The 70,025-nt window shown below is 47.4% G+C and overlaps 3 protein-coding genes and 1 pseudogene across 4 annotated transcripts in view; 3 read left to right on the top strand and 1 right to left on the bottom strand.

The window, feature by feature from the left end:
• NDUFA13 (NADH:ubiquinone oxidoreductase subunit A13) overlaps positions 1-3,321 on the top strand; it is a 15,478-nt gene extending 12,157 nt beyond the window's left edge. Inside the window, exons 3-5 of the mRNA XM_043991578.1 lie at positions 1,275-1,346; positions 1,977-2,046; positions 3,149-3,321. Of these exons, the coding sequence (XP_043847513.1) occupies positions 1,275-1,346; positions 1,977-2,046; positions 3,149-3,268 (262 nt within the window). The 3' untranslated portion in view covers positions 3,269-3,321. The remainder of the gene's footprint in view (positions 1-1,274; positions 1,347-1,976; positions 2,047-3,148) is intronic.
• A 10,606-nt stretch (positions 3,322-13,927) lies between these two features.
• YJEFN3 (YjeF N-terminal domain containing 3) lies at positions 13,928-48,797 on the top strand. 2 transcript variants are annotated; one of them, XM_043975679.1, is made up of 6 exons: positions 13,928-14,126; positions 38,270-38,378; positions 41,302-41,412; positions 42,561-42,674; positions 44,481-44,631; positions 48,521-48,797. In XM_043975679.1, the coding sequence occupies exons 1-6, from the start codon at positions 14,071-14,073 to the stop codon at positions 48,718-48,720; spliced, it is 741 nt and encodes a 246-aa protein (XP_043831614.1). In that variant the 5' UTR covers positions 13,928-14,070; the 3' UTR covers positions 48,721-48,797. The 2 variants fall into 2 exon arrangements, with proteins under 2 accessions (XP_043831614.1, XP_043831622.1); XM_043975687.1 differs by lacking the exon at positions 13,928-14,126 and adding an exon at positions 35,164-38,165.
• Positions 31,793-33,557, bottom strand: LOC122736670 (annotated as a pseudogene).
• A 2,648-nt stretch (positions 48,798-51,445) lies between the features above and the next one.
• Positions 51,446-69,212, top strand: CILP2 (cartilage intermediate layer protein 2). The gene is made up of 9 exons (XM_043979150.1): positions 51,446-51,509; positions 58,013-58,114; positions 59,238-59,510; positions 60,388-60,576; positions 61,820-61,975; positions 63,318-63,632; positions 64,102-64,210; positions 66,021-66,178; positions 66,820-69,212. The coding sequence occupies exons 1-9, from the start codon at positions 51,446-51,448 to the stop codon at positions 69,210-69,212; spliced, it is 3,759 nt and encodes a 1,252-aa protein (XP_043835085.1).
• The last annotated feature ends 813 nt before the right edge of the window (positions 69,213-70,025 follow it).

Here is a 70,025-nt window from a genome sequence, read left to right as displayed (position 1 = left end):
CCCTTTTGGGGGGGCCTCCTTGAATTATATACATAACAGTGGTTAGGCCACTGTGCCAAAAATGTGTTTTACAATTACCTGGGAGGTAGGTTTATTATTATCCCCATTTTAAAAAAAGGGGACACTGAGGCAAAACAGGTTATGTGACTTGCCCAGGGTCACACAGCTAGTAAGTGTTGGAGGCCAAATTTGAACTTAGCTCTTCCTGACTCCAGGCCTGGCATTCTATCCACTGTGTCATCTTTTTTGCATCTATGGTCCTTTTCCCGTTTTTTTTTTTTTAATTAAAAAAATTTTTTTTAATCTTATTCACATATAGGCCTAGTAGTGGTATTGCTAGGTCAAAGGGTATATTTATAGTTAGATAACTTTTTGGGCAGTGTTCCAAATTTCTTTTTGGAATGCCTGAGCCAGTTGACAGCTCCATCAACACTCTATTATTTTTTTTATTTTTATTTTTATTTTTTTAACACTATTATTAATGGACCTGTTTCCCATTAATGTACCTGTTTCCCATAGTGCTTCCAGCATTTTTCATTTTCTTTTTTTGTGAACTTTGCAACTCTCATAGGTGTGAGGTGGAACCTTGTTTTAATTTGAATTTCTCTGATTATTAGTGATTTAGGACATTTTTATATGGCTATTGCTAGATAACTTGGAATTCTTTCTCTAAAAACTATCTGTTCATATTTTTTGAGCATTTATCAGCTGGCCTCTGCAGTAAGCCTGTCTCTCTGAATCATCACCCATGACCGTCCCACTTATTTAATTGATAGGTTGTGCTGGGCCTGGAACTATGCCCATGACAGGACCATGAGCACTCACTCACATGAGCATTTAGCATTGTTTAGCCTCAGGGCTTAAGGAATCAGCAGTGAGAGACTGGGGAAAATGAAAACCTCCAAGTGGAGAAAGTAGGGAGAGAGCTCACTTTGTTGCCTCTCTCGGGACAAATTGGAAGGGACTTTGAAACATAGATCAGTAGCCTGGCAGAGCTAGGAGGAATTTCAGAGATTATCTATTTTGACCTCATCATTTTACAGTCTCTTGGAATGAGTACTCCGTCATTCCAGATTTGTTGTAATTGACTTCTAGCTAACTTCCTGGTTATTGGTCTAAGTGACATCACTTCTTGTGAGGGGGGTGGGGGGTTGTAGTGGGGTGGGGGTGGGGTGTCTCCATGCTCCCAGGACTGAGGCCTCACATGAGGCCATACTTCTATTGGGAGACATCAGGCAGCCCTTAGCATCTACCTCTGTTTGTGTTTGTTCTAGACGTTGGCTGATTGAAGACTTGGAAGCCCGAATTGCATTGATGCCACTGTTGCAGGCAGAGGAGGATCGGAGGTAGGAATCCCTGAAGTGGGGTTAGGAGAAGGCTTCAGCAGGCAGAGGAGGCCCACTGATGAGGGAGTGGGGGTGGGCAAGGGGGCCCTTCTAGGACTGTGGGAGGATTCTGGAAGGAGAGAAGACCCAGATGTGTGGTGCCCTCACTACAGCTGAGAGAAGGTTATTGTAAGGAGTGGACTTGACACTGGGATTTCTCTTTTGTTTCCTTCTCCGAATGAATCGGTGCCCACTGTCAGTCATTTTGCCTTTTTGATTGGCTACATTTATCTGACCTCTTCTAAGATTTCGATTTCAATTAGCATGATACTCCCAGATTTTACTGGCTTTTTTCTTCCCTTCTGTGTGGACGTGGATGTGGATGCGGATGGGGCGGGATAATACAAAGAAAATTCTTTCTGTCCTTCTGGACTCCCAGAGAACAGGGATTCAGATACTGCCCACTTGCCTCCCTTAGGAAATATATCTTTCCCATAGAGGACAGGTAGAAGAACAAGCTGGCTGACCAGGTTTAGGCACCCCTTTCTCTACCAGTTCTCTCTTCTTCCCCACACACGATCATTTTAAGGGACCAACAATACTGTGTTAGTCTGGGGCTGTAGCTTTTCACTGTTGTCTGTTTGTCTGAAGGAAGCTGCGTATGTTGAGAGAGAACCTGGAGGAGGAGGCTATAATCATGAAAGATGTTCCTGGCTGGAAGGTTGGTTCCTTTAAGCAGAGTGGGAGGATCTTAGAAGCAGGCTCCTAATTTAACTATGTGGCCTTGGGCAAACCCTTTATTCTTTTTGGATCCAAATGTCTTTTTTTCCCCAGAATGATGGTGTCCAAAAAGATGATCTCTAAAATCCCTCCCTGCTCTGACATCCTGGGTTCTAAGGGCCCTCCCAGCTCTGACATCTTGGGTTCTAAGGGCCCTCCCAGCTCTGACATCCTGGGTTCTAAGGGCCCTCCCAGCGCTGACATCCTGGGTTCTAAGGGCCCTCCCAGCGCTGACATCCTGGGTTCTAAGGGCCCTCCCAGCGCTGACATCCTGGGTTCTAAGGGCCCTCCCAGCGCTGACATCCTGGGTTCTACGGGCCCTCCCAGCGCTGACATCCTGGGTTCTAAGGGCCCTCCTAGCTCTGACATCCTGGGTTCTAAGGGCTCTCCCAGCTCTGACACAGACTGTGTTCTTAGGGCTCTCCAGCCTGGCATTCTGTTCTGTTAATAATATTTTACAGTGGAGGAAACTGAGAAGTAATTGGCCAAAGATCATACTCCAAGTTTGGTGGTAGTGGTGGTAGGACTAGGTCTCCTGACTCCCAGTTGGGTTTATTTCCTCAACAGCTTTAGGAGCGAAGAGAGGTGAAGAAGTTAGTGGGGCTGAGGGCTGAGTAGATTTAGAGGATCATAGATTCAGAGCTGGAAAGGACCTGAGGGGTCATTTGTCTGTTCCATTCCCCCACCCCACTGCCCCCCAATTTTACATGTGAAGAAACATTGGCCCAGAGAGAATAAAATGAACTGCCTAGGGTGACCCAGGGAGTGAACAGCTCAGCTGGGATTTGGACTCAGATCCTCTGACTCCAAGTCCAGCAGAGTTCCAGAGATGCTCAAGTTAGGATCCCTCAGCAAGGCAGGGGAGGAGGAACACCCACCAGCTGTGGTATAGACTGCTACCAGGCATCCCTTTTGGGCTGGGAGCTGGTAACATTTGTTTGAGTTTGGCAGGTGTAGAGTCACATATATAGGTGGCCCTTGCTTGGGGGCCATTCATCTCTCACAGAGGTTTGGGACTCACACTAACAGCTCTTTCTTCTTAGGTGGGTGAGTCTGTCTTCCATACTACCCGATGGGTGCCTCCAACCTTGGGTGAGCTGTACAGTCTACGGACCCAAGAGGAGCGGGTCCACGCTAACTATGGCTTCATGTGGTACACCTAACGGTGTGCCAAGGTCTGTCCATCCCTTGGAGAGATTAAAGGTTTACTTGAAAATCTCTGTGTGTGTGTGTGTGTGTGTGTGTGTATATGTGTGTTGGGGAGAGGGAAGGTTATATATCCATCTAAGAGCCACCTGCCTTGCTGTTATGGTAGAAGCCTGAGCCTCCCCTGCTCCAGGGACCATACTTGCTCAATATTGGAGCCATCATGAATATTTCCCCTAGGTGAAACACAGCTCATGCTGATTAATATTAGGCTGTGCTTCCCTCATTTGTTTTTGTTTTTCTTTCTTTCTTTCTTTTTTTTTTTTGCAGGGCAATGAGGGTGAAGTGACTTGCCCAGGGTCACACAGCTAGTAAGTGTCAAGTGTCTGAGGTCGGATTTGAACTCAGGTCCTCCTGAATCCAGGGCCAGTGCTCTATCCATTGCACCACCTAGCTGACCCGCTTCCCTTCTTTTTAAGGGCAATAAAAGAGAGGTCTCCTCCTTACTCTCAGTTATACCCTCTTTGCTTACCCTCACTCTCTCCACTGTAGTAGTAGGCTTCATGGGAATCTCTTTCAGTGTGTTCAAGGACTTTACTAAACACCTTTGGTGAGCTAGTTGATAACCCCTAGTCCCTCAACCCTACCCTAGATCAAACTACTGGGGCTAGAGTCCCTGGCCATGGTCCATGGGCTCGCTAGCTGCAGAGTGACCCCATTCCCAGCCACGGACTCATGCCCCATCCTTGTCCCATAGGGAATTCTTGATCATAACCACAAAGGGGTTTCCCCATGACTGCCATCCCTACCTCCCTATCCCATGTATTGACCTAATCCTCCCTCCACCTCAATCTTTCTAATGTTCTCAGTACCTGCCTTTGGAGAATATGGAGGATGGATAACTTAGTTTTCCCTGTCTCACTGCTGGGACAGGGGTGGGGAAGTGGGGGGGGGGGAATGCTGGCATCCTGTTGATAGGGTCTCATCCTTCCACACCATGGAAGGTACATTAGCAAGGACCTCTGTATGTCCTACCCTGCCAGCCTTTTTGGGAGTGGGGGAGGAGAGAAGAGATAAAGTGATCTCCCTTTAACCATCTTTGAATAAGGTGATCACCTTCTCTTTTGTCTGGATGAGGAGGGACGGAGAGTTTCTTCTCTGCCCACTGGCTAGCTCCAGATCCAGAAGCCCTTGTACTTTCTGAGGCAGCTGCTGGCACCCCAGATGGTGCCCATTGGGCAAGGGAGGGGAGGCTGGACTTAGCTCTTGAGCAGCCTAGGCCTCTAAGCCTGCTTGTGGCCTCCTTGGTTTGAATGACTTTGAAGCTACCCTCCTGTCTGCAGGTGTTCTCGCTTATGAGTCAGGCCAGATGGGCATTAGAGAGGACCTCGGTCACCCCTTCATTGCACAGGTTCAGAGAAGGGCCACTTGGTGAGTTAGTGGCAGAGCTGGACCTTGGTCTCAGGTCTTTTAATACCAAGTTCAGAGAGTCCCATAGTTCTTTTCTGCTTTCCTTCTGCAGTCACATCCCCCGACCTCCCAATTGGTAAAAGACTTTGAGGAAGCTAAGCCCCAGAAAAACTGCCCTTAGAATGTGTGCCAGGGTCACAGGTGGGAGCTGGGGTTCTGAATAGTCCAGTTCTCTGCCAGAAGTCTAAGAAAATGTCCTCTTCTTTCCCAAGAAAGCACAACCTCTTCCCAAACCATGAGAGGTTGGTGCTAGGGCACCACTAGAGTGCCTGGGGAAGTGAGGCATATGGTACAGGGTGCTCGCTATTGAAGAAAGCCTGCTATGTGTATATAGTAGTTGTACCAGGGGATGCTCAAGGGTGAGCCTAATTTTGACCTAGAAGTAACTAGTGTGTGAAGTAGAAATGAGAGGAACCTTGGGAGGAATAGTTGGACACATGCTTTGACTTGGGGGGGGGCGGGTAGGGAGATCTGATTTCAAAGGGGTCATAGAAAAGAGGTGGCAATCAATAGCTGTGTTTATCCCTGGAATTTTCATCCAAGAGAGGGGGATGCTCCCAACAACAAGGAAGTCTGAAAGAAATTACTTCAGTGAGGATGTTTCAAAGGTGGAAACTGTTTAGAAACTGATGTGGATACATAGGGAATGAATTCATCAACTTGGATTTTAAAAGGATATGTAGAAGACAAATAAGGGCAGGTAAATGAGGATGGATTAAAATAGAAATAAATGTTTAAGGGTCTGCTATATGCAATGAAAAATATGCCTATGTACTTGAGATACAGAGACAAAATTGAAAACAGTTCCTGCCCTCTGTGAGCTTATGGAAAAGTAAAAGATGATGTTAAGTCAGTCAGCAGGTATTTATTGAGCACTTACCATCTGCTGCTTTCAGTTCTTGGCACATAGTAAGTGATCAATAAAATAAAATTAATAAATTACTAATTAAAATTTAATACTTTTATTGTTAATGAAAGTTTGTTGTTCGGTTCATGGAGCATTGAGTGTTGGTGATACCATGAAAAGCAAAAGCAGTCTGTCCTTGAGGAGGTCACATTCTAATACAGACATGTAAAGAAACAGGTAAATAATGGTGACAATTCTCATCGATAGCATTTCTATAGTGCCTATGCTGGTGGCTTTACAATTATTATGTCATTTGATCTTCACAGCAACTCTGGGAGGAAGGTGCTATTATTATCCCTATTTCAGTGTTATACAGGATGCATTCAGAGAAAATGGAAGGTGATCTCAGGGAAAGGACTAGCTTCTGGAGGCTCTGAGGAAGGCCTCCTAGGAAGCCAAGGAATCTTAAGAGGTGGAGGTGAAAGGGGGAGTACCTTCCACGCATGGGATAGCACATACAAAGGAATGGGGCCAGGAGATGGCGTGTGATGACTGAGGAAGTACAGGAAGGAGGCTAGTTTGGTTGGACTGTCATATCTAGGGTTAAAGGAGACAGAAGGGGCTGGATTGCGAAGGGCTTTAGTCCAAGAGAACTTTATGTTTGATCCTGGAGGTAGTAGGGAGTCACTGGCGTTTATGGATTAGGAGAAATGGTATGGTTAAAGCAGTGCTTCAGGAGCAGCATTTTGGCAGTTGAGGAGGACAGATTGAGTGGGCAGACCAGTTAGAAGGCTGTTGTATTGAACAGTCTGTCAGGCACTCTGACCGGCTCGTCAGGACAAAGATCAAAGAAGAACAAAGTGATAGGATTGAGCACGGGCAGCTCTACCAAGTGTCCCCTGTTTCATTTCAGCTCCTAAACTCAGCTGGCATTCTGACTGGAGCTCTTGGGTTATCTCCATCCTCCCCCCAGACTCTGCTACCCCAAATGGGGAAATTGGGGTCCAAGATGGATATAATGTTTGCATGACAAGCCTGAATATAGCCAGGCACTGAGTGGGCCTTGGATTCCCAACAGCCACCTTAGCACTGTTACAACCAGGGACCATTTTGTTAGGTGGTCCTACTTCCCATATGGAGATGGGAGCCCATAAAAAAAGATTGGGGCGGAGGGGTCAGGGGAAGGGCCTGATGAGGATTCACTTTGTAAAGTGTGTCATATATATATATATGTGTGTGTGTGTTTGTATATGCATATGTATATGTATGCATGTATGTATAGATTTTGGCAGGGCAATGAGGGTTAAGTGACTTGCTCAGGGTCACACAGCTAGTAAGGGTCAGGTGTCTGAGGTCAGATTTGAACTCAGGTCCTCCTGAATTCAGGGCTGGTGTTTTTCCACTGTACCACCTAGCTGCCTCTATAAAGTGTGTCATAAATATAAGAACGTCAGCCGAAGCACTAAGTCTCAGAATTAGCAGATTCTGACACTGAATGCTAAGCAACTTCTTAGCTTTCAAAAGCTCAAAGAGGTAATAGGACCAGTGCTTCGATGAATTAGCCAAAGATAGATACTGTGGGGGGCAGGCAGAATGAGTGGACCCTAGCTTTGCTGTTGCTTTCTCCACCAGTGAGAATGATCTCTGGTTTGAAAAGGTTAGAGCAAAAATGGATAGCAGAGTTGAAAATCAAAATAAGTAAAGAAATGGTAAGAGGGTAATTAGCTGCCTTCGCTGATTTTAAGTCATCAGGCTTAGATGAGCTTGCCCCAGAGTACCAAAGCAACTGGTGGATGTGATTACTAAGCAGCTGTGTCTAGCGATCTTGGACAAATCATGGAGAACAGGAGGAAGGTGCTGCAGGCCTGAAAATGGGCAAATGTCCTAGTTTCCCAAAAGGAAAAAAAAAAAAAAGGAAGAAGGTGGAGTCTACAAATTATAGGCCAGTGGGTTTAGCTTTAATTCTTGGCAACATCTAGAACATATGAAAAGAATGGTTTGCAAGCCTTTACAAAGGAAGCAGTTATTGGTAGATGCTAGCATGGCTTTGTCAAGAAAAGGTCGTGCCAAAATAGGCTCATTTCCTTCTCTGACAAGCTTTTCAATGTGGTACATCAGGGGAATGCTGGATGCCAAGGATCCTTAGATTTGGTTTTTTTTTTTTTTGGTATGTGTGGTTTTCATCTTCAAAGTTTTACGATTAATGTGTTTTGTTTTTACATTTCAAACATTTCCAGATTACCCACACTCTGTAAGAGGTCTCTTTGTAACCAAGTAAGACAATTAAGCCCAACTAACATTACAGTGACCTCATTTGAAAATGAATACAACATTCCACATCTGTAGCACCAACCCTCTATTTTAAAAGTGTTTTAAAAAAATTAACAGATATCTATTTTCTCTCCCTCCTACCCCTAACCCCGTTAAAAAGAGAGAAAAAAACCAAATTCCTGATTACATGTATACTGTGGTCAAGCAAAACAAATTCTCTCATTGGCTGCATACAAAAATATACATGTCAAATTCTATATACCCTAAATGTACTGTTAAGAGGTGGATAATATGTTTCATTATCAGTCTTCTGGAATCATGTACGGTCATTATATTGATCCTAGTTCTTACAACTTAAAAAAAAAAGTTTTTAATCAGCCAGAATCTGCTTTCTCTCCCCTCCCCCTATAATACCCCCCTCCCCCAAGGACACAAGAAAGCCCATTATAAACGTGTAATCAATCAAAACAAATTCCCACTTTGGTCATGTCCAAAAAAAGTTTGTCTCATTCTGTGTTATGAATCTTTCACATCTATCCATAGGTGGGTAGAATATTTCATTAGTCCTCTGGAATCATGGATCCTTATGCAGATATGAGTTGGACACGATAGTATTTTATCACATTTTTAAACCATAATTTGTTCAACTGTTCTCCAATTTATGGACACTCCCAAAAGCTATAAATATTTTTGACCAGTTTTGATGAGAGTGAGTTTTGTGTCAGCTGCCCTGCTTCCCCTTTTTATATGGATGTCTACTCATGCAGCCTGACTGTGAGGTGTATTCCTCTATCCTTTTCTTTCTATTCTTAAGGTCATCAACACATAACAGAACCACTCTTAGGCTTTGTCTAATTGGATTTCCTCAGTCATCTCTGATGGTGATAGAATTCAGAAGAGACAGATGTATCAACTTCTCATTTTTTGATGTAAGCAGTTTATCCTTGATTAGTTTTTTATTATTGTTTACCTTTCTATGTTTCTCTTCATTCCTATGTTTGAACTTCAAAGTTACTATGCAGCTCTGGTTTTTCATCAGGTGCTTTGCTTAGTTTAAAAGTTCATTTTTTTCCCCCTGAAGGAGTATACTCAGTTTTGCTAGGTAAACTATTCTTAGCTATAAACCCATATCTTCTGCCTTATGGAATATTGTATTCTAAATTCTTCCCTCCTTTTTAGTGATGGCTGCTAAATCACATGTGATTCTGACTGTGGCTCCTCTGTACTTGCTTTCTCTTTGCTTGCCATATTTTTTTCTTTGACCTAGAAGTTCTGGATTTTAGCTATGATGTTCCCGAGAGTTTTAATTTTTTTTTTTCTAAATGAGATGACTAGTGGATTCTTTTTATTTACGCTTTCCCTCTGGTTATAAGAGATCAGGGTAGTTTTCTTTAAAGACTTCTTGCAATAGTTTTCTAGCTTTTTTTTTTGTCATGATGTTCAAATAATCCAGTGATTCTTAAATTTTTTTCTCCTCATTTTATTTTTCAGGTCAGTTGTTTTTGCCCTGAGGTGCCTTACATTTTCTTCTATTTTTCAGTCTTTTGACTTTGTTTTAATATATCTTGTTGTTTCTTGGCGCCATTAGCTTCTGTTTGTTCCATTGTAATTTTCATTGATTTTTTTTTTCCCTTCGATAACATTTGTGCCAAGCTGTTAACTCTCTTTCCAATCCTTTTTTTTTATAACTCATTTATTTTCCAATTTTTTCCTCAAGTGCTCTCATTTCATTTATAAAAACATTTTAAATTCTTTTAAAACTCTTGCTTCATTTATCCCAGCAGTTCTAGTTGAGTTGGTGCCCAAGCTGTGTTTTTATTTGAGACTGCTTGTAGATGTTTTAGAGTAATTTTCTTCTTCAGGGTTTGTGTCTTGAGCTTTTCTCTTACCATAGTAGCTCTTTATGGTGGGATTCCTTCCTTCCTTCCTTCCTTCCTTCCTTCCTTCCTTCCTTCCTTCCTTCCTTCCTTCCTTCCTTCCTTCCTTCCTTCCTTCCTTCCTTCCTTCCTTCCTTCCTTCCTTCCTTCCTTCCTTCCTTCCTTCCTCCCTTCCTCCCTTCCTCCCTTCCTCCCTTCCTCCCTTCCTCCCTTCCTCCCTCCCTCCCTCCCTCCCTCCCTCCCTCCCTCCCTCCTGGAGTGGTCTGTTTTAGTGTAAAATCTAATTGCTTCCCTCTGGTCTGAGTTTTGCAAATTCCTGGACCTGGGCTTTATTGTGAATGAGAGTTCAGAATGGTGATAGACTCAGTCTCTATCAGCTGGCTGGAAAGCTCTCTTGGTTAAAAGGGACAGGGTTGCAGGCTCTCCTTTGCTCTGGGATTCCTGCCTTGATTTTTCCTCAGCAAACTGAGCCATACCACTTCTGTTGCTGCTGGCTTCTGAACTTGCTGCTGTCTCTGTACACTACCTTCCCTTCCTCCTGCCCCTCTCCTGCACAGATCACCTTTTCTATCCACCCTGGATTTATGACCCAGAACAGGATAGTGTATAACAAAGCTTCCAAGTAGCACTTGACCCCTGTAGAGGTGACCCAGGATGGTTCTGGTGGTGCTCTGGTATGGACCTTCTGTCTCTTGGTGCAGGAGTGCTCCTGGCTAAATCCTATTCCCAATGTTCACAGACCTCCCTGTTTGTCTCTATGTTTAGCTGGGCTGGACAAATGACTTGCTGTGACTTAAAAAAATATATATTCCCATCAGGATTTGGTTTGGTGCATTTTCTAGATCCAAACTAGTTTGGAGGAATTTGTGGAGGGGAGTTCTCTGCACTGCTTCCTGCTATCTTGGTTTTGTGGGCCTCCAATCCCATCTCTGAATTTTGGCAAAGCATTTGACAAAGACAGTCTTATGGATGAGATAAAGAAGTATGGGTTAGGGGGCAGCTAGGTGGAGTAGTGGATAAAGCACCAGCCCTGGATTCAGAAAGACCTGAGTTCAAATGTGGCCTCAGATACTTGATACTTAGTATCTGTGTGACCTTGGGCAAGTCTCATAACCCTCATTGCCCCAAATAAAAACAAAAACCCCCCACCAGGAATATGGGTTAGATAATGGCAGATTTGGGATTGGTTGAACAACCAGTGTCAGTGTAGCTGTAAACTTAGAAGGACTCTAGTATTAAATGTTTCAGGCCCTTGCCTTTGTCCCATTCAACATTTTTTTTTCAATCAATGATTGAATGAAACCATAGAAGGAATGTTTAACAAATTTACAGATGCCAGGAAAGAGACCTAATATGTTAGGATTCAAAATGATCTCAGTAGTCTGAACTGATGGGCCACATGTCAGGAAAACCCAAAAAGAGAAGAGCCTACAGGAAGAGAGGGTGGTAAACTGTCATATGCAGCAGATAGGTGGAGAAGGATTAGGACTGAGAAAAGACCATTAACTCTGACAATTGAGACAATTAGCGATTTCGGAGAGAAAAGTTTCAGTTTAATGTCGAGGTATTTTTTTTTTAAACAAAGATTATAACTGCATTTATTGTCTGAGGAGAAGCTTGCAAGCTGGAGCACTGAGACAATGTTCTCATAACGATAAGGTATTAATGATAATGATCACAAGGGGTTGAGTGAATGAGAGGAGAGCAGTGAGTATAGATGGTTTTCTTAAGGTGTTTGGCCGAGAATGGGAGAAGAGAGCTGTTTCCTTCCAACCCCTGAGATAACGTGGTTATGAATGCAGTGATTTTGCTGGGTGAACTTGGAAGTCAGAAGACTGGTTTTAGTTCTAGGTCTGGTACTAATTGGATTGTGGCCTCGAGCCATCATTTCTCTCTGGGCCTCAGTTTCTTCGTGTAAAATTAGGCTTTGGGCTAGATGATCTTGTTCCTTTTAGCTCAAAAAGGCTGGTTCCAGTCCTGGCTTGGCTGCTATGACTTGTGAGACCTCAGGTGATCATATTACATCTCTGGTCTTCAGGTATCTCATCTGTAAAATGGATGGAGGTAGGAGGCAGGCCCAGATAATCTCTTAAAGGCCCTTTTGCTATTAGGATCTTTTTTTTTTAAATTTTTGCAGGGCAATGAGGGTTAAGTGACTTGCCCAGGGTCACAGAGATAGTAAGGGTCAAGTGTCTGAGGCTGGATTTGAACTCAGGTCCTCCTGACTCCAGGGCTGGTACTCTATCCAGTGTGCCACCTAGCTGCCCCCTTTTACTAATTTTCTAATCATGTGGCTGGCTGTGTAATCTCTTTGAGCTTTAGCTATCTACTCTTGTAAATGGAGAGAGTATCTACCTCACTGGTTTTCTGTGAAGATCAAATGAGATAATGAATGTAAACCATTTTGTGAGCCTCATGATGCTACATTAAAGTCAGAAATGATTATCTGCAAAATGTGGGTCATTAATCCATACCTCATAGGATTGTGGGGAAAGTACTTCGTAAACTTTAAAACATGGAAATGTTCGTCCCAGGACCTATCATAAGGATAAAACAATTCATATTTCCAGTGGCCTTTTTTTTCCCTAGTGGCCTTTTTATGTTTGCCAAAGCACTTTTCTTACAACACCACTGCGAAATAAAAATAAGTAAAGATTATTATCCCCATTTTGGAGATAAGGAAACTGAGGCCCACAATGGTTGAGTGACTTGCTCAGGATCACATACCTAGTGTTAGCTCCAAGGCCATATCCCAAAGTGTTTTCACTCTGTAACCCAGCATGGGTAGCAAAAGGGTGCCACTCACCCAGGATTACTTCCATTAATCCCTTCACCTTTCTCCGAACTCCCAGGGTGCAGCTGGGAAAATGTACTCTCTGTCCTTGGTGAGCTCTCCTATGGACAAGTCTCATGCTTGGAGCAGTTGCCTGCTTAAAAAAAATCTGAAGTGAGTGCCTTCCAGGGCCCAGTTGTGTGGGGCTGACAGTCAATGCTGCCAATGGTTAGAAAGGGCTGGGGGTGGGGAGAGGGACCTGAATCCCTGGTTATGGGAATAAGGGTGAGGTGAGGATGGCCCAAAGGCTCAGGTTGGGGCTTGCTACCCTGGCTGGGGACTAGCCCAGTATTTCAGGAAGATCTCAGCTGCCAGGCTTCACTTCTTACATGTGCCATCTTGACTATCTTGATAGCTCCTTGATGCCCATGTGAGCACCCTCTCCTTCCTCATCCATGTAACTTTCTGGGTCAAAGTGCCCCTCACTGGCACCATTCCCCTTTGTGTGTTGGCGGGAATTAGAGTGTAAGCTTCTTGAAGGCAGATACCATCATTGCTTTTGTATTTGTTTACTCAGCTTAGCCCGGTGCTTGGCACCTACTAAGCTTTTAATACTTTGGTTTTCATGCGTGAAGCCGAGGTCTGGATTCTGCCACAAAGTAGCCACAGAACCTTGGGCAGGTCTCCCTAACCTCTCCAAGCCTTGGTTTCATAAAGTGAAACGCCATTATCTACGGGAAATGCTTTGTATTCCCTAAAATGCTATCGTGATAAGTTGTTGGAGATTTCTGATTTGTCCCTGACCTGACCAGATACCCCTGCTTAGTTCAGCCCTGTAGACAGAAGGTGGTAAAAGCTCATTCCATCCGGTGAAAAGTGGATTGTGAAGAGAGCAGGCGGGAGAGTTGGGCTTTACCGTAGGACTGGGGGCGGGGGTGGGGTGGGAGAAGGGGGCATGTCGGGGAGGTTCAGAGGCAAAGGTCTCTCCTGCAGGCTTCTGGTTAGACTCCCCCTCAGAGGAGTCCAGGGTCCCGAAGGGGTCGCGAAAGCCACACGACGTGGACTCCTGTGACCACCCTTCTGCCCTGCCTGCAACGATAGGATTGGGAGCTAGGGTTTTTTTGCGGGTGGGGGGTTGGGGGTGGGCCGATATGGGGGGAGGAGCAGGCCTGCCTGGGATGCCGCACACTAGGGTACCTTCTCATCCTTTCGGGCTGGATAGAGCTTGGCCCAGCAGCCCCAGCCTAGCTAGAGCATCTCCCATTCACAAGGCTGCCACCGCTGGCGCCGGGAAAGGGTTAAGGGGCTCCGGGCTTAGCGATTGGGAGCAGGGGTTTCGCTCCTTCCCCCCCAGCCAATCGCCAGGCTCCCCGAAGCGGCGGCTGTCTCCTGACTGGCTGGGCCACCCGCCCCGTCGAGCCCGGAGTAACGCGTCGCGGGGGGCGCCGTTCCCCGCGCCCCGAGAAAGAGGAGGGAGGGGCGGGAGGGAGGATAAAAGGAGGTGGCGGCTGCTTCGGGGCCGCGCACACTGCTCCGGCGGCCCAGGCAGAGCGCACCTTGTCTTCGTCCCGACCCCCCAGCATGAGTGGCCCCGCAGCCTCCGAGGGGCGGCAGTCCGAGCTCCCCAGGTTCCTCAGGTGAGTGGTGGCCGCGGGAAGGGATGGATGAGGGCAGGGGGCAAGCGCAGGCTGTCGGTGCCCAGCCCCCGGCTGGACGCGGAGCCGGCAGGGCCTTGAACGCCGCGGAAACTTCTCCGGCTCCTACCCTGGAAAGGTTGAGGGGTTTTCCAATGCCCGGGCCGGGGGGTGGGGGTGGGGGCAGCGATCAGAAAGAGTCCTGTCAAGAAGAGGCATAGGGCCCACGGACCTCGACCATCCCTTGGGGTACGTGGGGACAGTTGAACTCCTGGTTCCTGGAGAGGTAAGGGGTGGTCTACCTGGGGGCCCAGTGCCCAGTTGATCCCTGCTAGGAGCTCCTTTGCACAAGGCTAGGTGGGAATTAAGGAGATTGTGGAATTAGAGGAAGAGAGTTGCCTCATCCTCGTTCTCAGCCTCTGCCCCTGGTTGACATAAGGGAGTGGGGGGTGGGGGTGGAGAAGGCGGTGATGCTTATTTCGACAGCTTCCCTCAGGGAGAATGAAGAGATGCTCTGGACCGTCCCCTGATGGGGGCTCTGGGCTGGAGCTCCCTCCCACTGCTCTGGTCTGGCCACTGTGGGGGCATCGAACTCTCCCCCTTTCATAACTGTCCCCCAGTGACTGTCCTAGTTTCCTCTTTCAGCTGCTCCTCTGCCCACTTACTAGCCCCCACCCTTCCCCAGAGGGGATTCTGGTTTTTTCCCTGGAGACTGACCTCCCCCCTTTCCCTTCTACCCAGTGCTTTTTGGTCGGCTGTGACTTGGGGGTCCCTCCTCCTCTTCTCCCTCAGCTCCCTCCTTCCCAGCATTCTCACCCGTTTCCTGGGAAACTGCTATTGCCGCTGTCTCATGTAAGCATGTCCCTCTTCCCTCAGTGAGGGCTCGCTCCTCTCAGGTTCCAGCCCCATGGTGTTTCCTAGTAGGGGAGTGAGGGAGCCTATCCCTGACAACTTCCTGATCTCCCTGGGGCCTCCAATTCACCCCTGGTGACAGGATGGGGGGTGGTATTGGTAGCCAGACTTGGGTCTCGCTAGGCCACAATTTCCCCTAGGATACACGGTTAGAGCCCTTGGAATAGTGATTCTTAAGAGCTCTCCCTCAGGGCCTCCTAGCCCTGTCCCTAGAGTTGCTGGTCACTCTCCCAAGCCTTATTCCATCACAGACAGACAAATTCAGAGGTCTTGCAGCGGGTGGAAGTCGTGTAGCCTGTTGAATGGAGGGTGAGTTTAGAAACCGGGTTTTAAGAGTAGGGAAGGAATGGCAAGAGAAGGGGACCCTGATCCAGATGCCTGCCATATCGCCCCAGTCAACTGTAGTGAGGGAGGTGGAAGCTGACAAAGGCAGAGAAGTTATTTCTTTGAGCTCTCCCTTTCCCTTGATGAACCAGAGACTGAACGTGGGATTGACAATTTCTCAGCTTTTAATTAGGAACCTTTCTTTCCCACAGCATCTCCCCCTCTTCTCCCTTTCCCTCCAACAAGGAGTATCCCAGGCACATAGCAACAGGGAGCCTGGACTCCTGGCTCCCCCTCCCCCGCTTTTAACCTTCTGTCTAGGTGATATCTACTTTTTCTTTGAGTTGCCTGCTTGGGGAACACAGTGCCTGGAACATAGCACTTAATAAATGTTTGCTGATTGACTGACATACTGGAGGATGCAAAGATGACCCAGACAATCAATTCAACTTCAGCTAGTTCCTTTCTCAATTTAGGTCTTAGTTTCCTACTCTGGATAATGAGAGGATCAGCTTATGATTTCCAAGTTCCCTTGCTGTTTTAACACTCCGTGATCCTATAAACTAAATAGATGCTGTTTTGAGAAAGAAGCAGGGACAAAACCCAGGAGGTGGGGGAGAAGTGGCAGAGGAGTCTTAGTAGAATTGCTGACCAGATGCCTTCCTCCCCATTTCCTATGGATACTGGGCATGTGGGGAGCTGTCCAGGTGGGGAGGTCCTGATGACTATGACCTGGGACCCATGTGCTCTAGAACTCATGTCCATCCATATCCTTGCTGCCACCTCTTTGGAGCACTTTGGAAAGTTCTATAAAGGAGAGTCAGAAAACCTGAGATCAAGTCTTGCTCCTCTTGATACCCGTTAGCTGAGCCTCAGTCACCTCATTTGTTAAATGAGCACGATTGTCTACACATGGCTGTTTTGAGGATCACGAATCAGAAGGGAGAGTGGTCCTGAGACCTGCTTCCTTGTTTTTCTTTTCCAGAAAAGCTTGAAAGCCCTTCCACACACTGGGCTGCTTAGCTTTCGGGAATAAACGATGGTGATGATAATGATAACAACTTATACAGTGTTTTCAGATTTTCAAAAGCTCTTCACGTATATTATGTCATTTGATTCTCACAACAACTCTGTAAAGTAGGTGCTATGTTTATTCCCCTTTTACAGATGGGGAAACAGACTGAGAGAAGTTAAGTCATTTGCCCAGGGTCACACAGCTAAATGCCTGAGGAAGGATTTGAACTCAGGTCTTCCTGACTCCAGGTACCACCCAACTGTCTGGGGTAAAGGTGTAGAGATGTAGAGCTTGGGTCTGAGGTAAATGTAAGAGCTGGTCTTTCAGAGATGAGCTGATAGGCCTGGCCTTAACACTCCAAGACAGGAGCTTGGAGAGATGTCCTGTAAAGTGGAGGTGGGTGATGTTGGCCTTTTCAACTCCCCAGGTAAGCTGACCCACCTCTCTACCATGTACTGAAGAAATCATAGGATCTCTAGGGTTGAAAGGGATCTCAAAGGCCATCTACTCTAGCTCTCTCATTTTACAGAGGAGGAAATAGAGGTCCCTAGAAGTTCAGTGACTTGCCCAAGGTCACACAGTAATGGGCATCAGAGGCAGGATTTGAGCTTCTTCTGTTCTTGTGGAACTGGTGGGGCAGAAGGGCTCAGGCAGGGATAGGGGCCCAGACACAGTGGAAAGAGTTTTTTTTTTTTTTTTTTTTTGCTATGGGGCAATGGGGCTTATGTGACTTGCCCAGGGTCACACAGCTAGTACGTGTAAAGTGTCTGAGGCTGGATTTGAACTCAGGTACTCCTGAATCCAGGGCCGGTGCTTTATCCACTTTGATACCTAGCTGCCCCCGGAAAGGGCTTTTTAATGGGATCTCCTTTGTCCCTGGGGGAGCAGAGTCAGGAGTGGAATTCCCAGCCCCCTCCCCATCCCCACTCCCAGCCTCCCTCTCCCCAGCGTAGGTTGAGTAACAGCCCCCACCTGTAGTTATTTCTAGGACTGGTGACGTGTGCTGAGAGGCTTCATTGTCTCCTGCTCCCTAGGAGCTCCCGCCTCTGCCTCCCCCACAGTTCCCACGTGGGATCCCACCTTTCTCTCCATGGGTCCTCAAGCACGTGTCCCTTTGCCACCACTAAAACTTAATCATTACTCTGTAACTGCAGGAGGTCTGGAGTCAGTGGGTTCCAGAGTTATAGAACATCAGCCAGGACAGATGTGGAAATAGAGATCAGTGTCAGGATCCATGCTGGGGCCACAGGCTGAGGTTGATTAGACTTACTTGGGGGATGAGGGATAGATGACATTGGGGATGGTCAGGGTCACATCCACCAGTGGGGTGGAAGAGGAAACAGACGGAATTGACTCCTCCAGGGTCTCACAGTGAGTTAGCAGGAACAGGGATCAAGGTATTCTGACCCCTGATTGTGCCTCTGCACAAGCTGCTCCCCATACTGGGAATGCTCACTTCTGTCTTCTGGTTTCCCTCAATGCCTTCAAGTCTTAGCTAAAACCCTACATTCTGCAAGAAGTATTTTCTTGTCCCCGAATGCTCTTAATGCCCTTGCCTTCCCTCTGAGCTTCCCTCCAGTTTACCCAATATGTATCTTGCACATTCATAGTTGTTTGCACATTGAGAATTAGAATATGAACCCTTTGAAGGCAGGCTCTGTTTTTCTTTTTTTTTGCCTTCCTTCTCATTGTCAGCACTTGACACAGTATTTGGCACATAGTAGGTGCTTAATAAATGCTCCTTGACCGACTCCCAGGTCAATGCTTTTCAAGCACCATTAGACCCGTCCCTTCCTCCACTCCACTCCATGGTTCCCTGCAAGTGCTTTAATTACCACTTAAGCAGGGAAATGATTCCCAAATTGGCTGGGGGAAGAGCTGGCGAGATGGTACTGTCTCCCGTCGGCCTGCTCCTCCCTTCCTTTTGTTCCCCCAGAGAGAGTGGAACTTTTGGGAACAAAGTGAGGGGAGGGGAAGGGAGGCAGTAGCAAACAATTGCTTTCAACTCTCTCAATTTCCATCATTCCCTGCCCCCCCCCCCCCCAATTCCTCTAGCCTAAATTCAGAGGGAGGCTGGGATAGGTAGGATGATTAAGTGGCAACATCTTGGAAAGGTGATGTTTCTTGCTGCACCTGCTGAAGTTGGCTTCCTTCTGAAGAAGCCCACTGGGAAGGGTGTTGGGACCTTGCCTGTGGCCACTAGCTCTCCTACCCATCCACTGAATTGATTCCTTCAATTTTCCTCATTTTCATTTGGCTTTCCAAGTTCAGATGCCCCATAAGGGTCAGTAATCCTCTCTTCCTTGGCAATCCTATCCATGCCCATGACTTCAGCTCCTCTCTATTGGGTAGATGATTCCTTGATCTTTTGTTTTAAAAAGTTTCTGCCTTGGATTTCTTTATTTCTTTATTTTTATTTTTAGTGAGGCAATTGGGGTTAAGTGACTTGCCCAGGGTCACACAGCTAGTAAGTGTTAAGTGTCTGAGGCCGAATTTGAACTCAGGTCCTCCTGACTCCAGGGCTGGTGCTCTATCCATTGCGCCACCTAGCTGCCCCTGCCTTGGGTTTCTAATTTCCTGCCAAACCTCTCTTGAAAGCACCACCTCACACTTTGTTTGGATTAGAATCATAGATTTAGAGCTGAAATCAACCTGAGAGGTCAGTTAGGCCTGCCTTCTCATTTTACATGCGAGGAAAATGAAATCTAGAGTGATTAAGTAACTTGACCAGTTGTATGTAGGTAGTAAGTGCAACAGCTGATATTCAAACTCAGTTCCTCAGTCTCTGGATCCAGCATTCATGATTCCTCAAGATGTCCTAAATTGAATTCGACAGCACTCCTCTCCCACTTCTGTCAAATCTGCCCCTCCTCCCCAATTCCCTGTTTCAGATGACATCACCTCCCTCCCAGTCACCCAGGCTGAGAATTTCAGTCATCCTAAAATTTTCCTTCATCTTCACCCCCTCACATCCAATCATCTGCTAAGTCTCCTTGATTCTACCCCTGCAAAAAAATGTTTCTTGCATCTGTCTCCTCTGCTTGGCACAAGCATCCTCATTCAGGTTTGGGATTAATGTAGTAGCCATCTAACTGATCACTCTGTTTCCGGTCACTTCATCTCCAATCTCCCCTCTAACAGGTCCATTTGGAGAAATCTCTAAGTGTCAGGAAATTCTTCCTTATTTTTAGCCAACATTAACATTTGCCTCCTTATAATTTCTTCTTGTCCACTTCTGCACCCCTCCTTCCCCAAATGGCCCTAGTCGGCAGCTAAGCAGAATAAATTGAATCCCTCTTCCCCCCAGTAGCCACAAGTGTGTTGGAAGGGGACATTAGGAAGGACATTGAATTTACTAGCAATGTGAGTGGGGACAAGTCACTTCGGTTTAGGGGAATCATTGTTGCTGTATCTCCCCTTCAGGGCTGTTGGGAAGATCCAATGAAAACTAATGGATGGAGGGTCACTGTGCAAATGTAAAGTACCATAGACCTTGGAGCTTTTAGCAGTCATTATTAATCTCCTCTGACCCTTGGCTGCCCAAAGCACTTACTTCTCAAGTGGGGATCCCCCCCCCCCAAAAATTATTGCCTCCTAATTTCAGAAAGGGAGATTCAAGATATAGGTCTACTGAGGAAAGAGCTTTTCCTCTATTCCTCTGTTCCTCTATTTCAATGCCAAGGGTCTTTTTTCAGTTTTGTTTGTTTTTTTGCAGGACAATGGGGGTTAAGTGACTTGCCCAGGGTCACACAGCTAGTAAGTGTCAAGTGTCTGAGGTTGGATTTGAACTCAGGCCCTCCTGAATCCAGGGCCAGTGCTTTATCCACTGTGCCACCTAGCTGCCCCCCCCCCCCCAAGGGTCTTTTTTGGAAGAGAGTCAAGGGGAGGGAAAGGTTGCACTCGGATGTAAATCTACTAGAAACATGTCCACTGTCTCTTTAGGAGCCATTTCCCAGTGGGAATTCCATAGCTCTAGAGAAAATGGAGCTGTCTTCACTTCCCATTCTCCTCCCTTCCATTTCTCCTCACCCCCTTTCCCCTACCCTATGCTGGTCTGCTGCCCAGGCTCTGAGAGCCTCCTCCAGCCCACTTGGGGAGATGGAAAGACAGGGAGCATTAGGATGTGGTCAACAAGATTTATCTTTTGCTTCTATTGTTTCTTTTTTCAATAGCACCAATAGTTCAATAGTGAACTAGACTCTGTGTTTTGCCAATGCTTTCCATTTCCCCCCTTTTCTGCTCCATGGCCTTTAGCACCTAGGTCCAAGTCTAAGAGCTACTGGACTTTAGAATGCCAGAGCTTCAGAGGCACAGAGAGAGGGAGAGAAAAGGCTCAATGTCACACAGGTTGCCATGAGTAGAGCTGAGATGATAATCATAGAATTTTAGACCCGGAAGGGGATTATCCAAATCTTTACTTTTACAGATGAGACCCTTAGGCGATAGAATGTCAGAGCTGTTATCAGAATCTAAAGAGCTGGAGTTCTTAGTTCTTAGCCTTTTGTTGTCCTGGACCCCTTTGGCAGTCTGGTAAAGTGTTCAGAAGTTTTAGAATAATGGCTTTAAATGAGTAAAATAAAACACATAGGATTACAAAGAAAACCAATTACACTGAAAATAGTTTCTCTCCCTCTCTCTCTCTCTCTCTCTCTCTCAAAATCATCTATCTATCCCCTCCAAATTCATGGACCCCAGGAGAAGAACCATTGCTACGGATAGTCTAGTTCATTCCTCTCATTTTACAGATGGGAAAACTGAGGCTTGAACAAGGGAAGTGACTTGTCCATGATCACGCATTGAGTTGGGAGGCTGGTTTATAATTACTGACAAATGGGATTTTCATTGTCCTGGGCAGGATGGGCACAAGATGAGCCCATGAGCTGGTCCTTGGGGCCCAGCCAATGCCACACAGCTGCTACCAATCCCCTTAATTAGCCAGGCTGGAAATGAACAATGTACAAATGACCCCTTTCAGACTCTGGAGAACAAGGGGTGCTGACTGATGAAAAGAATCTAACCTACTATTAGCATGGGGGAAGAACGTGCTCTTCCCCCTCCCTCCCATTGTGACCATTCACCCCTTCCCCCACCCCATTTGGGAATAGGCAGTTATTCCATGGGCTTCTCTACCATCCGAGGCCTTGGTCTCCATCATCACATTCCTTTTTTTTTTTTTTTTAAAGTGAGGCAATTGGGGTTAAGTGACTTGCCCAGGGTCATATAGCTAGTAAGTGTTAAGTGTCTGAGGCTGGATTTGAACTCAGGTACTCCTGACTCCAGGGCCAGTGCTCTATCTACTGCGCCACCTAACTGCCCCTAGCAGCTTCCATTCTAACAGGAGGAGACAATGCACGAAGTGGAGTGGTATCCCAGGAAGGAAATATTGGTCTTGGAATCTACAGGGATGGCAAGAGCTAAAATGTGTAGATTGTGTCACAAACATTCTACTAGTAATGGTGGCATTGGTTTAATGACCATTGTGAGAGAAAGAGGTGGAAAATGAGGGGGGTGGTAGGTGACCAAGAGGGATGGGCAGATAGCAAGAGGTCAGGCAGTTCTAGGTTTCCTGGTGATTGATTGGATGAGATGTGATTAGATTGATTGTCCTCGTGGTCTAGATATAGTAAGTTACATGAGTTTGTACTCATTCACCTATTAGGACAGATATGATTCAGTCTTGAATTCTGAAGATTGAATGGTTCATCCCCAAGGGAGGGGAAGCATAGTCTCTGGGATCTCAAATGGGAAGGTGATGCTCTATGACAGGGGCACTACAATATGCCTACTCACTCTGGTTCCTTGGCTGAGAATCTTTCTCTCTGTTCTCACTCTCTGTGTCCAATCGTTTGCCAAGTTTGATTTATTCTACCTGCACGGCATTTCCCACATTCCTCCCTTCCTTTCCATTTTTTCCAATGATGTATTTTGTTTTACATTGCCAACATTTCCCCTTGTATTCCTTTCCCTCCATTATTCTATCCCCTTCCTGTCCTAGAGAGCCACTCCTTATAACAAAGACATTTTTTTTTTAAAGAGGAAAGACAGACAAAAAAATCAACATATAGGGAAAACCTGATATTATATACAATGTTCTATACTTGTAGGCCTCCCTTCTTTACCCCAGTCTCCGTAAAGGAGCAGGGAAGGTATTTTTTTTTTTTTGGCAGGGCAATGATGGTTAAGTGACTTGCCCAGGGTCACATAGCTAGTAAATGTCAAGTGTCTGAAGCTGGATTTGAACTCAGGTCTTCCTGAATCCAGGGTCAGTGCTCTATCCACTTTGCCACCTAGCTGCCCAGGGAAGGTATCTTTTAAAAATATATTTTATTTTTCCACCAGTTACATGTAAACATTTTAAACATTTGTTTAAAATAATTTTTGAGTTCCAAATTTTCTCTCTTGCACCTTTACTTCCTCTCTCCCTAAGCAATTTGTTATAGATTATACATATTCAATCATGCAAAACATATCGAAGGTATCTTTCATAGCTCATATTCGGGATCAAATTAACTCTGTACCTTTGCAACATTCTGTTTTGATTGATTTGTGGTGGTTATTCTTTCCATTTATATTACGGTAGTTATTGTTTTCCTGTTTCTGCTTACTTTACTTTGCATTAATTCACAGGCATCTTCTCAAGCTTATCTGTATTCATTATGTTTGTCATTTCTTATAGCACACTAACATTTATATACCACCATTTGTTTAGCTATTCTCCAATCAATGGGCATCTACTTTGTTTCTAGCTCTCTGCTGCCATAGAGAGTGCTGCTATAAATACTTTGGTGTATATGGAGTCATTCTTTTTGCTAATGATCTCCTTAGGATAAATGAGTCAAAAGGCACGGACATTTTAGTAACTTTATTTGCATAATTCCAAATTGCTTGCCAGAATAGTTGAACCAATTTACTGCAACAGTAATAATCATGGACTATTTGTGCCCGACCTGTGGTAGAGCATTCCAAGCTCATATTGGTTTGATCAGCCACAGTTGGACACATTGTAACTTGACTCTAACACAGTCATGCCATTTTGGTCCTCTTCAAGAATGAAGGAACCGGGGCAGCTAGATGGTGCAGTGGATAGAACTCCAGCCCTGGATTCAGGAGGATCTGAGTTCAAATCCGACCTCAGACACTTACTAGCTGTGTGACCCTGGGCAAGTCACTTAACCCCAATTGCCTCACAAAAAAAAAAAAATTAAATTAAAAAATTAAGAATGAAGGAACCCGCTCATCATTTCTTACAGCACAATAGTATTCCATTGTATTCATATACCATTGTGCTGTAAGAAATGATGAGCAGGAAGAGTTCAGAGAAACCTGGAGGGTCTTATGTGAGCTGATGATGAGTGAGATGAGCAGAACCAGAAGAACATTGTACACAGTATCATCAACATTGAGTGTTGATCTACTGTGATGGACTATATTCTTCTCACCAATGCAATGGTACAGAAGAGTTCCAGGGAACTCATGATAGAAGAGGATCTCCAAATCCAAGAAAAAAAAAAGAAAGAAAGAACTGTGGAGTATAGATGCTGATTGAACCATATTATTTCTTTTGTTTTGGGTGCTGTTGTTTTTTTTTTTTTTTTCTATTTTGAGGTTTTGCATCACTGCTCTGATTTTTTCTCTTGTAACAGGATTAATGCAGAAATAGGATTAATGTTATTATGTGTATATATATGTGTGTGTATATATCTATATCTATATGTATATGTATAGAGATATATAGACATAACCTATATCAGATTACCTGCTGTCTAGGGGAGGGGGGAGGGAGGGGAGGGAGGGAGAAAAATCTGAAATTGTAAAGCTTGTATAAACAAAAGTTGAGAACTATCTTTACATGTAACGGAAAAAATAAAATACCTTATACATTAAAAAAAAAAAAAGAATGAAGGAACCCACCCACCCACCAACGAACCAACCAACCAACCAACACTAATGATGCCTAAATGTGTCTGCCTTTTTACAAACCTCCCAACATCGTCTATATCCATTTTGGTTATCTTTGCCAATTTTCTAGGTGGGAAGTGAAAGCTCAAGGTTGTTTTTACATTTCTCTTATTAGTTACTTAAAGCATTCTTTCATATGTTTTTTAAGAGTTTGCAATTATTCTTTTGAGAACTATCCATATTCCTTTACTTCTTTATGGAGGAGTAGCATCTATGCAGTTACCTTCTAATAGGTCTCCCCACCTCAAGTTTCTTCCTGATCCAGTTCATCTCCACACAATTGCCAGAGTGATAGTCATTCCTAAAGCACAGATTTGTCAATGATACTCCCTCTGCTCAAAAAGCTACAGTCTCCCTGTTACCTTCATGATCAAGAATAAAGTCTTGTTAGGCATTTAAAGTCTTTCACAATCTGGCCTTAACCTTAGAGTTATTTCATATTATTATTCTTCATATATAATATGGTCTAGTCCTATTAGCCTCTTGTTCCATCCCTCCCACCCCCCATCCTCCTCACATCTCTATACCTCTCCATACTCAATAATCTACCCACCCTTCCTCCCCCAAACTCCACACACCCCACACATTTCATTTCTCATCCTAAAGCTTCAGAAATTCATTCTCGAATATTTCCAACCTCTCTTGATCTGACTTCCTGAAATTTAACTCTATGGAATCCTACCTATCCTTTCCCTGAACTATTTTTTTTTTTTTGGTGAGGCAATTGGGGTTAAGTGACTTGCCTAGGGTCACACAACTAGTAAGTGTTAAGTGTCTGATGTCGGATTTGCACTCAGGTCCTCCTGACTTCAAGGCCGGTGCTCTAGCCACTGTACCACCTAGCTGCCCCTCCCTGAACTCTTTCAAAGCCCTTATCCCCAAATTCAAATATGCATGTTAGTCTGAGCCTGGAATCCCCTAGTTCCCATCCTCTATCCCGAATGTTAGGAGGGCAGAGTTACTCCCTCTCGAGGTCCCTATTATCTTCACCCAGCACCCACCTCTTCTTTGGGTCCAGAAAAGAATTCTGCTTTTTTTGGTTCCTTGACATTTACCTTTCCAATCTTGTTTTAAATACCATGCTCGCTTCAGTACTCCTGTACCTAGTCAGACTGGCTATCTCTCTGTTCCTCACACAGGACATTCTATTTTCCACCTTTGTGCATTTGCATATACCATTTTCTATGCCTGGAATACACTGATTCCTCATAGAATTGCTCTCCTTTTTTTTTTTTTAAATAGAACTCAGCTCAAGTATCACATTTCACATGTAGTCTTTCTGGATCCTTCCTAACTATCTCATTTTTATGGCAACTAGGTAGAGATGTAGATAGAGTTCTGGATTTGGAGTTTGGAACACCTGAATTAAAATCTTACCTAATGCTCTGTGACCTTGGATGAGTCACTTAACCTCTTTCAGCTTCAGTTTTCTCATCTGTAAAATGGGAATAATAATAGCACCTACCTTACAGGAATCAAATGATATATATGTAAAGTACTTTGCAAAACTTAGAGCACTATATAAAAATTTCTCTATATACTTATATATGTCTTCATCTCCTCTGAAAGAATGTAAGTTCCTTTGAAATAGGGGTTATTTCATTCATTGTATTCATATACCCACTGCCTCATAATGATGCCTGGAACATAACTGGCCCTTAATAAGTGTTTGTTGATTGATTGACACCTACTCAGTTGCTTCAATGCAGTTGTCTTCCCCGCCCTCTGTCCTTTCAGGAATAGAGGAACATGTCTTTTCCAAAAAAAGTACTTTAATAAATGTTTGTTGAATGTTGGATTGAGTCGGGGGGGGGGTAGGATAGAAAGAAGGGCTGTCTGCAGCAAAGGGGAGGAGGCTGGTAGTGGTGGTGGCATGGGACAGTGTCACACATGGCTGCAAATTCCTCCTGTTTGCCAGACAATTTGAGCCCTGGGTATAACTATAGTGTAGTGGACCTGGAGAAAGAGGCTTTAGTTTAGGCTCTGCCAATGGATTCTTCTATGATCTGAAGCAAGGAAATTCTGCTTTCTGAGCTTCCATTTTCTCATCTATATAATGGGAGGCATTGGATTATATCTCAGAGGATCCAAAATCTGAGCCATAGGACAGATATAGCCTGCTAGACCCTCAGATGCAATTAGCTTCAGATCTTTAGCAAAAGCATTTAAAATCCAATTAATAGGCAAGTAGAACCTAATTACACACTCAAGTCGACTAATAACTGATGCCAGGTGTTGTGGTGACAGGCTTGAATCAATTAGTAATTGTAATTGAAGCTGAGTGTAATTAATTATAGGATTAAATTAATTCAGCCCAGACATATAGATTTCTGATGAGATGACCTACTGTATAAACATATGGATATCCCTGGCCTAGAGGAGCTTCTTTTATGTTCTAAGTGCTCTCCCAGCTCTGATTTTCTATGTTTTAAGGGCCCTCTCAGCTCTGATATTCTGTTTTAAGGGCCCTTGTAGCTCTGACATTCATATACTCTTAGAAAACATTCCTGCTGTGACATTTCTGTTCTAGTACTGTAATTAAACAACCTGGAATGGGACCACAAGAGGGCAGTAGCACCCCACCTAAGATGCTACAAGATGAACAGTGGGAGGAAAATTGGGTCCATCAGCCTTCCTGCCTCGAATTCTGAGCTCCCAGAGTTCCAGGAATTCTCAAATTCTCTGCTCTTGGGGGTCAGGGACCCTGAGGCCCAAGGAGGAAAAATTTGTCCCTGGTTCTGTTGCCCCATGGCTCTGCTATATTCATTATACTGAAACGTTGGTACCCAAGTGTATGATTCTAAAAGGGTATTGTACAAAGAAGAGAAAACTTAGGTATTGTGGGACCCGAGTTTTAGCCCTGGATTTGCTTTTATCCTTTGTCACCTGGAGCCTGAGGAAAAAATCCCTGAATTTGACCTGAATTAAAGCCCTGCGACTCCTACTCATTAGCATGTGTTTCCTCAGACGATTTCTCTTTTCATATTTCTCATCTACAAAAGGAAGGACTTGAGGGGGCAGCTAGGTGGCACATCGGATAAAGCACCGGCCCTGGATTCAGGAGGACCTGAGTTCAAATTCGGCCTCAGACACTTGGCACTAGCTGTATGACCCTGGGCAAGTCACTTAACCCTCATTGTCCCCCCCAAACCCCAACAACAAAAAGAACCCCAAAACAAACAAACCCAAAACCCAAAACCAAAACAAACCAAACCAAACAAAAAGGAATGAATGACTTGCAGAAAGCCTCCCGAGGAATAGTTGGGGAAATGAGTCACAAACCTGGCATGGAAGCAGATTTTCATAATGGGGAAATTGGGTTCTGAGATTTAGTGCTGGGGTCCTTTATCTTTTCTGTGTCCCTTCTTTCAGGAGTGAGGCCTGACACCTTCTTAGAATCTTGATAAATGCTTAAATTAAATACATAGGATTATAAAGGAAACCAATTCTATTTATTTTGTTTGCCTATTTTTTTTTTACTTTTTTTTTTGTGTGTGTGTGAGGCAATTGGGGTTAAGTGACTTTGCCCAGGGTCACACAGCTAGTAAGTGTCAAGTGTCTGAGGTTGCATTTGAACTCAGGTCCTCCTGACTCCAGGGCCCGTGCTCTATCCACTGCACCACCTAGCTGCCTCCCAATTCTATTTAAAGATGCATTTTTTCCCATCCAAGCTTGAAAATCTATGGACCCCAGGTTAAGAAACTCTGTTTTGTTTTTTTAAACCTATGTTTTATTTCTTAAATTCAGAATAAAATAAATAAAATTTAGGAAAAAAAGGAACCTCTGTTCTAGTCGAACTTCTTCACTTTATGGATGGAGAAACTGGAGAAGACCCCGAAGATTAAATGACTCTTCTAAAGTCATACAGGTAGAGGCAGGATTTGAACTTGGCTCATTTGACTCCAAAACCAGAGCTCTTTCTCCTGTACTGTGCTTCCTCTCTTACAAACAGATGCCAAACAAAACATATACTAAATCTTCCATTTGCCTTAATGAGAATTTCAAAATACTTTCAAAAGGAAGTGTAAGGGCCAAGAAGTTCTGTGACTTTGGAGCTAGTTGCTATATTAGAAACAACTGGAACCTTGTACAGAAGTGGTTATTCTACTATGGTAGAGGAGAGGAGAGGTGGCTAGAATCTGTAATGTTCACTGAATCTGGGGAGAAGTATTTTTCAAAGGGTTCATATGGAATGGTAAGGCAGGATTCTGTGGGCTGACCTTTCCAACAGATTATTTGGCAAGGAGGGTCAGGAAGCTTGCAAGAATGGAATTATAAAGGCAATAGACAAAACAAGTCAACTGAACAGGGAGCAATGTGGTTGCCCAAAGAACTCAACCATCAACTTAGATTAAGAAAAAAATTTATAGAAGGTAGAAGCAAGTATAGAAAGATCATCAGGGTTATAAAATGTTAGAATGATTCTATGAGAATGGTATCAGAAGGAACAGGTGGGTGGCATAGTGGATAAAGCACCAGCCATGGATTCAGGAGGACCTGAGTTCAAATCTGGCCTCAGACACTTGACACTTACTAGCTGTGTGACCCTGAGCAAGTCACTTAACCCTCATTGCCCTGAAAAAATAAGAAAAGAAAAAGAGAATGGTATCAGAATGAGCCAGTAATGAATAAAAAGAAAAGAGAACAGAAGGCTTTTTGTTTTTGTTTTTTTTTGTTTGTTTTGGCAGGGCAATGGGGGTTAAGTGACCAGGGTCACACAGCTAGTAAGTGTCAGGTGTCTGAGGCTGGATTTGAACTCAGGTACTCCTGAATCCAGGGCCGGTGCTTTATCCACTGTGCCACCTAGCCACCCCCTGAGAACAGAAGGCTTTTAAAAAAACTATGTTAGGAATAAGAGAAAGACCAAAGAAAGGCCAAGATTGTAGTTTTGAAGGGATGGGACAGTCACAAGGGAGGACAAAGACAACTAAGAACCATTCAGCTGGGTCAACTTTTATTGGATTTCTGTTTTTTCTACCCATGGCAATGCATTTCAGACTTGGAAGGATAAAACAAAAATACCTGACAGGGAGAGGAACTGAAGATAAGTGGGGAGATGGTAAGGGTGCTCCTAGCCACACTCTTTGAATTCAAGTTACTAGGCTAAGAAGGACAACATCCTAGAGCATAGAAGGTATTGACTGACGTGATTGCCAACCTGCTGGTGGTGGTCTTTGAAAGATCCCAAAGGAGTAGAGAAGGACAAAGTCCCAATTTTTAATATATATATATAATTTTTTGTGAGGCAATTGGGGTTAAATGACTTGCCCAGAGTCACACAGCTAGTAAGTGTTAAGTGTCTGAGGCTGGATTTGAACTCAGGTCCTCCTGAATCCAGGGCCGGTGCTCTACCCACTGTGCCACCTAGCTGCCCCGCAAAGTCCCAATTTTTAAAGAGAAAAGAAGGCAGTTTGTAGATTATAGACTGTTGAGTTTGGCTTTGATTTCTGGCGAATTCTAGACAACATGATTAAAGGCATTGAATATGGACATTAAGAAGATGAAGGGTTGATGAACAAGAGCTTGTATGAGTTAGTTAAGAACAGGTCATGCCAAACTAACCTCATTTCCTTTTTTGACAGGACACCTGGACTGGTAGATCATGTGAATGCTGTAGACATAAAATGCACTATCTGGATGTCAACAAGGCACTTGACAATCTTTCATTTAATGCTTTTGGATACTCTGGAGAGATTATATGATGGTAAAGTGAGGTGGAATAGGAACTGGTTGAAAGATCCAACCCCAAAGGCGAGTCATCCCATCAACCTGGAGAAGTCATCTATTAGGGCTGTACCCCAGGGATAAATCCTTAATTCTATCCTACCAAGCATGTCTTCTTTAAATTCATCAATAAAAGGGGTAGTCAGATTTACAGATGATGCAAAACTGAATAGGATAGTCATGAACTGAAAAAAGATCTTCACATGAGAGGATGGTCTAGATCTAATGAAATGAAATGGAATAGGGATACATGTAAATTCCTTCACTTGGGTTCAGAAAATCCACTTCACATTGTATAGAATGGGGAAAGTGGTGGAAGCAGGGTTGAATAACAATTCTCATGAAAACCATTTGGGTGTTTCTGAGGCCCATGAGCTCAATGTAAACGTGTCAGTCAGAAAAGTAAATGCAATAATCTGAGGTTGTTTTAATAGTATTTAGGATGAGAGAGATGAGTCCTGCTAACCTCTTGGTTAGACCCCATCTGGAGCATCGTGTTCTGGGCCCAGTTTAGGAAGGAAATCGATCAGCTCCCTTTTATCCACAGATGCTAAAAGAACTGAACTTGGCCACATACAGTGATTTCTCCAAGGACTTAGGGCAATTTACAGAGGCACTGGAAAGTATCACTTTCTAACACATAGAGATGTTAAAAGGTAGAACTGGATGGTTTGGGAGATAGCGAGTTTTCCTTCACTGGAGCTTTTTAAATTTTTTTTTTTTTTGTGAGGCAATTGGGGTTAGGTGACTTGCCTAGGGTCACACAGCCAGTAAGTGTTAAGTGTCTGAGGCCGGATTTGAACTCAGGTACTCCTGACTCCAGGGCCGGTGCTCTATCCACTGCGCCATCTAGCTGCCCCTAAAATTTTATTTTTAATTTAAAAAAATTTAAAATATTTTTTCACTGGAGCTTTTTGATGACTTTTGAAATCTTTTCCAAAACTGAGATTCTGTGAGTCCCTTGATTACCATGTAATTTCCAACTCCCTGCAACTCAATTTTCCTATATTTAAAATGAGGGGAGTTGGAATAGATGATCTCCTAGTTCCTTTCTTGTACTCACACTCTATATTTTACATCTTAATGCTTTTTCTAGCTCTAACATTATTCATTCAGTTCAACAAATCTTTATTAAACACCCCCCTGCATGCAAAGTTTTTTGCTAGACATCAGGTATACCAAGACAGATATGACAGAAACACTCTTTCTAAGGTTATTATCCTCCAATGGAGTGAAGATCAACTATATAAATGACTATGATACAGGGGAGGATGAGACAGGTGAAAAAGCACGGTCCAGGTGCTCTATCCACTGCGCCACCTAGCTGCCCTGGGCTCGAATCTTCTTTTTTTTTTTTTCTTGGTGAGGCAATTGGGGTTAAGTGACTTGCCAAGGGTCACACAGCTAGTAAGTATCAAGTGTCTGAGGTCGGATTTGAACTCAGGTCCTCCTGAATCCAAGGCCGGTGCTTTATCCACTGTGCCACCTAGCTGCCCCTCGCATCTTCTTAAAAGAATGACTCCAAAGCCCCCTTGGATGTGTTTACTTTTGCCAATCAGCTAGTGGACTTAGTTCAAAACAAAGGCACTCCGACAAAGAATATAAGGAAAGTAGCGATAAAGCATTTCCCCCATAAATCTGGGGCATACTGTCTCATAGTCTGCTCCTGGATGGAGGGGTCTGGGGAAGCTTCAAGCTGGTGCCAGTGGACCATGGCATCTGGAAGCTGCAGATCCAGTGGGCAAGGAGGTGGGTTTGGCCATCTTGGAGGAGATAACCAAGGTCTAAGATTATATGCACACATACTCCTCCAGTTTTGATGTGTATGTTTCATCATTCCAAGGCTTGACACCTAGAAGGATGGGAGATTTAGTGATAAGCCTCGGCTTCTTGGCTTCCTCTGCCCATGGCTGAAGCTGCTCTTCTGGAAGTTGTGTGTGCCTCCTCCTCATCTTCCTCATTGTCACTGCCAAACAGGTTGATATCATCATGATGCTCTGCCGGCGTGGTGGCTTTCAAGGCAGGTGACAGGATGGACATCTCTACTTTCTGCATAGGGGGAACCTGCTGGGTCAGAGGAACAAGAGGCATGTGGGAGGCCTGCTGAGCTTTGGGTCCTGAATTACACTCAGAAGATTCTGGTTTTCTACCTCCAGGCTGGCAGTTCTGGTGACCAGATCTGTGATCCCCATGGGGCATGTTTGAGAAGCTAGTGCGTTCACTCTGGTAGGAGAAGCCAGCCACAGGAACATTCATTCATCTACTTGGAGAGTTTCTCTTCTGCATCATCATACTTGAATTTGTCAAATCAGGTTTTCTCACGTACTGGGAGGCTGACTGCCATCTTTATTCAATGAGAAGGGGGTACTGTACCTGATGTCCAGTCCCAGATAGAATTAGGCAAATCAAGGGTAAAGAAAGGCTGAGACTTCCCTTTCTAAAGTTACCAATGATCTTTTTTTTTTTTTGCAAGGCAATGGGGATTAAGTGACTTGCCCAGGGTCACACAGGTAGTGTCAAGCGTCTGAGGCTGGATCAGAACTCAGGTCCTCCTGAATCTAGGGCCAGTGCTCTATCCACTGTGCCATCTAGCTGCCCCCACCAATGATCTTTTCATGGCCAGATCTAATGGCCTTTTCTTATTCCTTACCCTTTTGGACCTCTCTGTAGCTTTCATCACTGTTAATCACCTCTTCCTTGTGATATTGCTCTTTTCTGGTTTCTTCTCCTACTTGCTCCTTCTCAGGGGCTTTTGCTGGGTCTTCATGTATGTCAAACCTACTAAATGTGGATATTGCCCAAGGCTCCGTCCTTGAACCTCTTCTCTTTGTTACTCTATACTGCCTTGCTTGGTGATCTCATCAGCTCCCAAGTGTTCAATTATCATCTTTATGCAGATAATTTTCAGATCTATATAACTAGTCCTAGTCTCCCGACTTCCAGACCCAATTATCACCAACTGTGGGGGCTAAATTGGAATGGGTCAACAAAATATAGTATGATTACTGTACTCGAGCAACAGCCCCTGCGTCATCAGCTGGAAGACCAGCAACATGACGTCAGGGCTATAGCCAAGATATCAAGAACAAGACACAATATGCGATTAGATAGAATGCACTAACAGATTGTTTTGGTCACACTAGCCGAAAAATATCTCTTTCCTGATATCCATCATTGTGAAAGTTCTAATGTTACATTGCTTAAGTTTGCTCCACTGACATAGATACACTGACCAGCCATCTGATATGTTTTTGTATATATACTCAACATCCTGTGATTAAACTTTGTTTCTTGTGCTCCTGACTTGAGACCCTTGCTCTTCTCATTTGCAACTCCGGCAACCAACTGCCCTTGGGACATCTCCAACGGGATGCCCTGTGGGCATCTCAAAATCAGCATGTCAAAACCAGAACTTTTCCTTTTCCCTTCCAGTTACCTGGGCTCACCAGCTAGATGTCATCTTTAGCTCCTCACATTCACTCACCTCACCGATCCAACATGTTGCCAAATCTTATTTCTGTACTCACAACACCATTGGTATATGTTCCCTTCTGTGCCCTCACCAAGCTACTACCCTAGTTCAGAAACTCATTATCTTTTACCTATTGTAACAGTTGGACTATTATAATAATTTCCTATTTGTTTCCCCTCTTCTGGTCTCTCCCCACTCCAGTCTATCCTCTGCATGGCAATCCGAGTGGTTTTCCCAAAGGTTGGTTTGACCATGCCTTTCTCTCTCCTCAGTAAATTCCAGAATTTCCTTTTTCCCTTCAGGATCAACTATAAAGCCCTTTGTTTGACACTTAAAGCCAATGGTCCCTTCCAACCTTTCCAGTCTTATACTTACCTTTCTTCCTTACACTTTATAACAAAACTACAGTGGCCTATTTGATATTACTGGAATACTTCCTGCCTCTTGTTTCTCTGCCTTTGAACTGTCCCAGAAGTCTAGAATACTCTCCCTCTTCACCTCTACCTCCCTGGTTTCTTCCTTCCTTCCTTCCTTCCTTCCTTCCTTCCTTCCTTCCTTCCTTCCTTCCTTCCTTCCTTCCTTCCTTCCTTCCTTCCTTCCTTCCTTCCTTCCTTCCTTCCTTCCTTCCTTCCTTCCTTCCTCCCTCCCTCCCTCCCTCCCTCCCTCCCTCCCTCCCTCCCCCTCCCCCTCCCCCTCCCTCTCTCTCTCTCTCTCTCTCTCTCTCTCTCTCTCTCTCTTTCTCTCTCTCTCTCTCTCTCTCTCTCTCTCTCTCTCTCTCTCTCTCTCTCTTTCTCTCTCTCTCTCTCTCTCTCTCTCTCTCTCTCTCTCTCTCTCTCTCTCTCTCTCTCTCTCGGCAATAAGGGTTAAGTGACTTGCTCAGCATCACACAGCTAGTAAGTGTCAAGTGTCTGAGGCCGGATTTGAACTCTGGTCCTCCTGAATCCAGGGCTGGTGCTTTATCCACTGTGCCACCTAGCTGCCACCCTAGTTTCTTTCAAGACTCAGCTCAAATCCTACCTTTTGCAGGAAACCCTTGTGTCCCCTTCCTCACTCTAGCTGCTAATGCCCTCCCCTCTGAGATTATCTTCCATCTGTTCTGTATATATCTAGAATGCACCTAATTTTTACAACATTGCCTCCTTTGTTAGAATGTAAGCTCCTCAAGGTTGTGGACTAATTTCGCCTTTCTTTGTATGCCCAGTACCTAGCACAGTTCCTGGCATAGGGTAGGCATTTAATAAGTGCTAATTGATTGACAGAACCACCACCACCACCACCACTATCACTAGACTCTCTGGGTCTGAAATCCCTCCCCCACCAAGTTTTCTTATCCTAAGATTCTTTTTGTTTTCCTATGCAAATAAATTTTCCATGCAAATGAAGGAGAAAATGCAAAAAATGAAACACCTTAGGTGCCGCTGCTTCAAAGGACAAAGTCCAAGATGTAATTGCCTACCAGGAAAATTTAACAATTGACTTGGTTCAAGCTGTCTCTAGCACATCCCTGACTTTTTTTTTTTTTTTTTGGTGGGGCAATGAGGGTTAAGTGACTTTCCCAGGGTCACACAGCTAGTAAGTGTCAAGTGTCTGAGGCCGTATTTGAACTCAGGTCCTCCTGAATTCAGGGCCGGTGCTTTATCCACTGCCATCTAGCTGCCCTTGTCACCCCTGACTTTTAAGATTTGAAATGTTCTTTATACATGCTATTTAATTTAAGCCTTTACAGCAACCCTGTGAGGTACATACCACAAGTGTTATTTCTCTTTTACAGATGAAGAAACGGAAGAATGGAAGGGATAACTTTTCTTACTTGTGATTACTCAACTCTTAAGTATAAATAGCAGAATTGGAACCCAGTTCTTTTCTGCCTTCATGTCTAGTACCATCTTCTATGGCAGGGGTTCTTTATCTTGTTTGTATCACAGACTTCTTTATCAGTGTGGGAAACCTTTCTGAGTTTGGGCCCTAGATGAGCCTTTCTTAGAAACATGTTTTGAAATGCATAAAATTAAAATTTACAGGATTACAAAGGAAACTAGTTATGTTGAAATATAGTTATAGAAATATTAAAAAACAAACAGACCAAGGTCGAGGACTCAGGTGCTGCCTATGGCATTGGGTCTTTTGAAGGTAGCTTCATTCAGGAAAGTTAAGGAAAGTGGGCAGCTAGGTGGCACAGTGGATAAAGCACCGGCCCTTGGATTCAGGAGAACCTGACTTCAAATCCAACCTCAGACACTTTGCACTTACTAGCTGTGTGACCCTGGGCAAGTCACTTCACTCTTATTGCCCCCCACCAAAAAAAAGTCATTGAGCACAATTAAAACTTCAGCTTGGTTGTAGGCTGAGGAGAAGGAAGCAGTATTGAAGAAGACATTAAATGAGCACAAGACAGGAAACGATTGAGGAAAAAAGGCCACAGAGGAAACGGGAGGAATGGAGTAAAGGGTACAAGTGGAAAAGTTAGCTTTAGTAAGGACAGAGGAGGGTGGATGGGAAAGGGAAGAGAATGTATCCCAGAATGGTGCAATGGCATCCTCTAAATTTTCTGGCCTGGGACAAAGTCCTAGTGTTCCCCCTACCCTAATGATGGCCCTGCCAGCAAGTGATCACCCAGGCTTTGTTTGGACAACCTTTACCGAGGGGAAACCTATTGCTTCCTGAGGCTACCCATCCCACTTCAGACAATCCTAGTGGTTAGAAAAGTTTTTCCCAACATCAAGTCAAATCAGTAAGCCTTTATTAAGCACTTACTATGTGCCAAGCACTTTACTAAGCACCGGGGATACAAAGTAAGGCAAAAGACAATTTCTGCTCTCAATGAGCTCTCAATCTAATGAGGGGAGACCACATGCAAATGACTATGGACAAACAAGCTTTATACAGGATAAGTTGGAGGTAGTCAACAGTGGGAAGGCATTAGCATGAAGGGGCATCAAGAAAGGCTTCTTGTAGAAGGTGGGGTTTTAGCTGGAACTTAAAGCCAGGAAAGCCAGTGGTTGGAGATGAGGACAGTGAGAATTTTAGGTATGGGGGACAGCCAGTGAGAAAACCTGGAGTTATGGAGATGGATTGTGTTGGTTGAGGAACAAGGAAGCCATTATACCTGGATCACAGAGTATTTGGGCGGACAGTAAGCCATAAGAAGACTGGAAAAGTATGGGGAGCAGGTTATGAAGGACTGTGAATGCAAAAAAGGACTTTATATTTGATCTTGGAAGTGATGGGGAACCTCTGGAGTTTATTGAATGGGAGGGGATGACACAGACCTGCACTCTAGGAAGATCATTTTGGTGGGTGAATGGAATGATGGACTAGAGTGGGGAGAGTCTTTTGGCAGATTGACCAACCAAATGGCTTTTGAGTAATCCAAGTGTGAGGTGATGAGGGAATGCACTAGGGCAGTGGCTGTGTCAGAGGAGAGAAGGGTTAAATCAACAGGACTTGACAACAGATTAGAAATAGGGGGTGAGAGAGCAGTTGATGATATCTAAATTGTGAACTTGGGTACCTGAGAGGATTTTTTGCGGGGCAATGGGGGTTAAGTGACTTGCCCAGGGTCACACAGCTAGTAAGTGTCAAGTGTCTGAGGCTAGACTTGAACTCAGGTTCTCCTGAATCCAGGGCCAGTGTTCTATCCACTGTACCACCTAGCTGCCCCAAGAATATCTTCTAGAGTAAAAAGAAAGCAAGGAGGGGCAGCATATCTATTTTATATACCCATATACCTCAGGGTCACGTAAAAATTTCTCAGGCAGAAAAGGGTAGCAAGTGGAAAAAGTTTACGAAGTCCTATTGTAGATGATGAGTTCAGTTTTGGACATGTTAAGTTGAAGATGTTCTTGGGACATATTCAGATCAAGAAGCCCAAGAGACAATTGAAGATGCCAGCCTGGAAGTTAGGAGAAAGGTTAGGGCTGGATAAATTAATCTGAGAATCATCAGCATAATGATGATGTGAGCCCACAGAAGCTGATGAGATCACCTAGTGAAATAGTATAGAGGGAGAAGAGAAGAGGGCTCAGGACAGATCCCTGTGGGACACCTACTAATAGCAGTGACCAGATGAAGATCTATCAAAGGAAACTGAGAAGGAGTGGTCAGTTAGGTGGAAGAAGAACCAGGTTAGAGATAATGTCACAAAAACCTATAAGGGAAAATCAAGGGGAAGAAGGTGATCCTGACAGCATCAAGGGTTGCAATGAAGCTGGGAAAGAGGATTGAGAAAAGACCCTTTTATTGGGCAGCTAATATGGTCAATGGTACCTTTGGAAAGAGCAATTTCGGTTGACTGATGAAGTCAGAAGTCATACTGTTCAGCTCTTAGAAGAAAGTGGGGAAAAAACAGGCTTCCAAAGGAGTTTGGCCTCAAAGAGGAGAGATATGGGATGATAGCTAGTGGGGATACCCCTTTTGGTAACCCCCTTTGCTTCTGAGCCCTGACATAGGTCTTTGTGTCATCTTGGTGCACTTGCCCTATAATATTATTTATTTTGGTTATTTCGGTGACACATTGTACCATTTCTGCTCCAGCCTCAAATGTCTATAAAAAAGTGACACTGTCCTTGCTTTCTAGGAGTTTGCACTTTATCAGAGGAGACAACATGGACGTATATTACACATGGACATATATTAAGTATACACACAGATACATTTAAGTATACACAATAAACATGTGCTGAATTGAGTTGTTTCTCTGGTTGACTCTCCATCTGTCTGTGTCCCCTCCCTGGCTCCCAGCAAGGTGGAGGCTGTTGCCATGGAGAAGGAGCTCATTGAAGACTATCGGTTTGGGCGGCAGCAGCTGGCAGAGATGTGTGGGTATGCCTGTGCTGTGGCTGTGACCAAGGTAAGGCCCTTGCCTGTGCCTTCCTCCTTTTTCCCCCTGGGAACCTAGAAGGGCTCAGATTCCTGGGCCATGGGGAAGCTTCCCCTTTCCATCCATACTTACCTGGGTTTAGCCTCTGATTAGGAGCTGATAGCTATGCCTTGGGGATCTCAGGCCCAAGAGAGACCATGTTGATTTTTGTTTTTGTTTTTGTTTTTTGGTGAGGCAATTGGGGTTAAGTGACTTGCCCAGGGTCACACAGCTAGTAAGTGTTAAGTGTCTGAGGCTGGATTTGAACTTAGGTACTCTTGACTCCAGGGCCAGTGCTCTATCCACTGCGCCACCTAGCTGCCCCAAGAGAGACCATCTTATCCTTCAGAGTTTCCCCTCCCTAATAGGGCCCTGTGTGGGCCCATGTTTCCTTTAATCACCTCCTCTTCATCCCCTGGTAAGTCCTTAAAATAACCTTTCCCTTCCTTGCTACAAAAGTCTTAGTATGAGAAGACAAAGGGCCTTCTGCTCCAGGGCATCTGTCCAGCCAGCAGGAGCTTCTGGGGCATGGAGAGCCAAAGACAAGCCTTGGTCAGAAGGATGGAGGCAGTGAAGATGTCCTGAAAAACTGCTTCCTTTTCAGGCAGGAGAGACCCTGGCTAGGTGGGGACATGGCTAAGACTGAGCGTTATACTAGCAGAAAGGATGAGCTTTGCCTCCAAAGCCTGGACTTACAGAAGCTTGCCCAGATGGGGTTGAAGGAGGAGAGCTCAGTCATGACTAGGAGTGTCTTACATCTTTTGGGAGGGGTCTAGGCTCTGCTGAAGGCTTACTATATGATCATGGGGAAGTAATTTACTCCATTCATGCCTTGATTTGTTCCACAAAATTCTAGAGTCTATAAATTCCCTCCCAGCTCTGACATCCTGGGTTCTAAGGCCCCTCTGTCATTTTGTGTTCTAAGGGCCCTCCCAGCTCTGACATCCTGAGTTCTAAATTCTGACATTCTGTGTTCTATTCTGTTCTAGTGTATTCTAATGACTCTTGCACTTTCCCTATGTTCTGAGGGGGAGAGTGTCCAGGAGCCTCTTCTGGTTGCCTCCAGCTACTTGGGCTGTTGGGTGCCAGACTCCTTGACTGATGGCTCTTGGGTATGGAAAAAAGACCAGATTCCACAAGGCCCGGCAAACAAGTTTAAGATAAATAAACTTTTACCGAGGCTTGAATTGGAAAGGCAAGGCCTGTTCCTTTTGTGGCTTGGCAGGAGGCCCTTACCCACAGCAAGGAGAGAATAATAGCATGGGCGTACATGGCAAGTGCAGTTAGGAATAGGCCACCCCTTACTGTGCCCTGGGCTTCCGAGGTATAAGGAGAGCAACTGCTGCCATGAGGGATGGGCCAGGGGTGAATAGATACTGAGGGCCTTCATCCCTGGGCTGGTCCTCTCTCCCCTCCTCCAAGTCAGGGAGAAATCTGCCCTTGGGTGTGGCCAGAGGGCATTAGGAAACCCTTTACCCAAGACGGCCTCCTCCTTCAGGCTACAGGGCTGAGGTACTGTCTCTGAAAGCTCCCTAGCAGGAGGCACTGCTATTCCTTAGAGGGCATCTTAGAACCCCCTTTCCCCTTCTCTGTTCCCCCCCCTCCCCCTTTCTCCAGCCTGGATCAGAAAATCATAGACTGTCAGAGTGAGAAGGGACTGGCTCAAAAGCCCAGAATGCCTGAGATGGAAAGGCCCTTGGAGTAATTAGTAATAATAGTTTATATAATATGTTAAGGTTTGCAAAGCACTATAGACACATATATGTTTACATATTATACACACATATATACACACATATATATACATATAAACATACATTTATATACATATAAATTTGATCCTCACAACAACTCTATGAGTTAGGGGCTATTATTATCCCCATTTAACATATACTAAACTGAGGCTTAGAGGGCTTGCATGACTTGTTCAAGGTTTCTCAGCCAGGAGGTATCAGAGGCTAGAGTTGAGCCAGGTCTCAGAGTCAGAGAACGTGGGGTTGAATCCCAGTTCTGATATGACTTGTTATTTGACCTTGAGGGAGTTATTTCCCTGTGCTGGGCCTTAGTTTCCCTATCTGAAGAATTCTGGGTGACCTCTGAAACACCTTTCCCAACTTTCACATTCTATAACCCTAATATCTACGCATGCCTGGGAAGTTCCAGGAAGATGATGGTGATAGCAATCATTAATGATCATATTATTAATAGTTCAAATAGGATTTGAAGCTGAGGAGAGCCAAAGGCATCTTTCAGCCCCACTGCTCACTCAGTAAATGGGGAAACCAAGATTTGGAGTGAGAAATGATTTGTCCAAGGTCATGTAACCAGTTACTTAGAGCCAGAAATGGAACCCAAGTCTTCTAGCTCTTGGTAATGAGTAACAAGTCCTCCATCTTGACCTGTGGAGGGGTCCAGGAGAGACCATTTCCCCCACCTGACCACCCTAATTCTTTTCTTTTTGTTTTTTGTGGGGCAATGGGGGTTAAGTGACTTGCCCAGGGTCACACCGCTAGTAAGTGTCAAGTGTCTGAGGCCAGATTTGAACTCAGGTCCTCCTGACTCCAGGGCTGGTGCTTTATCCACTGTGCCACCCAGCTGCCCCATGACTGACCTAATTCATCCCGCTTCCCTTCTTTCTGTTCCTGGCCCTCCATGAGAGGGCAGGATGTTTGGCCATAGAGCTACTTCCTAAGAATCTCCTTGGAAAGAAGATATCCCCAGAGGGACCAAGGGAAGTACAGATGCTACTCCATGTAGGACCTTGAGAGAGTTTCCAACTTTCTAATGGACCTCAGTTTCCCCCATCTGTACAAGGAGGAGGGTGAAGAGAGGCAGGCAGGCATGAAGGGTTGGGGTAGACAGGAGGCCTGTGGGTCCCTGAAGGTTCATCAGGGCTCTTTCATTCCTTCTCCAGGTGTTTCCTGTGGCTGCCCTTTCCCGGAAGCAACGTACTGTACTGGTAGTGTGCGGACCAGAGCAGAATGGGGCCATTGGATTGGTGTGTGCTCGACATCTTCGGGTGTTCGTAGGTATCGCTGCTGATGGGAAACCTTCTTAGAGCCCCCAGTATTACTTCCCCGGGAATTCCTGTGACCACCTGCTATCATCCTGTGGGGGACTCTTTTAGAACCTTCTGGTCACCTCCAGAGATCCCCTTTAAAACTTCCCCTCCCCTTATTCCTTGTGACACCCCCAGGAATGGCATAAATCTGGGAGGGCTAGGCACACATTAGATGATAGGATCCCAAAAGATCTTGATGTGGGAGAACAATGGGTCAAATGTTAGAGATAAATGTAAAATTCCATATTGAGGTTCAAAGAATCAATTTCACAAGTGTAAGATGTGGGAGGCATGGCTACACCAAAGATTCTCTGGGGAAAGTCTTAGGAATGTCAGTGGGCTGTGATCTTGATAAGAGTCAACAAAGTAATATGGAGATCCCCAAACCTAAAGCTAATGCAGAGAGCAGCAGGGCATCCAGAATTAGAGAACTGAGAGAACTGTAGCTCTCTGCCTTGGCCAGACATCTGGAATATGATGTTCAATCTTGGCTACTGACTTTTAGAGAGAACATTGGTGAGTTGAGACACATCCAGAAGAGGGAGTGAAGAGGGCACTGAAGGTCATCCTATAAAAAGGTCAAATGAAGGAACTGGGATTGCTTAGTATGGAGAAGAGGAAGCAGGGAGAAACTGAGCTGAAGGGTGGTCTTATGGAGGAAGGGTTAGCTTTGTTCAGCTTGGCCCCAGGGGGAAGAACTAAGAGCAAAGGGGAGGAAGTTGCAAAGAGGTAGATTTTCTGCCAGGATATAAGGAAAAACTTTTAACAGAGTTGTTCAAAAGTCTGCTGCAACAGGTAGTGATTTCTCCGTCTCTGGATGTCTTTGGGTGGGGGACTGATGGGCAGTTTTGGGGATATACCTTTAAGGGGCTGGTTGAGCTAGAGGATGTCTGAGGGTCTTGACACTGAACCTCTCATGCTGTAATTCCCCAGTGTCACCTCCAGGGGACCCACCCTCCCAGTTTATACACTGATCTCCCCCTGCCCTTCCTAGGGTCCCTGCCAAGTGTAGGGATGACATAGCATGCCCTGCCTTCCTCCACCATTGGTCAGCTCCCCAGGCCCCAGGTTCTCCCCAGGGGCTTGACTCCCCCTCCCGTTGTCCCCACCAGGAGTACGAACCCACCATCTTCTACCCCAAACGCTCTTCAGACTCGCTGTCCAAGGACTTCACCACACAGTGTGAGAAGATGGACATCCCCTTTCTTTCCTACCTCCCCACTGAGGTCAGTCATCAGGTGGTCCCTGCTGAGGGGCAGGGCAAGGAGTGGGCTTCCTTGGTAGGGCCCTGGAGAAGCTGCCTGGTCTGGTGGGACTGCTCTGCTGGGGAAGGAGGAGTGGGAGGTACTGTTCAGGCTCGGCAACAATCTCACCTGATTTGGGTTGGGGACTCTGGGGGGTGTCCCCTGCCTGTCCCTACCATAGGCTGCCAGGTGTGTATGAGGGTGGCTTTGCAGGCCAGCTTCAGCTATCCAGTCCCCCTCCCTCCTAGGCCAGAATCTCAGGATGCAGGGATGGGAAGATGTACACTTCATCCATCATCCATGACATGCCACACGGGCCCCAGGGCAGGGGGGTGGGGTGGGGGAGGACAGTGCTCTCCGGGGCCCTGGGCTGCAGCCTCGGTGGTGATGACTGGGAAAGGCATTACTGAATCACATTTCCTCTCTGCGTTCCTCTGGCCGCCTCTGGCATGTGACCTCAGAGCACCGGCCACCTCGGGGGCACAGACACCCACAGCCACGCCTGGCGCCCACCACAGACAGGAGGGGGATGGCAGGACAGGGCATGGCAGAGGGAGGGCCAGACATGCTAAAGGGAGAGACACCGCGGGGTGACTGGAGAAGCCTTGAGGACATGCTGAGCGGGCCTCTTCCTGAGGGTCTCCTACCATCCCTGTCTCTTGGGAGCCTTGGCAGCTGCCTTTCAGCTATGGGCTGACTTCCTAGGGTAGCAGGCCAGAGCGGAGCTGGCTCCTTGGGGCACTGCTTGATCGCTGGGGGTGTAGGATTGGCCTGTGAGCGTCAGCTGGGTGGGAACTCTTGAGGGGGCAGGGCCCACTTCAATTGCAGCCTGTTAGGGCCACCCATCCAGAGGTGGGGGGCGGCTCTCCCCCCTCATTCCTCCTCTCTCTCTCTTCCCACTTCTCCACATGGCTGGGACCTGGTTATTCTTGGTTCTCCCCCTAACCTGCTGTGAATCCCTGGCTGTTTTCTTCCTGTCTGAGCTTATAAATTTGCCCATCTTTGACAGTGGAGTCACTGAACCTTGCTGAAGAGGTGGGGTCTGGGAGGAACTGGTGGGTTCTCAGTCCTCTCCTCCCAAACTTTCCTTTCCACTAAGGAAAGTTTGGAATTGGGAGAGTGGATTGGGTGTGCACAGGGTGTCTTCTTTTTTTTGTTTTTTTGGTGGGGGGAAGGAATGGAGGCATAATTTTATGTAGGAGGGTGTGTCTATTTACAAATGCAGAGATTTGCACACGTGGAAGGTGGGGTGGGTGTGGGGGATATGCATTCTTGGGGGTGAGCTGGCATATAGGTAGTGGAAGTACATGTACATGTTTGGGATATATGTGTGTATGCACAGCTGTTTGGGGATTGGCAATCTCTTCAGTGCACATGTTGGGGCAGTGGGGTAGACAGAGACCTGGGCAGCAGGGGATACACTGATCATTCTCCTTGGGAAGGGGAGGGAGAGAGAGAGAGAGAGAGAGAGAAAGACAGACAGACAGACAGACAGACAGACAGGAGCAGGGGTCCCTCCTGAACTCAGGTAGGGCTCTTATCCAGCCCCTTCTTTCCCTTCCCTACCCAAGGGGTCAAAGCAATCTAGGGAGAGGGAGAGCAAGGAGGAAGGATCCTGGAGCCAATCGGACACATACTCCCCACAATAATACTGGGATTACGAGTTTCCCCTTTCCAAGGATACTAGATATTTCAGAAAGGAGACTTGTCTGGCCACCATCCGCCCCTATTCTCCTTTTTTCCCTGAGTTGGGGAAAATCTACCTTGGTTTGATCACCCATCCCACAGGTCCAGCTGATCAATGATGCCTACAGCCTGGTGATTGATGCCATCCTGGGGCCCGGTGCAGAGCCTGGGGAGGCCAAAGAGCCGTGCACCAGCATCCTGGCCACCCTGAAGCTGGTCAAGATCCCCATTGTCAGCCTGGATATTCCCTCAGGCAAGAACTTGTAGGGGATAGACCCCAGGGCTAGGGAGGAGAGGGGTGTTTGTGTATGTGTGGGGGGCACCATTGAGCAATAACTCTGTGTGTGTGTGTGTGTGTGTGTGTGTGTGGTTGGTTGGTAAGAGATGGGGATTGGGATAGACCATAGAGGAGCTTAATATACTGGGCCTGACTCTAGGATGAAACCCAACTTCAGTCCTGGGCTAAACTCTGATCCCAGCCCTCTGCTGAGCTCTGGTGGGGGCTATCTCTGTGAGGGTGTGTGTGTGAAGGCTCCTGAGGGGACCGGCTGTAGATGCTCCTGTGCTTCAGTTTGGTGCCAACCCTCTCAGCATCCGTGAAGCAGAGGCAGAGGGTGGGGAAGATGGCATCTGCCCCCTGCAGGTGCTCAAGCCCAAAAGGGTAAACACGTGCCCTCCTGCTACTGGGCCTCGGCTAGCCCGGCTCAACCAGGAGACATGATGTAACTGAGCAAACACCCTGCTGGCCTGGCTGCCGCCTCAGCCCCGTCTGCTAGAGCCATTAGGCAGGAATCTAGGAAGGGGGAGAACAAACAGCCCCTGTCCCAGATGGAAAGGGGAAAATTCCCACCAGGATAAATGTATCAAGAGGCCAGGGCTGGAGGAGGCCGGGCAGTGCCCATAGTGTATGTGTGGGAGGGGACCCATCTTGTCTCCCTTCCCCAGCCCATGCTCCTTCCTCTGCCATTGAGCGATGGCACCAGAGTAGAGAAGATGGACCAGAGAGAGGGCTGGTCCTGAGCATAGGCTAGAGGTTAGACCTCAGGAGGTACTTCCCAATGAAGAAAGGGACTGGATTGTGTTGCCCAGAGAAACCACAAGCTTTCCTTTCCTAGGGATTCCTAAAGGTGAAATGAGAGTTAAAAAGAGCTGGGTCCTAGTCCTGGAGAATGCAGAGTGTCATATGCGGACTCAGAGGACTCGGGTTCAAATCCCGACTGTGCCAATGACTCCCTGTATGTCCTTGGGCAAGTTATTGACTTCTCTGTTTCTCCGTTTTCTCAACTGTCAAATGAGGGAATTGGACCCAAGGATTTCTAAGGCTCCTTCCCTTTCTAAATCCATGACCCTGTGATTCTCTGCTGCTGATTTTAATGACTTTGAGCAAGTCACTTCTCTTTTCTGGGCCTCATTTCCCCTGGGGTTACACTATCAGGCCTCCAAGTCCCTTCCAGCTCTGACAGTCTACAAGGTGCCTGCTCCTCAAACCCTCAGAGGAACATGGTGAACTATGTCCTGGTGCTGATGCCCCACTAGGGCCCCATGAGCCCTAGTGACTCCCTTCTACTCATCTGTCCAGGTGTGTGTCAGTGGGAGAGGCCAGAGTAGAGCCCAGGGCCCCTTCTCCTCCTAGAGAAGGAACAGATCACTTAGGCTCTTTGAGCTTCAGTCTCCTCATTTGTAAAATGGAGATAGTAGGGGCAGCTAGGTGGCGCAGTGGATAAAGCACTGGCCCTGGATTCAGGAGGACCTGAGTTCAAATCTGGCCTCAGACACTTGACACTTACTAGCTGTGTGACCCTGGGCAAGTCACTTAACCCCCATTGCCCCGCCAAAAAAAAAAAATGGAGATAGTAATGCTGGTGGTGCCTACTTCATAGAGATATTGTGAGGTTCAAATGATAGCATGTGTGTTTTGCAAACTTTAAAGTGTGTGTGATATACATATATACACAAATATATAAATATATGTGTATGTGTATCTATCTAATCTGTATATCTATCTTCATCTCAGGGATTATTAGGAGGTTTGGCCTCCCTGGCTTAGGAGCCAGTCCTTTGAATGCTTCTAATGTGAGGCAGACTAAGACCAGGTCAGGAGGGGAGGGCTGCAGGGAGCAAGCCCAGAAAGGAAGGCGTTCGGGGCCAGGTAGAACCATTAAGGACCCCTCACATTCCACCATCTCCATGCAATCCAAGACATACTTCCTCTGCTGCCTCCATCAGAGGGAAGAGCACCAAGAATTGTGTTGGAATCTGGAGCTCAACCAGTGGGGGTTTGGTTCTTATACAGAGTTTTATTTTATTTTAAATTTTTTGTTTATTACACCGCTATCCCTTCCAAATACAACCCACCCTCCCCCTGCAACCAGCTACTTCACAACAAAGAAAAACTGCTAAACAAGAAAAACTGACCCAGAGACTGCAACAGTTTGAACCCATGGCCCAAAACTTTGTGGGGCAATGAGGGTTAAGTGACTTGCCCAGGGTCACACAGCTAGTAAGTATCAAGTGTCTGAGGCCAGATTAGGTCTTAGGTCCTCCTGAATCCAGGGCTGGGGCTTTATCCACTGCACCACCTAGCTGTCCCCCCACAAACTTCTTGAAGAGAGGAAGGACGTGTCCAACCAGTTGCTTTTCTTTTCAAATGTTTTATTGATACTGTTTTTTGTTGTTCTTGTTGTTATAAAAATCACTCTTGGGGGCAGCTAGGTGGCACAGTGGATAAAGCACCGACACTGGATTCAGGAGGACCAGAGTTCAAACCTGGCCTCAGACAGTTGATACTTACTAGCTGTGTGATCTTGGGCAAGTCACTTAACCCTCCTTGCCCCACCCAAAAAAAAAATCACTCTTACTGACCAGTGACTCTTTGTCCTCCCCCCCCCAAAACCCCTCCCAATTTAACACACACACACACACACATATTTATGTTAAGGTTTTCAGAGTGCTTTATATACATTATCTTATTTGATCCAGCTCAGGGACATAGTGAGATATGGGCTCTTATTATCAGCCTTTTACAGATGAGGAAATGGAGGCTTCAAGCTATTAAGTGACTTGTCTAGGATCAAGTAGCTAATAAGTGTCTGAAGTCTGATTCAGGCCCAGTTCTTCCTGACTCCAACTTCAATTCTCTATCCACAAGCAAAATAAACCAACACCTTAGCCATGCCTAAAAATGTATGTCTCTTTCTGTCCCAGCAGTCCCTCACCTCTTTGCCGAAAGGCAGAAAATACACTGCTCCATCAGTCCTTTGAAGCCACAGTTGGTCAATAGATTTATTGATTAGAGTCCTGAAATCTTTCTGAGTTGTTTTCCTTTACATTATTGGGGGTCATTGTGTAAATTGTTCTCCTGGTTCTGATTACTTTACTCTGCATCAGTTCATACAAGTCTTCCCAAGTTTCTCTGAATTCTTTGTTTCTTATGGTGCAGTATCCATTGTACTCATATACCATACTTTGTTCAGGCAATCTCCCACTGATGGGCACCCACTTTTCTTTTAGTTCTTTGTTATTACAAAATGTGCTGTTATGAAAATTGTTGTATATATGGGACTTTTCCCTCTGCTTTTGGCTTCCTTGAAGGTTATACCTCCTAGCAGTAATGCTGTGCCAGGGGGTATGTAGAGTTTAGTGATGTTTTTAAAAGGTCTAATTCCAAATTATTTTTCAGAATCTGCCTTTGTTTCCATTTGGGGCCTGTCTGGAAAAAGATGGACTGGGAAGGTATCCTATGGTACTAGGAGATCCTTCTCAGAGAGTGATGGCCCTGAAGCCTTGGTTAAACCAGGGAGTCTTTTTTTTTTTTTTTAAGAATTTTAGAATGTCAGAGCTGAAATGCATTTTAGTTGGGGACCTCTACTCCAACCACCTTATATGAACTCAGATGGGGAGACTGAGGCCCTAGAGAAGGGAAATGATTTGTTCAAGTTCATAGAGCTGACCAGTGGCCAAGTGGGACTAAAAATGTAGATCTCCTGATTCCCAAGCCAGGATCCTCTCTCTCCACCCCTTCACTCCCTTTATGGCCTACTGAACTCTGGTGGAGGTGGGAACCTCTGAGGAGCTGGGGTGGGGTTTGTCAAGCGTGGGAACACCTCATCCCCTCTCTCTTTTGCTCTTTCCTTCTGAAACAGGATGGGATGTGGAGATGGGCAGTGAAGATGGGATTAGCCCTGAGGTGCTGGTGTCCCTAGCTGCCCCCAAGAAATGTGCCGGTCGCTTTTCAGGGAAGTACCACTTTGTGGCTGGACGCTTTGTCCCCGACGACGTGCAGAAGAAATTTCACCTGAATCTGCCTGGCTACCCAGGCACAGAGTGTGTGGTGGCTCTTTAATGGGACTGGGGAACAAAGGGAGCCCTTGAGCCTCTCCCACTCCCTAAAAAAAATAAACATGAATACTTTCAGATCTACCAGGCTTCAAGGGAATCTTTCTTGCCCCAGAGGATACCTGAGGGATAGAGCAAGAGGGAATAAGACAGAAAGAAGGACTTTCTGAATGCAAAGACTCTTTGGAATGGACTTTGTGTTACCCTGGGATGCACATTAGGAGCTTGGTTGCCTTGGTAGTTTAGAAGCAGGGGTAGCCAGTGGATGGAGCACTGGCTCTGAAGTTGAGAGGATCTGAATTAAAAATCTTACCTCAGACACTAGCTGTGTGATTCTGGGCAAGCCACTTAACTCCAAGTGTCTTAAACACCCGGGGCCATCTGATACTTATCTTGCTACTGGACCCAGATGACTGGAGGAGAGAGTGAGGTTGGTGACCTTGTACAGACCTCCCTCACTTAAATCCAATTCACTGAAAGTCATGACATCACCTCCAGAAGTCATGGTCTTCTTCTAGATAGAAGGACTAACAACAGCTCAGAAGCAGGTGGTTAGTTAACATATGGACTATTTAGTCTCTCATTCTCAGGAAGAGGCTGGACTGAGGAGAGGAATATATCTTTGTCCCATCCCCTGCTAGAACGGAGCTGAGAAAGGATCGGATATACCTTGCCAGCCCGAGGGCGGTAATTATCTGAAAGCTGGGGCTAAGGCGGTCAAAAGGAATGATGCTCCAATCTGCGCGCGCGCGCACGCACACACACACACACACACACACACACACACACACACACACACACAGAGAAAAGGAAAAAAAAAAGCTGTTTGCTGGAATCAGAAGGGTGCCTCAGCTACCCAACCACTCCCCCTGCCCCAACCATGCGTCCATGTGGCCCTGAGCTCCTGTCTTGGAAGCTCCCCGGAGGAGCGGAGATGTCTGCGCAAAGCGCCCCGCCCTCCTATATAAGCGCTCCCCCTTCATCTAGTGTTTTCAGGTTCCCAAATCGCTTTCCTCACAACTCTGGAATTTATTGCAATAATTACAATCTCCATTTTACACATGAGAAAGAAGGGAATGACTTGCCCGGGTCAGTGGAAGATCCCGGTGGCTGCCCCGAGAACGCCCCAGGGCACATCATTTACATGGGGTAGGTCAGCTCCCCTTGTTTCCAAGGAAGAACTCTTCTCTCCTCCATCCCCTGCTAAAAGTATTAATTCGCACACATTTGACACAGTGTAAAAGGGCTCTCCTTACAACAAGCCACCCTGCAGTGACTGGCCCAGGCCCATGATTTCTTTGTAGGAAACTACCAGTGTGGAACATCCTTTCACAGGTACAGATTGGCAGCTCATCTGTGATGTACTACTGTCTTTGAGGGCTTGTCCATGCGCATAACCGCCTGCTGGCATGTATCAGAAGCAGGAGTTTTAATCCGTCTGAGTGAAGGCCTGCTCAGCCTACACTACCCCTCTGCCTTTTTACAAAGCCTCCACAGTCTGAAGATACTAGCTCAGGGAAGACCCCCTGAGATAAAGTGCAGCTATCTCTTGGGAGGAGAACCCTAGAAATCTGCTCTCCAGCCCCCCTCACTTCCCCCTCCAACATCAGTAGTGCAAGGACTGTTATCCCCATTTTACAGATGAACAAAGAGAGGATGGAAATGGGGGATACAGCTTACACCTGCCTTGGGGTCTGAGGGACTGAGTTCAAAGCCTAGTCCAGCTTTTTACGAGTTGTATGACATTGGGCGCCTAATTCGGCTTCTATATACGCTCCTTTTCACCCATATGAAGAATGGTGGTTGGGGGTGGGGTGTCGTTGATTTTTGAGGCCTTTCCACTCAGAATGAGTGATTCTTTTTGAAATTACTTCTTTACAAGTACAAAGTTAGGCAGTGTTGGAGCAGGCCCAGAACCCAAGTCCGGTGCTCTTCCCCCTCTACCCCTCGTCTCGCCGAGCCACCTGCGGAGTGAGACACTCTCCGGGAGGGACTTGAGAGGCTGTGTCTAGGGAGAAGGAGGCTCTGGGCCCCAAAGTTTCTTTCCTGCCCCTGGGGGGAAGAGACAAACAGGAGAGGGCCACCAAGCCAGGGCAGACGTGGGTGTGGGACGTGGAAGAACAGCTGCAGTTTTCCTCAGCCTGCAGTACCACCTCCTTCCCATCCCAATCTACCAGCAGATACTGAAAGCCCCCGCCTCGCTTCGGAGAGGCTGCGGCAGAGGTGGGGCTCGCTCATCTCGCACCCGCCCAGAGAGGCACGGCCAGGGGTTTGGGGCCACACAGCCGGCTGGAGGTGGGGAGTGGGCAGTAGCCCCCTGGGCTAGGGCAGGGCCAGGCAGAAAGTCGAGGTCATAAGCGCTTCAGCCTCCCCGTAGTCTCACTCTGCCAGCCCCCCGGGGTGAGGGCTCGAAGATGTTCGAGTCTTGAAACTTTTGAAATAAAAAACTTTGTTTGAAAAAAGAAAAAAAAAAACCACCCACATCCCAGAGCCACCCTAATGTGAGGGGGGGGGCGAATTGGGGCGGGGCTAGCGGGCGGGGGAGCAGGGAAAAGCGCGCAACTGGCCGGGCGCAGCCAGAGGTTCCCAGGTCTCAGCCAGAGGTTCCCAGGGTACCGCGGCGCGCGGCGGAGCACAGCGGGGAGAGGAGAGGAAAGGAGAGGAGCTGCCGCGGGTCGGGTACCGCCTGGAAGCGCGCCCAGCTACCCCCGACGGAGCGTCCGGGCCGGGCCATGGCGGCTTTCCTGCCGCTCCTGTGTCTGTGCCTCGCCACCGCCCAGCTGGCGGGAGCCCCAGGTGAGAGAGCTGCTTCAGCCCCAGCTCGTGCCCCTGCCCGTGCCCCCTGGCCCTGGTCCTGTCCAGGACGACGCTTGCTGCGCGCAACCTCTGCGCCAGCGGCTGGGCCCCGGGACGGGGCTGGGGCAGCGACTGGGGTGAACGGGGAAGCGGGCCCGAATCCCGCTGGCTCGGACCTGCTGCCTCGTGCCTCCCTTGGCGCTCCCCTCACACCCCCCCCCCTCCCCGGTTTTCCATGTACCTCTCCCACCGCTTCTCCGGAGCTCCTGAAATCCCTGCTCCCGCTTCTCGCTCCCAGGTGCTCATGACTCTCTGTGCCTCCCTAGGGTCCGGACATCTAGAGCTACTCTCCAACCCTTTCATTTGACAGATGAAGAAACTGAAGTCCAGAATGGATAGGCCCTATACCCCCCTCCCTCCTCTCCTCCTTACTTCTTACTTTCTGAGCAGGGAGATGAAGTGTATGTGAGTGGGAGGATGGAAGCGCGGGGAGGAGGCGGAATCCGGTGTCTGGTAGTTTTCAAAGGGCTTTATCCCGAGCTTCGATCCATTTCAACGCTTCTGTCCGTCGCTTGGGGGGAAGGCATAGATGACACGTTTGTCAGATTTGAAGGCATAGGTGCCATGCTTGTCAACTGCAATTCATGTTAAAAAAAAAAAAGCTTAGGTGTTCTTAGTTGACCACAAGCTCAATACGAGACAAGACTGTGACATGCCCGGTAAAAATGGTGATTACAAGGTTAGGCTGTACAAACGTCCAGTGGCCAGATCGAGGAAGGAGCTGGTCTTTGTTGTCCTTTATTCTGGTCACACCTTTATCTGGAATGTCGTGTTCGGTTCTTAGTTCAATAGTTCAAGAAAGACATTGCCGTCCAGAAGAGATTGCCCAGAATGACGAGAGGGCTAGAAGTACCTTCTCATCGTGAGGATCCGCTGAAAGGACTGGGTGGGGTGGGGGTGGGGGTTTATCCTGTAGAAAAAAAGACTCAAGGGGCACCTCTGAGCTCTTTTTCAACTGTCTAATGCACTGTCGGCTGGAAGAGATGTTCAGATTCTTCGTGGCATCAGAAGAGCAGAACTAGGTGCTACCGATTTCATTCCCGTCCCCTTTCTTATTCTCTTTCTACAAGGGGATCCCTTTTGTAGTTTGTTTCCCCATCACTGGAGGGGTTAAACAGAGGCTGGATGATTCCCTGGCAGGGAGGCAGGCCATAAAGAAGATCCCTGCCCTGGATGGGAGGGAGGTTTCTCTAGAGACTTCTCAGGTTCTTTCCAGATCTGAGATTCTAAGCAGAAGAGGGTTGACTGGGTGCCCAGGAACCTTTGGTCCTAATTACTGACCCCTCCAATGTACTGGGTGCTGTGAAAGATACTGAAATGAGTAAGAGGCAGCCCCCTGCCACCAGGAAGCTTCTAGTCTAGTGGGCGTTTTAAGATATGTACACAAACTACATAAGGCAGGATGGGTTAAGAGACCCGAGGAGAAGACAGGACCAGGGGAGGGATAGATTGGAAGGAGAGCAACCTAGATGAGGGAACTCTCATTGTAGGATACATAGACACCTATGGCACCAAGATCTGTCTCACTGTGTATCAGTGAAGGGTGTGAGAGGCTGTTGTAGGTTCTACAGAGTAGGGGTCAAAGATGCTTCACACCTAGATTCCTTGCTAACGATGCCAGTCACGTTTTAAACCTTTGGAGTTCTCTGTATTCTCAGAGATGAAGTTTCAGATCCCACTTACTATCCCTTACTATCACTGGCAGAGTCTGATGCCCTGGGCTTTGTCCCCACAGCCTTTCTTTCAGCTCTAGGGTGCCCCTGGTCTAGGCTAAGCGCATGTACTCTTGTGTCCCTGAGCTTTCCTCTTGACTGTGTTCCACTCTATCCATCAGGGTCAGTGTGTTAAAGACTCATTTTCAAGTCCCTCTCATTTTACAAATAGGGAAACTGAGGACTAGAGAGGGGAAGGGATATACCAAAAGGGACTTAATGGTAGAACTGGGACCCCTCTGATTCCTCACAACATTCTTATGAAGTAGGTTGTTTCATCTTGTGCCCATTTAACAGGTTGGGAAGCTGAGGTCCGGAGAGGAGTCAGGTAGGTGGTACAGTGGATAGAATGGTGGGGAATCATGAAGATCTGAGTTCAAGTTCTGTTTTGCACACTTACTAACTGTGGCCCTGGGCAAGTCACTTAACCTCTTTGCGATTCAGTTTCTTTAGCTGTAAAATGCTGCTCAGTGGCAGAGTTGGTCCTGCAACTCAGGTCTCCTTGCCTATAAACCCCCGTAATTTCCACTGAACTATGCCTCTTACTCTCCCTGCACCTCTCTTCATCCCTTTATCTCTCTCTGGTTCCTCCTGACGTTCTTAGGACTGAGGTGAGAACAGGCTTGAAGAAATGGGGCTGGTGACCAGGATATAGGGCAGAACCAGGCACCAGACATGAGTTGGGGCTGAAACAAGACGACAATTCACCCTTTTGTGTTCATAATAAAAGAAGGACCCCTTCTGGAGGGGATGAGGGGATCTAGTCCTATGTTCACATCATTTCTCGGCTGCTGGAAGCTAGGTTTCTAGATTCAGTGGTTAGAGTGTTGGACTTCTAATCAAGAAGATCTGAGTTCAAATCCATCTTCAGATACTTACTAGCTGTGTGACTCTGGACAAGTCATTCATCTCTGTCTTTCTTAGTTTTCCCGTCTAGAAAATGGGGATAATAACAGCACCTACTTCCCAGGGTTGTCGTGAGGACCATGCTTTGCAAACCTTGAGGTGCTGTGTAAATGCTGACCTCTGTCATTGTTGTCATCATCATTATCACCACCACCACCATCATCACCACTGCTGTTATTGTTGCTGTCGTCCAAACCTTCCCCATCTCTCAAAATTCTCAAGCCCAAATCCTACCTTTGGACAGTGGTGATGTAGTCTGTGTCCAGGAAGCCTTGGGCCACAGGGGGTTAATGGACTAGTCTGGCAGTCACTCCCCAGAAGTGGGACCCTCCCAGCTCTGGTCCCTGCCCTTTCAGAACCCCCGGAAAATCCCAAGCCCCAGACCCGAGCCTTCAAGGTTTCCAGGAATGGAGACAGAGTGTTTATTGACGAGGGATGACTCACTGGCCCTGCTGGGCTCAACTCTGCCAGCCAGCCCAAAGAAACCCTACTGCCATCTCCCTCCAGCCCCCGCCTGGTGTCCTCCCTGGAAGAGGGTTGTAGGCATCGTGCCTGCGGAGGTGGAAGCAAAGTCAGGAGCTTTCAAGAACTCAATTCAACCTCTGGTCACTAAGCAGCCTGCTGGTGTGTTTTTCTCTGGGCTTTGATTGACTGGGAGGGAGCCAGTGCTGGAGAAGGCCAAATGCCTGCCCTCTGGGGGCTCACAGTCTAGGAGTCGATGGCATGGGTTGGGAAACATGGGGGTGGGGGGGAACAGCTGTTAGAGTGGGGTCTAAAGAAGCCCAAAGGGATGAAGGCATTTCCAGAATTCCAGACTCATGGGATCTCAGAAGTGGAAGGGAATCCAGTGGGCATCTCATCCAACTGGTGCTTGAGCTGGAACCCTCCGTGTGAGATCCCTGCTGAGAGGTCAGCCAGCTTCTACCACCTCCTAAGGGCAGCCAATTCCTTTTGGGGGGATTGCTCTTAGGATTAGGAGGTTGCTCCTTGGCTGCAAGAATTATATCTGATTTCCTGCCGTTTTTACATTGTTCCTAGTTCTGTCCTCTGGGGACAAGCAGAATGAAGTGACAGGTCTCACCTGTCCCCCACCTGTCCCCCACAGACCTGCTCTGCAGACAGAGCAGAGTTATCAGGTTCCCCCTGAGCCCCTTAAGGTTTTTTTTCTTCTTCAGGCTAAACATTCTCAGTTTCTTCGGCTGATGTTCAAATGTGGTCTGGGAGCCATAAAGGGAGGATGGGTAACAATCAGCTGACCAATCAGCAAAGATTTACTAACTACCCATCATGTGCCAGGCACTGTGCTAAGTAGGTGCTGGAGATAGAAAGAGAAAAATGAACCAATTATCAACAAGCTTACTGCTTTCTATCAGGGGAGAATAGGGGATGTTATTATTGCTAATGTTTATAAAGTGCCGAGAGATCTGCAAGGTGCTTTACAATCATTATTTCATTTGATCCTTACAGCAATCCTAGGTGGTAGGTACCATTTATTTGTCCCCACTTAACAGATGTAGAAACTGAGGTAGACAGCAGTTAAATGACCTGCCCAGAGTCACATGACTAGTAAGTTTCCGAGGTTGGATTTGAACTCAGTTCTTCCTGACCCCAGGGTCATCACTCTATTCACTTAGACCTGTGCTTTAGGAAGATCGATTCTACATCTGAGTAGTAGGTGGACTGGAGTAAGAAGAGATCTGAGGTAGGTGCAAAGTGAGGAGGGGAGTCATTGGGCAGCATTACTGGGCACTTAGGAGAGTTGTTATGGGGTGGGGTTAGAGTGACGAGCTGAGGATGACACCGAGGTTTCGAGCCTGAGTGACTGGGAGGATCGGGGTAACCTCAGATAGTAAAGGACTGTGGGGAGACTGGGTGTTCCGTTTTGGACATGACAATTAGGGGGTGCCATAGTGCACAGAGCTCTGGGTCTGGAGTCAGGAAGATCTGAACTCAGATCTGTCCTCAGACACCTTACCAGCTATGTGACCTTGGGCATGTCATGCAATCTCTGCCTGCCTCAGTTTCCCCACCTATAAAATGGGACTAATAAGAGCACCTACCTCCTGGGGTTGCTGTGAGGATCAAATGAGGTAATAAATTATTAAGTGCTTAGCACTGCGCCTGGCACACGGGGAGGCACAATATATTGTTATTGAGTTGAAGATGTTTAGGGGCAGCTAGGTGGCACAGTGGATAAAGCACTGGCCCTGAATTCACTAGTACCTGAGTTCAAATCCAGCCTCAGACACTTGACACTTACTAGCTGTGTGACCCTGGGCAAGTCACTTAACCCTCATTGTCCCGAACAACAACAAAAAAAAGATGTCTAACAGGCAGTTGGAGATGTGAGACTGGATATTAGGAGATAGGTTGGGGCTGGATAAGAAGATTTGAGAATCATTAACATAGAGAGATGACCATTGAGCCACGGGAGTCACCAAGTGAAATAGTATAGAGGGAGAAGAGAAGAGGGCCGAGGACAGAGCCTTGAAGGACACCCACCTTTAGCAAGATTAGTTAGGAGGCTTATGGGAACTTTGGCTCAGTGTCCTCCTCCCCCAGCTTGTCTCTCCTTGCCTAAGACAATTGTGCCACTCACTGCTCTCCCTTCATTCTGCCTCATCCATACTCTTAGGACCCAGGCTCCTTCTCCACCATCTTCTTAAGTTACCAGGCCTCTGACTTAGTACTGTCCAGGGCTGGCTATTCAAGCAACACAAGTTCCCTCCCTCCCTCTGGCTGAGGCTTATCCTTCTCCCTCCCTTCTCCTCCCCAAAGCATTAGAAGACTTTAGGGAGGGCAGGAACCTTTCCTCTATCAGATTCCCACTTCTCCTCCCTATCATTCTGATAAGCCCTCCTGGACCCTCGGTGGTACAACCAACCAACCAACCAATCAATAGACATTTCTTAAACACCTACGTGCCTGGCACTGGGCTAAGTACTGGGCTCAGTCCCCACCCTGGAGGAATTCACTATCTAGTAGGAGAGACAACATACAAACAAAAATATACAAAGCAAGCTATGTACAGGATGAATAAGAGGTAATTGACTGAGAGAAGGTGCTAGAGTTTCTTTTTAGGTGGCAACAGTAACTTTTATTCTTTATATAGGCAGGCATCATCAATGCTAGAAAAAAAGCCGTCATTAATGGAGTCAAAGAGGACTGAAGACACTACTTGAGCACACCCTCTACATGCCCTTTTATTCTTTCCTAGCAGATTCCCAACTTTACTCCCTATAGAAGCTGTTTAAAACCTTGGCTTCCCTCCCAAAGCCCCCACAGCACCCCCTTCCTCCTCTCTCTCAGCTAAGAACCCTACCTCTTTTTTTGTTTGTCTGGAAATAGTATTCCCCCCCCCCAATTATATGTAAAGATAATTTTCAACATTCATTTTTTTTTTTAGTGAGGCAATTGGGGTTAAGTGACTTGCCCAGGGTCACATAGCTAGTAAGTGTTAAGTGTCTGAGGCCAGATTTGAACTCAGGTCCTCCTGAATCCAGGGCTGGTGCTCTATCCAATGCGCCACCTAGCTGCCCCAACATTCATTTTTAATAAGATTTTGAGTTCCAAATTTCCTCCCCTCCCCTCCCCAATATGGCAAGCAATCCAATCTAGGTAATACATGGGAAGGCACTAGAATTAAGAGGGGCTGGGGAAGGATTCCAGTAAAAGATGGGATTTTGTCTTTTCTCCTTCCATCCTCTCTCCTCACTGGGCTCCTGGCTCTTTCTCTGTTTACCTGTAATGCTGAGCACCACTCCTAGGCAGCTGGGTGGAGACAATGACTCAGGAGCTAGTAAAAAGCCAATTCCCTCCTCACAGAGGCTCTGACCAGGGAAGATGCCCAAGGAACTGATCCTGCTGTGAGTCTATCTCAGAGGAAGGTGGTCAGGCGTGCCCCTTCCCTGGAGGACAACTTGGAAGGTGAGCCCCGTCCCCTTCACCTCAGCCCTCTTGACTGTTAGAGCTTCCTTGGGCCTGGGAGAAGGGGGAATGGTGCTGAGAGGAAGCAACAAAGGTGAGAAGCCCAGTATGCTCCCTCCTGACTGACATCTCTAGGCTGGGGATATCTTCTTCTGGGGGAGCTAAGGCTGACAGTGCCCCTAGAAACTTCTGAAGAACAAGGGCTGTCTCTTTCTCCTGTTGACACACCAGCCCTGTGAGGCATTAAACCTCCATGAGCTGGGATGCTAATCTCTAGATATCAAGTTTGAGACTCTCCTCAAGTATCCAGGTGGATGGGCAGGGGCAGCTAGGTGGCGCAGTGGATAAAGTACTGGCCCTGAATTCAGGAGTACCTGAGTTCAAATCCAGCCTCAGACACTTGACACTTACTAGCTGTGTGACTCTGGGCAAGTCACTTAACCCTCATTGCCTTGCAAAAAAAAAAAAAAGTATCCAGGTGTATGAACACAGTGTGTGGGTGTGGCACCTAGGTGGTTTGGCAGATAGAGCACTGCACCTTGAGGCAGGAAGACCTGAATTTAAAGCCAGTCTCAGACACTTTGGCTAGGTGACTTTGGGCAAATCCCTTAACCCCTGTCAGCCTCAGTTTCTTCACTTGTAGAATGGAATCATAACAGGAGCTACCTTCTATATAAAGTGCTTTGAAAACCTTTATGTGCTTTATATGAATGCTAACTCTAATTATTAAGTGGCCAAGGGTAGCAGGCCCAGGTTTCTCCTGGTGCCTCTCAGATTGATTGATGGAGCCATCATCTCTTCCGTCTGTTCCTGCCCAGAGCTGGAAAGCACATACTTTGAATTTATGATTTTCCTGACCAATAATAATAAGAAACATCACACATTTTGGTGTGATTCAAATAGACTCAATTTTACAGATGAGACTCGGCTTGATGAGGGTCACTTAGTCAGTAAAAGGGCAAATCTGGGACCCCCAACTCTATCTATGTCTCCTACCAGGAGGCCTCTAATGATAGGTCAGGGTAGGGTGAAGGAAGGCTAGCTTCGGGGGCAGGGATTGACACCCTGGGTTGGCCCTCTCAGTCCCTCTGGGTCCCATCCCTTTCCACTCCCTGCCCCACAGATGGCCTTGCAGAATGGACATCCTGGTTCAATGTGGACCACCCTGGGGGAGATGGGGACTTTGAGAGCCTGGAGGCTATACGATTCTACTATGGTGAGCGGTTGTGTGCCCATCCCTTGGCCCTGGAGGCCCGGACCACCGAATGGGAATTGCCTTCTGATGTGGGTGAACGGGTGCACTACAGTCTTGAGAGGGGCTTCTGGTGCCTCAACCGGGAGCAGCCCGAAGGAAAGAGTTGTTCCAACTACCACGTCCGATTCAAGTGCCCGCTGGGTGAGTATGTGGATCCACATCTCTGTGGTGATGGGGAGGGAAATGAGGTGGGGGAAAGGAATCTCCTGAGGGTCCCTATCACACAGTGGCTGGCCTGAAACAGGCTATATTAACACATGGGACAAAGAACATGAGGTTGAGGGAAGAACCCTGGGAAGTCATTTTTGGGGGCATGAGAGGAAGACTGGGCTGGACTGGGGAGGAGCTCTCTCACATACAAATGCCTGGGAAGGGAATATACCTTCTGGTAGCTTACTGTTTTAGGTAATTATTCTTGTTAACTAGGTGCTAAGCCCCATTGTTTCCAAGCTGTAGAAGGAGCACCCTATACTGCCAGCACCCTAGGGGCAAAGCCCTGATTTCCCCACCCTAGTTATGCTCCCTACAATAGGGAGTCTATTTAGTCCTTTCTTCTGGACCAGGCAGCCCAGACCCAGAACCAGAATTTCTCTATCCTTCTCTATGACTCTGTTTTCTTTCCTGGCTTTTCTTTCTCTCTCTATTCTTTTACTTGCATTTTTCATTAATTGTTTCTTTTTGCCTCTTTCTGCATCTCTGTCTTGCTTTCTCCAGTGTGTCCATCTCACTTTCTCTTTTTCTTCCCCCACCCTTCTCATCACTCTGTCTCTGTCTCTTCCTCTGTTTCCTTCTGTCTCTTTCTCTCATTGTCACCTCTGCCCTATCTCTTTTCCCTTCTTGGATCCTCAGGTATTGGGGGGAGAGTGGCCGGGACAGTTGAGTTTATTGTTATGGGGGAGAAGGTTTCCCTGGGATTTAGTCCCAGACCCTGAAGGGAGGGGACTTGGGAATCCTTGAGCTCCAGGAAGAGGGGGATTGCAGCCCTCCCTAGCTCTTCTCACATGCTGGTTTCCGCCAGAACCTGTGGCCTGGTCAGCCTGGTCCACCTGGAGTCCCTGCAGTCAGTCCACCTGTGGAGTCCTGAGTCGTGGGATCCAGACCCGCCAGCGCCGATGTCTTGGCCCTCAGCCCCTCTGGCTCCTTCATCAACCTCCCTGTCCAGGCCCCTCTGAAGAACAGAAGCCTTGCCCTGCCTCACTTTGCTCAGGTGAGTGCCTCCCCAAGCCTTTGGGGCCTATGAGGAGAATGGAGGCCCTAAAGACTCAAAAACCACTTTCCATCCACCCCCGACCCTCAGATTCTTCCTTAAGATTTCCCTGTAGGACCACTCAAATGTGTGATGGCCACCTTAGCTCTCCATTATCACTTGTTCTTTGAGACTTGATTTTCTCATCTGTCGATCACTTGAGCTAACCTGCCTCTCACGTTGTATTGTGAAAAAAAAAAAAAAAACCAGCCAGAAAACCCTAAAGTCCCAAGCAAGCTCTTCTTCTTGTTCTTCTTGTTCTTGTTCTTGTTCTTGTTCTTGTTCTTCTTGTTCTTCTTGTTCTTGTTCTTCTTGTTCTTCTTCTTCTTCTTCTTGTTCTTCTTCTTCTTGTTCTTCTTCTTGTTCTTGTTCTTCTTGTTCTTCTTCTTCTTGTTCTTCTTCTTCTCCTTTTTCTTCTCCTTCTCCTTCTCCTTCTTCTCCTCCTCTTCCTCCTTCTTCTCCTTCTCCTTCTTCTTCACATTAGCATCAAATGCTTCAGGAAGCCATGCCAATGTTGGTGTTGTCCTCCGCTGGTGCAGATGGTGGCCCCTTCTGCACTTTAGCAGAGGATTTCTCCAGTGGCCGTGGCCAAGGCAATCCATGACCCAGTAGCTGACCCTCTGGGGCTGTGCTGGTCCATGGACACCTGGGCTTGAATCCTCTCCAGCTTGGCAGGGTGATTGGCAGGGCCTTTGAGAGCTCACTGCCACCTCCTTCCATGCGGGATTATAATATCATATAGCTTTTACATAATAACCAAATGCCAATGTGTCTGTGTTGCTTTCAACCCTATAGGGGTAGGCCATGCACATATTAATGTCCCCATTTTTCAGATGAAAATAGTCTCGGAGAAGCCCAGTGACTTGCCCAGGGTCACACAGCTAGTAGGAAGTATCTGAACTGAGACTCCAAGGCAGGTCTTGACGAATCTCAGCCTGGTATTCTTAGCCCTAGTGCATGCTGCCTGACTGTTAACAGGAAGGTGAAGCCACTCCTAGAGCACCGTTCGATGGTGTGCATGCTCCAAAACCTAGAGGAAATGGTTTTGATTATCAGTGGCTTGTTCCAGGGCCCAGACCCCTCCGCGACTGCCAAGGTTGAAAGTATAGGCATTTCATCTTTCTGAGCTTCTCCTGCATGGCTTGGGAAGAACCTGCCAAGCCCTGGCCACTTATGACCCTGTGCCCTCTCCTTCCTCTCCCAGTTGCTTCGTGGAGTGAGTGGGGAGCCTGGGGGCCGTGCTCTGGGAGCTGCGGGCCAGGCCGTCGCCTCCGCCGCAGGCGCTGCCCAGGAGCCAAGAAGGGGGCTTGTATAGGCCGTTCTGTGGAGGCTCAGAAATGTGTACGCCCTCCATGTCCAGGTACTGGGATGGGGATGAAATGGTATATGGAGGCTGCTCTGTGTCCAGACAATGGGGGCGGGTCACAGGAGAAGTGTTGTACCTAGGCACTGTGAAGGAGAGCCGTGGTAAGGGAGGTACAAGGGCTCTAGAGCTGTGGGATGGAGGGAATCCCTCCCTTTGGGGGTTCCTTAGTATAAAAAGAGGCCTGGGTTGACCAACTGGTCTTGCCTCTTCCCCCTCCTCTTTTGCTCAGAGAGGAGGAGGTCAGGGAAGTACAAGGCATCCAAACTCTCCCTGACTTTCTGATCCAGAATCACACTAAACTCTGAGGGGGTGTGTGTGGTGGAGGTGGGGGCACTTCTTTCTGCCCCGGTTTGGAGGCATCTCCCGCTCTGGGCCCTTGGGTTTGGAGCTCCTGGGGCTGGGCTGGTGCAAGAATAGTTTACAGTGGAAATTTCCCTTTTATATGAAAAAGTGCCAGGATTTAGAAGGGGGTGGGGTGGTGGTGGTGGAGAGGAGGTAGTGAAGGAAGAGGGGAGCCTCTGAGTCAATGAAGCTGGGCTGGCCACCTCTTCCCTCTGGCTCCAAAGCAGCCAGGCCCATTTGGATATGCAGCCCTTCCTGTCCCCAGTAGAGTCGGCCCTGAGGAATCTCGCCCCCTCACTGAGCCTCCTCTTTCTTCCTTAAACACTGGGTCCCTTCACTGAGTTCTCCATCTCCCCCTCTCTGAGCCTCTCTCTTGCCCCATCCCTCAGGCCTAGCCCCAGGGGGAAGACACTTCTTGGGCACCCACATTCTTTTTTTTTTTTTTTTGGGTAAGGCAATTGGGGTTAAGTGACTTGTCCTGGGTCACATAGCTAGTTAAGTGTTAAGTGTCTGAGGCCGGATTTGAACTCAGGTCCTCCTGACTCAAGGGCTGGTGCGCCACCTAGCTGCCCCCAAGGGCACCCACATTCTGAAAGCCTCCTCCCCAAAGGCCAATGTCCATGGTACTAGGCCTGTGATGCTATTCATGCCCTCTGAATGTACCTGACTTTCTGACCTATGACTCTGGGGCCCTTTCCAGCCCTGAGCAAGTGGGCTTAAAGCCACTGTCGGGTTTCCACATTCCTTTCTTTCTCCAGCAGCAGCCCAGTTATCGGGGCTTTCCTTACCCAGGGCAGCTCTTCCCTGTAGTTTGAAGCTAGGGTGCACCTTGTCTGGTCTCTCTCCCCGCTTGCTCCCCTGGGATGCCAGTAGAGGTAGGATTCCCTCCTTGGAGGCTGGACCCCCAGTGTGCCCTGTCCTGCTATTCTTCCCCAAGGCACCCACCCGGGTACTGGGAGATGAGGCAGTCCTCAGGCTTGGGCTATCTCTCCAGGTTGCCGTTCGAACTGTGGCCGAAGTGTAGCTGGCAAGGATTGTGGCAGTTGTGTCTGCCAGGATCATGTCCTCGTGGGGACTGTGGTCACCCCTACTGGTCGGCCTCTGCCTGGGGCCCGTGTGACTCTGAAGGGCCGGCCTAAGCCCATTCTGGCCACCACGAATGCCCGGGGCAGTTTCCGACTTGCAGGCATCTGTTCCGATGGTCACACCAATGTCAGCGTCCAGTTGGAGGGCTTCGCGCAAGGCATTGGCCGGGCTGTGGCCAACAGCTCCACTACATCCTCTGTCACGGTCATTCTCTGGACCCTGGGTAAGGAGGGGCAGCGGAAGGCTCTTCCAAGGAGCCCAGGGTGAAGTACCATGTATGGGAAGCAAAAACTGATCTAGCTCACTGAGAAAGGAATGAGGTCACTGGGTTGGTGCAGGACCAGTCTCAGGGGTTGGCTCAGTCTGGAATTTTTTATTTTTATTTTTTGTGAGGCAATGGGGGTTAAGTGACTTGTCCAGGGTCACACGGCTAGTATGAGTCAAGTGTCTGAGGCTGGATTTGAACTCAGGTCCTCTTGTCAGTCTGGAATTTTGAACTAGTCTCCGCACGGATGAAATCGGACTTGCTACCTGGAGAGGTCCGTTTAGAACTAGGACCAGTTAAAAATGAATCATGTTACAAACACCCCTCTAGCATGAAACCTAGTGCTGTAGGGGGAGGGGGAGGCTTGAGGCTGGACCTCAGGCTCTGCCCATGCCTTTTATCAGTTAACCCCTTCTTTCCTCCCCAGAGAAGCCCTTTCTGGTGAAGCAGCCAGAGTCCCAGGTCCGAGAGGCTGGACAACATGTGATGTTTTGCTGTAAAGCCCTTGGCACCCCTGTGCCTAAGAAATACCACTGGTGAGCTAACTTCCCTCCTTATCTTTTATTAATTGATTTTTTTGGGAGACAATCAGGGTTAAGTGATTTGTCCAGGGTCACATAGCTAGTGTCTGAGGTCACATTTGAACTCAGGTCCTCCTGATGCTCTATTCACTTCCCCACCTAGCTGTCCCACCCCTTGCCTTTTGCAGGGAGCTGTTCCCCACAAAAGAGGATGGCTTCTCTGTTGCCCAACCTCTCAAATATCTCTTAGATCTCTGTTCACAGCCTACCTGTTGGAGGTATTGTGCTCCAGGGGCAAGAGCACTGGGTTTGGAATCAGTAGACGTGGGTCCAGATCCAGCCTTGCAATTTATAAGCTATGTGACCTTGGGCAAGTCACTTATCCCGATCTTGTCTTCAATTTTTTCATTTGTAGAATGAGAGGGGCTGGCCTAAGTGATCCTCACTTCAAGAATTACATTCTATGATTCTCCTATTCTAACTATGACTTAGAACCACAGAGAATCTGTGGTTCTCAGAACTGGAAGGTACCCCAGCAGCCATCTCATCCCATCTGTACCTAGAAAACAATCGATGACAATGGCCCCAAGGAGCAGTTAAACATCTGCTTCAGTGTCTGGCTGTCCTAGCTTTGTGACCTTGGGCAAATTACTTAACCTCTGCCTCAGTTTCCTCAACTATAATAATCTCACCTTCCAAGGCAGTCCTGAGAATCAAATGGGATAATATTTGTAAAGCACTGAGCTCAGTGCCTGGTACATAGTAGATGCTTAATGAATGCTTATTTCCTTTTTTTCCCCTCAACTGTGGCTCTCCAGTCTGACCACAGTACTCCAGATGTGGTCTGAGCAGGGCAGAGCACGGTAGGACTTCTACCTCCTTATTTCTGGAGCACTGCCTCTCTTAGTGGGAGTTCCAGATCATGTGAACTTTTGGCAGTGGAGGATGGTGAGGGGAGGGAGGCTTCCATGTCACACGGTTGACTCCAGGCTTTCTGTAGTTTTTAAGAAGAGGAATAAGAACATGTGTCCCCCTACTCCACTCCTTCTATCCCCTGGCTCATCAGAGTCACTGGTAGGTCAGTCAGTCAATAAGCATTTATTAAGCACCAACTATGTACCAGGCATTGTGCTAAGCAGACAAGGAACAGTGACATGAGGGAAAACCTGCTTTGGGTAGAGGGGCTGGTAGGGCTCATGGGGCTCTGGGCTAAAGAATAGGGAGTGCCTCCTGTGAGGTGGGTGTTATCTTTGTGAATGTTCATGTTATATTGAGACTTTGGATTGTTAATTATTTGATATGATCAGTGTGATGTAGCAGAATGGGCCTGGGGTCAGAAAATGTTGGTTCTAGCCCTTGGTCGGTCATTCATTCATTCATTCAATCTTTTTTTTTTTTTTTTTTTTGGCAGGGCAATGAGGGTTAAGTGACTTGCCCAGGGACACACAGCTAGTGAAGTGTCAAGTGTCTGAGGCTGGATTTGAACTCAGGTCCTCCTGAATCCAAGGCCAGTGCTTTATCCACTGCGCCACCTAGCTGTGCCCCCCATTCATTCATTCACTCATTCATTCAGCAAACATTTATTAAATACCTACTATGTGCAAGACTCTGAGCTAGGTGCAAGGGATGTTAAAAAAAAAGACATAGTCCTTGACCTCAGGGTACTTGCATTCTAATGTGGATGGGGTAGGGACACAGAGTGTCCCCTCCTTTTGTCCCTTGCCCTTGCTATGACAGCCCCAGCCCTGTGTCCCTTCCCTTCCCCCAATCCCAGCTAATCCTCTCCCTGCTTCCTTCCTTTTGCCCCTTTTCCACACTCCCCCAGGTACCACAATGGGAGCCTGCTGGACAGAAAGGTCTACAAGTATGATAGTAACCTGGTGCTCAGGAAGTTAGGCCCAGATCAGGCAGGCACCTACCACTGCAAAGCCAACAGTGATGCTGGTACCATCAAGTCCAACGCTGCTGTTCTGACCATACTGGGTGAGCATCTTTTATCCTGCTTGTAACCCTTTCCCTCTGCTTGATGTCTCAGCCTAGAGCCGAGGGTTGTTGGGCAGGGGGGACAAGCCTAGGGCTCCCCTGGAAGGGAGGTTTGGGATTAAGAAGAGGGAGAGAAGGTAGGTGTCTGCTGGCATTTTTAGGGCAGTTGTTGAGAGCTGATGTATTGGGCATTATGAGCCTACATAAGACCCAGGGGCATGGGTTCAGTCTTCTGAGGATAGGCACAGAAAAAAGTTAGTCTTTCCTGGACATGGTATGACCTTCTGAGCCTAGGCCTGGATTCTATCCAGTTTTAGCCTTGACTTGAACCTCCATCCCTGGGCTTGAACTGAGACCCTACTCTTGGAATGAGTTGCCTGCTCTGGTCTTGGACTGAGGTCCCAGTCCCGAATTGAGCACCCAATCATGGTCCTAGACTAAGCCCTGACTCATTTTCTAGGCTGAGCCCCCTTTCTTAAGTCATGAACTCTGACTCTGGGCCCAAACAGAGCTCTCAACCTTAGCCCGGGACCAAGTTCCTGAATATAGAATGAGTCTTTGCTTCGACAGAGTGCTAGCCCCACCTTCAGCCCCAGATTGACTTCCTGAAGGCCTGATTCTGTTTCTGATTTCTCCCCCAGCTCCAGGGCAGCAAGTCTGTGACCCTCGGCCCCTCGAGCACCTCATCAAGCTGCCGGATGACTGTCGCCAGGCTGCTTCAGGCTCTGCCTACTACAACGTGGGTCTCTGTCCCGATACCCGCTGCCCGGGCCGACCTGGCTCCAGCCTCCGGTGTGGGGAGTCTGGTGACCGCTGTTGTTCTGTGAGCCGTTTGGAGACTCGGGAAATCCAGTGCCAGGGCTATGTCTTGCCTGTGAAGGTGGTGGCCAAGTGTGGGTGTGAGAAGTGCATGCCCCCTAAGGTGTTGGTGAGGGGCCGAGTCATGGCCGCTGACACCGAGGAGCCCTTGCGCTTTGCCCAGATCCTCCTGGGGAAGGAGAAAACTGGCTTCACTGGCTACCAAGGTGATTTCACGATCGAGGTACCCCCAGCCACTGAGCGCCTTGTTGTGACCTTCATGGATGGACACCAGGAGTTTGTAGATGCGATCAAAGTCTTGCCCTTTGACCCTCGAGGAGGCGGAGTTTACCAAGAGGTAAAGGTCATGCGTAAGAAGGCGCCCATCAGTTTGGACGCTGATAAAAGCAACACCATTCCACTGGGTGCAGCGGAGGGTATGGACCCCATAGGAGAGCTCTTTATGCCAGCTAATGTCTTCTACTATCCTAACGGAGAGCCCTATAATGGGACTGTGCAGGCCAGCGTCACTTTCCTGGACCCACGTGACCTCGCCACAGCAGCTGCTGCTTCCAGTGACCTCAGCTTTGTGGACGACAATGGGGAGCTGGTCCCACTGCGGACCTACGGCATGTTCTCGGTGGACCTCCGAGCTGCGGGCTCCGGGGAGGAGCTCCAGGCAGGACCAGTGGAGGTGCGCGTGGACGCTGGGCAAATCCTCATGGCTGGGCATGCTGAAGAAATGAAGCTGTGGTCCCTAAATCCAACTACTGGATTATGGGAGGAGGAGGGTAACTTTCGCATGGAGACAGCTGGGCGTCGGGTGCGGAGGGAGGAGCGGACGTTTCTCATAGGAAATGTGGAAATCCGCGAGCGGCGCCTCTTCAATTTAGATGTGCCGGAGCGTCGCCGATGCTTTGTCAAGGTGCGCGCCTACATCAACGACAAGTTTATACCCAGTGAGCAAGTGGAGGGGGTGGTGGTGACCTTGGTCAATTTGGAACCTGCCCCAGGTTACTCTGCCAACCCCCGTGCCTGGGGCCGCTTTGACAGTACTGTCACGGGCCCCAATGGAGCCTGCCTCCCTGCTTTCTGCGATGCTGACCGGGCAGATGCCTATACCGCCTACGTCACAGCCGCCCTCGGCGGTGAGGAGCTGGAGCCTGCGCCTTCCAGTCCCCAGCCTCATCCGGGGACTGTGGGCGTGACCCAGCCCTACCTGGACAAGCTGGACTATCGTAGGACAGACCACGATGATCCGGCTTTGAAGAAGAATGGTTTCCGGATTAATCTAGCCAAACCCAACCCCAACAATCTGGATGAGATTCAAGGCCCCATCTACCCTTGGCGGAGCTTGCGGGAGTGTGAGGATGCTCCGGTGACAGCCAATCACTTCCGCTTCTCCCGGGTGGAGGCAGACAAGTATGAGTACAATGTGGTCCCTTTCCGGGAGAGTGAGCTGGCTTCCTGGACTGGTGATTACCTCTCCTGGTGGCCCAATCCCCAGGAGTTCCGGGCCTGCTTCATCAAGGTCAAGATACAGGGGCCCCAGGACTACATGGTGAGGTCTCACAATGCTGGGGGCAGCCACCCTCGCACCCTGGGCCAACTCTATGGCCTGCGGGATGCACGCAGCGTGAGGGACATGGAGCATCCTGGCACCTCAGCAGCCTGTGTGGAGTTCAAGTGTAGTGGGATGCTGTTTGACCAGCGCCTGTCAGACCGGACCCTGGTCACCCTGATACCCCAGGGGAGCTGCCGACGCACAGCCGTCAACAGTCTCCTGAGGGAGTATCTGGCCCGCCACCCACCGGTGGCCCCAACTGATGACCCTACAAGCTTCTCCATGATTGCACCTGTAGACCCCTTGGGCCACAATTACGGCATCTACACGGTGACGGACCAGAATCCCCGGCTGGCCAAAGAGATTGCCATTGGCCGCTGTTTCGATGGCACCTCAGATGGCTTCTCAAGGGAGATGAAGGCGGATGTGGGCATAGCCGTGACCTTCCAGTGTCAGGAACGCCCAGCTGGCCAACGTAGTCTTTTCCAGCGGCTGCTGGACTCTCCGAGGACTGCATTGGAAGATATACGCCGTGAGATGGGGGGGCCTGGGCGTAGAAGCCTGTCTCCTTCCCCGACTCGCAGAGTGTCTGGCCGTCGAAGGAGGATGGAAATGCTCCAGGCTGGGGCAGGAAGTGAAACCTTGACCCGTAACCCTGAGGATGCCCCCTGAACCCAAGGAAATTCCTTCTAGCTCCCGATCCAGTGATAACACTTGACCCCAAGGAATCCCCCTCAGATCCCTGGCCCCAGGGATGACCCTCCATCCCCACCCCCATCTCTAGGAAGCCCCCAACCCTAGGGATACCTTTTAACTTCAAGGGAAGACCTCTGATCTTAGGGATATCACCAGCTCCCACCTTTTTTCCACTCTCTCCCCCAACTCAGTGTCCTCCATGCTCCCCTGCCCCATTTGTTGTTTAAGAAAAGCTAACATTTCCGGGAAGGGGGCCAGGAGAAAATGACTATCTGTACCTCCCACCGCCACCCCAGCCTAGGAGCGGAGAGTTCTTCCATCTTCCCCATCTTGGTTTAGTCCTTTAGCTACAGGGCCAGCCTTTAACTCCTTCCTACCTGGGTTCCAGAGGCTACCCCCAGCTGGCAGTAACTGTTACCCCGACTTGCACTCACTAGATTACAGGCCCCTTAGGGTTAGACCTCAGGGTTAGCTTGGGACAATTCAGAGGAAGGAAGGGGCCAATCACTGAGAAAAGGAATGGAACCAAGGTGTTGTGGGGTTGGAGAAAGAGCCCTGGGTGACTGGGACTCAGCTTCTGTTCCCAGATTTGCACACTCATTTGTGTACCCTGGGGAAAGTAACGTTTGCACTAGACAATTCAGGATGGTATGTTGGAAAGAGAGCTGGTTTCCAGTCCTTTTTGTGGCTTACTAATGGTGCGACCCTAGGCAAGTCACTTGAACTCTCTAGGGCTCAGTTTTCTTATATGTTAAGTAGGATGGTATTTAAGGTCCCTTCTAGCTCTGA

The sequence above is a fragment of the Dromiciops gliroides genome, chromosome 1 (genome assembly GCF_019393635.1).
Source record: "Dromiciops gliroides isolate mDroGli1 chromosome 1, mDroGli1.pri, whole genome shotgun sequence".
NCBI lineage: Eukaryota > Metazoa > Chordata > Mammalia > Microbiotheria > Microbiotheriidae > Dromiciops > Dromiciops gliroides.
The sequence above is the reverse complement of the archived record's forward strand: the minus strand, read 5'-3'. Positions and strand labels throughout refer to the sequence as shown.

Excerpts from the sequence above, each read along its gene's own strand:
- YJEFN3 (XM_043975679.1), top strand. The coding sequence starts at position 14,071 with ATGAGTGGCCCCGCAGCCTCCGAGGGGCGGCAGTCCGAGCTCCCCAGG. Across the intron at positions 42,675-44,480 it reads TTTCCTACCTCCCCACTGAG|GTCCAGCTGATCAATGATGC; the intron begins GTCAGTCATCAG and ends CCCATCCCACAG. Across the intron at positions 44,632-48,520 it reads CAGCCTGGATATTCCCTCAG|GATGGGATGTGGAGATGGGC; the intron begins GCAAGAACTTGT and ends CTTCTGAAACAG.
- CILP2 (XM_043979150.1), top strand. The coding sequence starts at position 51,446 with ATGGCGGCTTTCCTGCCGCTCCTGTGTCTGTGCCTCGCCACCGCCCAG. Across the intron at positions 51,510-58,012 it reads CCAGCTGGCGGGAGCCCCAG|AGGCTCTGACCAGGGAAGAT; the intron begins GTGAGAGAGCTG and ends CCCTCCTCACAG. Across the intron at positions 66,179-66,819 it reads TGCTGTTCTGACCATACTGG|CTCCAGGGCAGCAAGTCTGT; the intron begins GTGAGCATCTTT and ends TTTCTCCCCCAG.